Source organism: Hordeum vulgare, chromosome 3H, assembly GCF_904849725.1.
Source record: "Hordeum vulgare subsp. vulgare chromosome 3H, MorexV3_pseudomolecules_assembly, whole genome shotgun sequence".
Taxonomy (NCBI): Eukaryota; Viridiplantae; Streptophyta; class Magnoliopsida; order Poales; family Poaceae; genus Hordeum; species Hordeum vulgare.
The window spans coordinates 492643579-492715667 of record NC_058520.1 but is presented as its reverse complement, the minus strand read 5'-3'; the positions used below and the strand labels follow the sequence as shown (position 1 = coordinate 492715667).

Genomic DNA, 72089 nt, shown 5'->3' with positions numbered 1-72089 from the left:
GCATACCTGATATATAAGATCAATACTCCCATAAGAATGAGCATATAAGGTTGATTGCATGAAGAGAATACCATGTGCAGCAAAGAAACCAATAGACTTCTCATTAATATTCCATCATAGACAACTGCACACTCACGGGTTCAAGACTCTCCACAAAGGAGTGATAGACCTCAATGCAAACACCTATTTCATAAGATAACTTCCCTAAACATGATACGACACTAAACTTGACCATAAAATATAAAGGATAAAAAATAAAGATACCGGGCACTCCCCCAAGCTTGGAGCAAGCTAAGGGAATGCCATTAGCCATGAAGATTTCACTCTTCATCCTACTTGATGTTCTTCAAGTCCGCTATTATGCGCCGAAGGGTTTGGTTTTCAGCTTCCAATATGGCCACGTGTACTTTAAGAACACGGAAGTCTTCACATAATTGTTTAGTGATTCTGTAATCTTCGGATGTAGCAGATGACACAAGTGGAGCTCCCGGTGGAGGGACAGTTTCTGAAAGGTTTAGAGAAAGATCATGTTAAGGGTTAATAACCCCCACAAGGATGGGGTTGTTGGAACTGGATCCTCGTGATGAAGGATCTCCTTCTTGCTGCGTGGTTACCATCTTGACTTCCTCTCTCACGAAGCACTCCATGCCCGCTTGTCTTGCGGCAATTTCTTCATCAGTAGCCCATCAGGTGACCTTCCCTTGGTTGATATCTTGCTGGACATGGCGGAGACGACGACCCGTGTAGTCTTCCCCGCTCTAGTCGCAATAAGACATCTTGAACAATAGCTTTTTAGCCTGGCAGAAAAAAGATCGAAAGAGAAACGCACGGAATTGCAACATACAAAGTCGGGACGGTCCGGGAGAATATATAGAAAAAATTTATGCATCAAAAGGAAGGTAACAAGCCAAAGTGGGATCGGAGATGGACTCCGGGTGGTCCAGGCAGCCTCCTGGCACGGCCAGGAGGTAGCCCGCGCCACCAGGTCGCTTGGAGCACCTGGAGCTCCTCTCCGGCTCCACTTCCGCTCGGAGTTTTCCTAATTTTGCAAAAACACATAATACGGAACTTTTATTGATGTTCGTGAAGTTTCCTTACTGTATTTCATACCTACTCTTATTATGCTTCTGTCGGTGTCTCGCACAGTGTTGCAATATGTTCTTCATGAGTGGCTATCTGTATCACATCCACCTCTACATTTATGGGGTCTCCAGCCATGTAATGCTTGAGTCTTTGCCCATTCACAACATGTGGTTTTGTGCCCTCAAAATTATTAATCTTGATTGCACCGGAGTAGTAGACTTCTTCAATATGGTACGGTCCTTCCCACTTGGAAAGTAATTTACTTGGACAAAACCTGAAATGATATCTATACAACAAAAATTTATCACCAACATTAACTTCACATTTCAAAATTCTCTTGTCATGCCACTTCTTTACCTTTTCTTTGAACATTTTTGCGCTCTCTTAAGCTTCACTTCTCCACTCATCTAGAGAAGTCAAGTTCATGAGACGCTTTTCACCAGCAAGCTTTGGGTCAGCTTTAAGCTCTCTAACAGCTCAGAAAACTTTGTGCTCTAACTCTAAAGGTAGATGGCATGCCTTGCCATAGACCATATTATACGGAGACATCCCCATGGGATTTTTGTAAGAAGATCTATACGCCCACAAGGCATCTCCTAGCTTTTTGGACCAATCCTTTCTAGAACTGTTCACTATCTTTTGCAAGATCAACTTGATCTCTCTATTGGTGAGCTCAACTTGCCCACTTGTTTGAGGGTGGTAAGGTGAAGAAATTCTATGATTAACATCATATTTGGCTAGAGCTTTTCTAAAAGCACCATGTGTAAAATGCGATCCTCCGTCGGTCATGGGGTACCTAGGTACACCAAATCTAGGAAAGATTACATCCTTGAGCATTTTCAAAGATGTCTTGTGATTAGCACCTTCAGTGGGGATTGCTTCAACCCACTTGGTCACATAATCAACGGCCACTAAGATGTGAGTGTATTTGTGTGAAGGAGGAAAAAGACCCATAAAATCAAAACCCCAACAATCAAAAGGCTCAATGACTAGAGAATAATTCATAGGCATCTCATCCCTCCTACTAATATTACCAACTCTCTAGCACTTATCACAATATAAAACATAATGTACAGCGTCTTTAAAGAGAGTAGGCCAATAAAAACCTGACCGGAGAACCTTGTGTGTGGTCCTCTCACCCGCATGATGTCCTCCATAAGGACTGTTATGACATTGTCTCAAGATATCATTCTGCTCATGCACCGGTATGCATCTCCTCACGATCCTATCCGCACCTTCTCTAAAAAGATGTGGGTCATCCCAAAAGTAGTACCTCAAGTCGTGGAAGAACTTCTTCCTCTGCTGGAATGTTAAACCTGGAGGAAAAAGCTTTGCAACAATAAAGTTAGCATAATCTGCATACTAAGGATTGGAATTAGATTGTACTTTCAAAATAGCTAACTGTTCATCAGGAAAACTATCGTTGACCGGAATAGGATCATGTGGTATGTCCTCCATCCTGGAAAGGTTGTTTGCTACATGGTTGTCTGCTCCCTTCCTATCACCAATCTGCAAATCAAATTCTTGAAGAAGAAGGACCCATGTGATAAGCCTTGGTTTGGCATCCTTCTTTTCCATAAGATACTTAATAGCAGCATGATCAGTATGAATAATGACTTTTGAATCAACAATGTAAGGCCTAAACTTATCACAAGCAAACACTACCGCTAAAAATTCTTCCTCAGTAGTAGCGTAATTCTTTTGAGCACTATCAAGGGTTTTGCTAGAATAATGTATAACATTCAATTTCTTATCAACCCTTTGTCCTAACACAGCTCCAATAGCAAAATCACTAGCATCACACATGATTTCAAAAGGCAAATTCCAATCAGGTGGTCGGACTATAGGGGCGGTTATCAAGGCTTTCTTAAGAACTTCGAAGGCTTCCTTAAAATATTCATCAAACACAAAAGGAATATCCTTTTGGAGAAGATTAGTGAGGGGTTTCGAAGTCTTAGAAAAGTCTAATAATTCTTCTATAGAAACCAGCATGACCGAGGAAACTACGAATACCTCTGATGTCCTTTGGATAAGGCATCCTCTCGATTGCTTCGACCTTTGTCGTGTCCACCTTGATTCCCGTTTCATAAATCTTGTGGCCAAGAACAATTCCCTCATTGACCATGAAGTGGCACTTCGCCCAGTTGAGTACCAAGTTTGTCTCCTCACATCTCTACAAAACTTTATTAAGGTTGTGGAGACAATGGTCAAAAGAGGTTCCATAGACGGAGAAATCGTCCATGAAGACCTCCACAATTTCCTCACAAAAACCATGAAAGATAGCAGACATACACCTTTGAAAAGTAGCAGGAGCATTGCATAAACCAAAAGGCATACGTCTATAAGCATAAGTACCAAAAGGACAAGTAAAAGTGGTCTTCTCTTCATCGGCAGTGTTAACATGAATTTGAGAGAAACCATAATACCCATCAAGATAGCAAAAGTGAGTGTTTTTGGATAACCTTTCAAGCATTTGGTCGATGAACGACAACGGGTAGTGGTCCTTCCTGGTTGCCTTGTTCAGCTTCCTATAATCAATACACATTCTATATCCAATAATAATTCTTCGAGGTATTAGTTCGTTCTTATCATTAGGAACCATAGTCGTACCTCCTTTCTTGGGAACATAATGTACCGGACTTACCCACTTACTACCAGCTATAGGGTAGATAATACGTGTGGCTACAAGCTTGAGGATTTCAGTCCTCACAACATCCTTCATCTTCGGGTTGAACCGTCGTCGATGATTGATAACCCACAAGTATAGGGGATCGCAACAGTTTTCGAGGGTAGAGTATTCAACCCAAATTTGTTTATTCGACACAAGGGGAAGCAAAAGAATATTCTCGAGTATTAGCAGTTGAGTTGTCAATTCAACCACACCTGAAAGACTTAGTATCTGCAGCAAAGTATCAGTAGCAAAGTGGTGTGATAACGACACTAGCAACACTAACAGTAGCAACAGTGACAACAGTAGCAGTAACAGTAGAAGCAGTGACAACAGTAGCAGCAAAGTAACGTAGCAAGGACCAGTAGGAAAAAATCATAGGCATTGGATCGGTGATGGATAATTATGCCGGATGACATTCATCATGCAACAGTTATAACATGGGGAGATATGTAACTAGCTCCAGTTCGTCAATGTAATGTAGGCATGCATTCCGTATATAGTCATACGTGCTTATGAAAAGAACTTGCATGACATCTATTGTCCATCCCTCCCGTGGCAGCGGGGTCCTAATAGAAACTACGGGATATTAAGGTTCTCCTTTTAATAGAGAACCGAAACAACACATTAGCACTTAGTGAATACATGAACTCCTCATACTATGGTCATCTCCGGGAGTGGTTCCGGCTATTGTCACTCCGGGGTTGCCGGGTCATAACACATAGTAGGTGACTACAACTTGCAAGATAGGATCGAGAACACACATATATTGACGAGAACATAATAGGTTCACATCTGAAACCATGGCAATCGGGCCCTAGTGACAAGCATTAAGCATGGCAAAGTGGTAGAAACATCAATTTCAGAACATAGTGGATACTAGGGATCTATCCCCATCAAAACTAACTCGATTACATGATAGATCTCATCCAACCCATCACCGTCCAGCAAGCCTACGATGAGATTACTCACAAACGGTGAAGAGCATCATGGAATTGGCGATGAAGGATGGTTGGTGATGACGATGGCGACGAACTCCCCTCTCCGGAGCCCAGAACGGACTCCGGATCCGCCCTCCAGAGGAAGAACAGGTGGTGGCGGCGCCTCCGTATCATAAAACGCGTTGAACTCTTCTCCTTGATTTTTTTCGGATGAAAGGGACTAAATAGAGCTGGAGTTGGAGGCGACGGAGCCCCGAGGGCCCCACAAGCCTACTAGGCGCGGCCAAGGGGGCCCGCGCCTCCTGGGCTTGTGGGCTCCTCGCTCCACGCCTCCGGTTGATTCTTGCGCCAATATTTTTTATATATTCCACAAAAAATCCTCGTAAATTTCCAGTTTATTCCAAGAACTTTTATTTCTGCGCAAAAACAACACCATGGCAATTCTGCTGAAAACAGCATTAGTCCGGGTTAGTTCCATTCAAATCATGCAAATTGGAGTCCAAAACAAGGGCAAAAGAGTTTGGAAAAGTAGATACGATGAAGACGTATCAACTCCTCCAAGCTTAAAGCCTTGCTTGTCCTCAAGCAATTCAGTTGACAAACCGAAAGAGACAAAAGAAAAACTTTTACGAACTCTGTTTGATCTTGTTGCTGTAATTATGTCTAACTCATATTCAGATTTTCAGCAAGATCATAAGCTAACCACACAAGCAATGGCATTTAGGTCTCAAGAGGAACTCATATCAATGGCATAATCAACTAGCGAGCAATAATAACGAGTTTCGAACGTCAACACTTCAATCAACACAATCATGAAGCAGTATGAACAGATGGTATCTCGCTAGCTCTTTCTGAGACTGCAAAACATAAATGCAGAGCACCTTCAAAGACCAAGGGCTGACTGAACATTGTAATTCATGGCAAAGAAGATCCAGTCACAGTCATACTCAATATCAATTAAAAGGAAAGCATAGAAATGACGGAGGTTCTCTCTAATTGGTGCTTTTATAAGAAGAGGATGACTCAATAGAAACATAAATAGATAGGCCCTTCGCAGAGGGAAGCATTGATTTGCAGAGGTGCCAGAGCTCAAGCTTTGAAGACAGAGATAAATAATTTTGGGGGGCATGCTTTCATTGTCAACACAATGACCAAGAGTTTTCACCATCTTCCATGCTACACATGCCATAGGCGGTTCCCAAACAGAAAAGTAAAGTTTTGACTCCCCCACCGCCGATCAATCACACTCCACGACTAGCCGAATACTCGGGTGCCGTCCATACCAACAACAATCTAGGGGGGTCTTGTTTGCACTTATCTTTTCGATTTGAGCATGGAACTGGGCATTCCAATTATCGGCCCCTTTCTCGTGAGTGATAGTGAATAAACACATATCGAGGATAACATGCCTAGCATGGAAGATACTGACCGCCCCTTGTCACCACATGAGCGTTTCGGGCATGCAAAACAGATTATTACTTGAAGGTTTAGAGAGTGGCATATGCAAATTTACTTGGAACGGCAGGTAGATACCGCATATAGGTAGGTATGGTGGACTCATATGGAACAACTTTGGGTTTATGGAAGTGGATGCACAAGCGGTATTTCCGCTTAGTACAAGTGAAGGCTAGCAAAAGACTGGGAAGCGACCAACTAGAGAGCGACAACAGTCATCAATATGCATTGAGATTAACCAACATAGAGTGAAAGCATGAGTAGGACATAAATCACCATAAACATGAATATCATACAGGCTATGTTGATTTTGTTTCAACTACATGCGTAAACATGCGCCAAGTCAAGCCACTTGAATCATTCAAAGGAGGATACCATCCTATCATACTACATCATAATCATCTCAAAATTCATGTTGGAATCCAAGACAAACCATTATAAGCTCCTAGCTAATTAAGCATGGCATCAGAAACTATGATCTCTAAGTTGTCATTGCAAACATGTTTCTCTCACAACAAAACTGAATTAGGAACGATGAGCTAGTCATATTTACAAAAACAAAATAGATCAAATTCATACCAGCTTTTCCAGGCTCAGTCACTTCATCATATATCGTCATTATTGCCTTTCACTTGCACGACCGAATGATGTGGACAATAATAAGAGTGTTTGTGCATTGGACTAAGCTGGAATCTTCAAGCAAACACAAAGAAGACAAAGTAGTTGGCTCTTTGACAGATAAACAGATATGCATGCGAGAGCCACTAAACATTGTAATCATGGTCTTCTACCTTTACCCAAAGAAAAAGAAAACTATTTACATGGGAAAGCTCCCAACAAGCAAAAGAAGAACGAGAAATCTTTTTGGGTTTTCTCAAACTAGACAAACACACGAGAAGAAAGCGAGAAAAAGAAACAAACTAGCATGGATGATACAGTGGCAAGGTGTGAAAACCGACTAACAAAGTGAAAGTGTAAGCAAGAATATAAAGTCAATGAGAAACACGTACTCCCCCAAGCTTAGGCTTTTGGCCTAAGTTGGTCTACTCCCAAGGAGGGAAATAACCGTCTCCGGGGTACTCCGGAGTGTATTGAGGGTGCCACTGCTGTGTGAGCTCCTCTGGCTCCCACTGATAAACTGGCGTCTGGTACTCGACTGGTAGCTCGGGCACGGGCGCCTGTGGTGGTGCTATGCCCCAATATGCGTAGATGTCCGAGGGCATTATAATGTAACTGCCTAGATGAAGATTGAACAAAGAAGGAGAAGGCAAGGTAATAGTCTCACGAGTACCCTGACTAAATACCAGGTTATAAATCATCCTCTTATTTATATCTTTATCAAGAAAGTCATGGAGAACCATGCTATCATAATCTAGATATCTCTCAGGAAGAAGAATCTCTTCTTCCTCGTGCAGTCCAATAGGTATCTCAAAATGTCTAGCAAGACGGGTAGCATAGATACCTCCATAAACAACGCCTTTAGAAAGGTTCGTGTTCAACCGTTGAGCCACTATAACGCCCAAGCTATAAGTTTTATCATTATAAAGGGCTGCGCGCAAAACCGCAAGATCTGGGGAGCTAAGGGCCCCAGCTTTCCCACGGCCACTCAAACATTTTCCCATGAATAATGAGAAGTATCGAAGCACGGGAAAATGTATGCTAGCAGCTCTAGCGTAAGACACTCCTCTCTCCTATCCTACAACAATAGTATCAATGAAAGCCTCCAAGTCCCGTGGACGAGGTTCATGAATATCCCCAACATAAGGTAATTTGCAAACATTGCAAAAATCCTGAAGTGACATGCGCTGGGGGATATCATATAACTTGAACTCAACCATAGGAGGACTCTTCCTAGGATAGAAGTTAAAGCTTTGCACGAAAATATTAGTGAGGAGGAGGTGTTGTGGACACTTATCTTCAGCAAATGCGGTAAGGCCTGCGTTCTCCACCAAGTAATAAAAATCTTCATAAAGACCGGCGGCACGTAAGAACACATTGCTTGGCCACTCGCACGCTCGAACTTCTGCAACTCGAGGGACCGGATACTTGGGTTTCTTCTTCTCATTCTCATCATCCTTGGGGTCACGGCTTGAAGAGCCTCTTAGGAACCTCCTCATCTTTTCCTTTTTATTTCTTTGAAAATTTCTGAAATTTTTAGTGACTCAAAGGAAAAGTGAACAAGGCTCAACGAAACTCATAGCAACTACTCTGACAAGTGCCTAGAGGTCATATCATGCATCAAAACCACTTGGGACCAGCTAGAATTAGCATGCAAAGCTCAAGAACAGGGTCACCAAGGCAGCAAAAATACGCAACGAACAAGGCACTAGAGCGAAAACTAATTGGACCAATGGAGGAGTCACATACCAAGGAACAATTTCCCCAAAACAGTTTGGTGAATGGGGCTTTGCACAAGGAGATCGAAAATCGTAGCAAGAAGAGCAAGAACACGGGTTTGAGCTATAGAATGAATTTTTCTGGAGGTAGGAGAAGGAGATGGGAGCTAGAATAAGTGGAGGGGGGACACGTGGGCCCCACAAGCCTGGTAGGCTCGGCCAGGGGGGTGCCCACGCCTCCCGGGCTTATGGCCCACTAGTGCATCCCCCTGACTAGCTCTCCGTCTCAGAATTTTTCAAAAATTCCAAAAAAAATGATACTTGATTTTCAGGGCATTTGAAGAACTTTTATTTTTGGGACACTTTTCTATGGGATGCAAAAAGCAGAAAACAGGAAAAACTAAAGCTAAATCTATCATTTTTATTCTAAGCAACCGAAGGTAAAGGTTTGGAACATAGGGTTGTGACTCCTAGATTCATCCATCTCATGTTCATCAAAAGAAATCTGTCAATGAGGTTGATCAAGTCTCCTTGACAAACTTTTTCGAATCGCATAAAACCGCAGGATTTTTCTAATAGTCACTAGGTTACCTCAATGGGGATGTGCATATCCCCAACAAGCAAATCATACTTCATCTTAACAGTAGGTATAGGGCATTCAAAGTTCCCAATAAGAATCGATGAAGTTTTTTCAATAGCATTGATGCAATGTGCTCGATATTGTTTCTTCGGAAAGTGCACCGTATGCTCATTACCATTGACATGGAAAGTGACATTGCCTTTGTTGCAATCAATAACAACCCATGCAGTGTTTAAAAAGGGTCTTCCAAGGATGACCGCCATGGCATCATCCTCAGGAATATCCAGAATAACAAAGTCCGTTAAGATAGTAACGTTAGCAACCACAACAGGCACATCCTCGCAAATGCCGATAGGGAAAGCAGTTGATTTGTCGGCCATTTGTAGAGAGATTTCAGTGGGTGTCAACTTGTCCGATTCAAGTCTACGATAAAGAGAGAGAGGCATAACACTAACACCGGCTCCAAGGTCGCATAAAGCAGTTCTAACGTAGTTTCCTTTAATGGAGCAAGGTATAGTGGGCACTCCGGGATCACCTAGTTTCTTAGGAGTTCCACCCTTGAAGGTGTAATTAGCGAGCATGGTGGAAATCTCAACCTCAGGTATCCTCCTCTTATTAGTCACAATATCCTTCATATACTTAGCATAAGGAGACATTTTGAGCATATCTATCAAACGCATTTGCAGAAAGACATGTCTAATCATTTCAACAAATCGCTCAAAATCCTCATCATCCTTTTTCTTGGATGGTTTGGGAGTAAAGGGCATGGGTTTCTGAACCCATGGTTCCCTTTCTTTACCATGCTTCCTAGCAATGAATTCGTTCTTATCGTATCTCCTATTCTTAGGTTGTGGGTTATCAAGATCAATAGGTTCAATCTCCACATCCTTATCATTGCTAGGTTGAGCATCATCATGAACACCACTATCGATATTATCATTAGGCTCATGTACATCACCAGATTGTGTTTCAGCATCAAAAACAGAGATATCGTTTGGATTCTCGGGTGTAACAGCAACAGGGTTGCTAGCATGCAAGTTCCTATCATCTTTCTTTTTCTTCCTAGGATGACTAGGTGCATCAGTGCTAACTCCTTGAGAATCTTGTTCAGTTCTCTTAGGATGACCCTCACGATACAAAGGTTCCTGGGTCATTCTACCACCTCTAGTGACGACTGTGACAGAATTGTCATTCAACTCATTGAGCAAGTCATTTTGAGCTTTAAGTACTTGTTCTACTTTAGTAGTAACCATAGAGGCATGTTTACTCAAAATCTTAAGATCATTGACGTTTCTGGCCACACAAGCACTTAAATGACTAAGCATACGAGCATTCTGTTCCAATTGTCTGCTAACATAATCATTGAAACTTTGTTGTTTGGCAACAAACTTATCAAATTCATCCAGGCATAAACTAGCAGGTTTATGAAAAGGAATATCACTCTCATTGAATCTACGAAAAGAATTTACCTCTACTACCTGTGTCGGGTTATCAAGACCATGGATCTCTTCGATAGGTGGTAGATTTTTGACATCTTCAGATTTAATGCCTTTCTCTTTCATAGATTTCTTAGCTTCTTGCATATCTTCAGGACTGAGGAATAGAATACCTCTTTTCTTCGGAGTTGGCTTCGGAGGTGGTTCGGGAATAGTCCAAGCATTCTCATTGCACAAGATATTATTCAATAGAATCTCAGCTTGTTCCACAGTTCGTTCCCTAAAAACACAACTAGCAAAACTATCTAGGTGGTCCCTAGAAGCATCGGTTAGTCCATTATAGAAGATATCAAGTATTTCATTCTTCTCAAGAGGGTGATCAGGCAAAGCCTTCAGTAGCTGGACAACCTTCCCCCAAGCTTGTGGGAGACTCTCTTCTTCAACTTGTGCAAAGTTATATATTTCCTGCAAGGCAGCTTGTTTCTTATGGGCAGGAAAATATTTCTCAGAGAACTAGTAGATCATATCCTGGGGACTACGCACACAACCAGGAGCAAGAGAAGTGAACCAAGTCTTAGCATCATCCTTTAGCGAGAAAGGAAACAGCTTCAGGATATAGTAGTGGCGGATCTTTTCCTCAATCCTGAATAGGGTGGCTATATCGTGCAACTTAGTAAGATGTGCTACAACCGTTTCAGACTCATAACCATGAAAAGGATCAGATTCAACCAAAGTGATTAACTGAGGATCGACAGAGAATTCATAATCCTTATCGGTCACAAAGATAGGCGAAGTAGCAAACTTTGGGTCGTATTTCATCCTAGCGTTCAAAGATTTTTCTTTCCACTTACGCAGTAATTTCTCAAGATCATAGCTATCCTTACAAGCAAGAAAGTCCTCAGCTATCTCTCCCTCCATAACACAATCCTCGGGTATATCAGGCAATTCATATCTAGGAGAGCTAGTTCTAACAGGGGAAATAGCAGGTTCTACTTCAATAATCTCAGCAGTTTCAGAAGTATCATCACATTCAGCAGCAACTCTAGCAATTTGTGCATCTAGGAATGCACCTAGTGGCAAAGCAGTATCAAGCAATGCATCATCACAAGCATCATGGATAGAAGAAGTAGCATCATCAATCATAGGCGACACATCAAAATTTCTAGCAGAAGGTGGTGTCGCAAACTTACTCATAACTGAAGATGAATCAAGTGCAGAGCTAGATGGCAGTTCCTTACCTGTCTTTGTAGTTGAGGGCAAGACTTTAGTTTTGGATCTCTCGGATTCCTCATAGTGATCAGCAGACGTAAATCCCAAGTGACTCAGAGAATAGAGCTAGGCCTCCCCGGCAACGGCGCCAAAAAATAGTCTTGATAACCCACAAGTATAGGGGATCGCAACAGTTTTCGAGGGTAGAGTATTCAACCCAAATTTGTTGATTCGACACAAGGGGAAGCAAAAGAATATTCTCGAGTATTAGCAGTTGAGTTGTCAATTCAACCACACCTGAAAGACTTAGTATCTGCAGCAAAGTATCAGTAGCAAAGTGGTGTGATAGCAACAGTAGCAACGGTAACAGTAGCAACAGTGACAGCAGTAGCAGTAACAGTAGTAGAAGTGACAACAGTAGCAGCAAAGTAACATCGCAAGGACAAGTAGGAAAAACTCTTAGGCATTGGATCAGTGATGGATAATTATGCCGGATGACATTCATCATGCAACAGTTATAACATGGGGAGATATGTAACTAGCTCCAGTTCATCAATGTAATGTAGGCATGCATTCCGTATATAGTCATACGTGCTTATGAAAAGAACTTGCATGACATCTATTGTCCATCCCTCCCGTGGCAGCGGGGTCCTAATAGAAACTACGGGATATTAAGGTTCTCCTTTTAATAGAGAACCGAAACAACACATTAGCACTTAGTGAATACATGAACTCCTCATACTATGGTCATCTCCGGGAGTGGTTCCGGCTATTGTCACTCCGGGGTTGCCGGGTCATAACACATAGTAGGTGACTACAACTTGCAAGATAGGATCGAGAACACACATATATTGACGAGAACATAATAGGTTCACATCTGAAATCATGGCAATCGGGCCCTAGTGACAAGCATTAAGCATGGCAAAGTGGTAGCAACATCAATTTCAGAACATAGTGGATACTAGGGATCGATCCCCATCAAAACTAACTCGATTACATGATAGATCTCATCCAACCCATCACCGTCCAGCAAGCCTACGATGAGATTACTCACGAACGGTGAAGAGCATCATGGAATTGGCGATGAAGGATGGTTTGTGATGACGATGGCGACGATCTCCCCTCTCCGGAGCCCAGAACGGACTTCGGATCCGTCCTCCAGAGGAAGAACAGGTGGTGGCGGCGCCTCCGTATCTTAAAACGCGATGAACTCTTCTCCTTGATTTTTTTCGGACGAAAGGGACTAAATAGAGCTGGAGTTGGTGGCGGCAGAGCCCCGAGGGCCCCACAAGCCTGTTAGGCGCGGCCAGGGGGGGCCGCGCCTCCTGGGATTGTGCGCTCCTCGCTCCACGCCTCCAGTTGATTCTTGCGCCAATATTTTTTATATATTTCACAAAAATCCTCGTAAGTTTCCAGGTCATTCCGAGAACTTTTATTTCTGCGCCAACACCATGGCAATTCTACTGAAAACCGTTAGTCCGGGTTAGTTCCATTCAAATCATGCAAATTAGAGTCCAAAACAAGGGCAAAAGAGTTTGGAAAAGTAGATACGATGTAGACATATCAATGATCAACAACCGGTTTAGCATCAGGCTCAAGATTGATAGTATGCTGACAAATAGATGGACTAATCACCTTAAGATCATCAAGGGTATAGCCAATAGCGCCTCGGTGTTTACGAAGGACTTCCAATAATCGCTCTTCTTCATATCCTGAAAGGTTAGAATTGATAATAACAGGATATACTTTCTTTTCATCTAAATAAGCATACTTGAGCGTGCTGGGAAGAGGTTAAGATCAAACACCGGGTCTTCTTTTGGTTTCAATAAAATTCCCAAAGGCTCAACCGAAAGGTTGTGCTTAAGGATAGCAGGTTATCTCAAGAATATGTCATCTAGCTCATTCCTTTCCTGCATATGCATATCATTCTCGTGGTCCTCCATAAATTTCTGCAAAGGATCGTTAGGAGGAATAGCAATAGAATCAATCTCTTCAATAATTTTATCATTACTAGTCAAATCAGTACCATGAGTTTTCTTCAAGAATTTAGAAAAGTTAAATTGATATGGATCACCATTAAATTCAACAAATAATTTTCCTTTCCTGCAATCTATAATAGCTCCACAAGTTTTGAGAAAAGGCCTACCAAAGATAATAGGGCAAAAACTATCTTGCACTGAACAAAGTACTAGAAAGTCGGTATGATATTTTACCTTTCCACATAGGACTTCAACATCTCGCACAACTCCAATAGGAGAGATAGTTTCTTTGTTTGCAAGATGAATAGTAACATCAACGTTTTCAATTTCACATGGTAGAATCTCATTCATGATCTCTTGATAAAGTGAAAAAGGAATAGCACTAGCACTAGATCCCAAATCACATAGCCCGTAATAATTATGATCTCCTATTTTAATAGATACAACTGGAGTACCTGAAATTGGGCATTTATTCTTGGCTGTAACAAGGTTAGTAGAAACAACACAAAATTTATATTGGAATCCTCAATATTACTAGTAACAAGATCTTTGACTAATCCAACTTGAGGATCGACCTTAATCAGGTCCTCATGCTCATCAGTTGTTCTTTCACTTTTATTCAGTATGTGTGTGACAAAAGAATGATCCCTCATCCCGATGGGAAAAGGGGGCTTTTCATATAAAACTGCACACAAGATAAGATCAACAACATTCATATCAATAGGTAAATCCTTAAAAGGTTTATGGTGTTGATCCTCCCTCTTCTTAGAAGAGTCAATATGAGAGGCAAAGTCTTTGCAAAAATCAATTAGAAGCTGGGAATCAATACCAATCTTAGCACAAAAGGTATTGAAGTAATCAGTTTCCACATAGCTCTCAATGTAATCATGCTCATAATTTATAACTGGTTCAATACTTTATCAATCTCCCTATCTTCAGTGTTCTTCTCGATCCTTTCAATAAGATCCCACTTAGATTCAGTGCTTTTGTTGGAGAATGCCCCACTAGAGGAAGGATCGAGCATCTCTTTATCTTGAAGAGAAAGCCTTCCATAAAAATTTGTAAGAATAATTTCCTTGGAGAGCTCATGATTGGGACATTTGAGCATTAGGGACTTCAATATCCCCAAGCTTGAGCGATGCTTTCTTCGTCACAAGACCAAAAGTTATAAATATAGTTCCTGTCTCGATGTATTTCATGAAGAGGATAAAATTTTGCATAAAAGAGAGGCATAGGATCTTCCCTATTTAGTAAATGAGAGTTATCGAGAAGCCTATACCAATCCAAAGACTTATCTTTTAATGATAGAGAAAATAGCTTTCTCATAACAAAATCCATCGTTATACCTGCAAGCTTGAATAAGGAGCATAGTTGTGAAAGATATAGCAAGTGTTCACCCGGATGTCTATCTCCTGCATATCGATTAGCCAAGACACAATCAATAATACAAGTTGGTATTTTAAGGGGCACAATTTCAGTAGGTGGTGGAGGCTTGTACACCACAATAGCGTTGGGGCGGTTCCCCACAAGCAACAAACCAAGAGAAGAGTTGTCCATAGGGACAAAAGGCAGAAATAGTAAAATAAAAATAGCACGTATAGCGTAAAGGTTTCCTTACCAATTTCGCTTACCAATAGCGCTACACTCCCCGACAACGGTGCCAGAAAATGGTCTTGATGACCCACAAGTGTAGGGGATCTATCGTAGCCTTTTAGATAAGTAGGAGTGTCGAACCCAACGAGGAGCAGAAGGTACTGACAAGCAATCTTGAGCAAGGAATAACTGCAAGTACTCAAAGGTAACTTTTTATGGGTTTTCTGGTATAAGCAACAAGGAAATAAATGCATGGAAATTAAATGGTGCTGAGGTGCAGCAAGTGGCCCAATCCTTTTGAACACAAAGGATAAGCTGAGGGACTAAAACTATAAAGACTAAGGCGTTCCTGAGGACACACGGGAGAGATAGTCAAGTGTTTTCACCATATTCTGCCTAGTACTATGTTTTGTATTGATAAGTGTTATGTGGGTGGATCCTAACTAGTTCACCGTCTAGGCTAAGACAAGTACACTCTTATGATTAATCCCTCTTGCAAGCGTCCGCAAATACAAGACAGAAATTAAGGCAAAGCCTAACCATAGCAATAAGCTTTAGAATCCAATGCTCCCTCATGCAAAAGTATGTGAAATGGGGTTCATGTTTCTTTCACTCCGGCAACCCACCATAAGAATTCTTTATACACGATGCATTCCCCTAGGTCCTTAAAAAGGCGAAGTGTTATGTAGTCGACATTCACATAACACCACTAGAAGAATAACACCATAACTTAAATATCAATCAACACATATTACTTCAACATCATATGACTACTAGCAATTAGACTTCTCCCATGTCCTCAAGAACTAAAGCAACTACTCACAAGACATAAAAGAGATCATGATCAGAGGTGATGAAAATATGATGAACAATCTGGTCATAACAATAACTCTCCAACAAAACTCAATAGCATTCACCACAAAAGAGTAATCAACACCGGTAGAGTAGAGGGGATGAATAGTGCAAGGTATCCGATTGCAATGGTAAAGTAAGATGGGGTGAAGATGGAGATGGTGCTCGTGTTGAGGGTGATGGTGATGGTGATGATGATCTCGATGATGCCCGTGACAATGGTGATGATGATGATGACGATCTCCCCCTCCGGGAGGAGTTCTCCCCGGCGGAATGTGCCCGCCGGAAAGGTCTTTTCTTCTCTGTAGGTTTTCGCCCCGGAGAGGTGGCGTAACTCCGGAAAAACTTCTTTCCCCGTAACTTTTAGGTCACGGGGATCATATAGGCCAAAGGAGAGCACCGGAGGTTGGACCCACCACCTAGACGGGCACTTCTTCGGCCCGTCTTCGTGATCTGTTCGGAAACTCCTTCCCCGTAAATTTCAACGCAATCGGAGATGTTCTGATATGGTAACTCTTCGTGCTATTTTCTCCGCTGAATCCTGCGTGTGCTGTTTCGGCACCGAAAAGTTGTAAACTGTGTAAAATAAGCCAAAACACTATAAGTACATCATCATAATGTGAAATATATCAATGAATAGAGACGAATTATGATACAAAATAGTGATGCATTTTGGACGTATCGAATATAGCCTTCTAACAGCTCCATTTTTCGAGGGGATAGTTAGAAAGGTGGTTTTTCTAATGGAACATAACAAAGCATCGGGTCGAGGTGGTTTTCCCACTGAGTTCTACCAGAACTTTTGGGAGGTCATCAAGAAGGATCTCCTACTCCTGTTTGGCGCTGCCTTCACGTTAGCCAACTCGAGTTGTTTTGCTTAAACTTTGGTGAAATTATATGATAACCTAAGGTTAATGAGGTTGAAAGGATATAACAATATTGTCCAATCTGCCTCCTTAATGTTAGTTTTAAAATCTTCACTAAGGTAGCAATAATTAGGCTATTCTTGCTGAACTTGTGGCTCGTCCTTCTCAAACTACCTTTATGCAAGGTACAAACATCCTAGATGGGGTTATTGTCCTTCACAAAACAGTTCACGGGTTGCATCGAAAACACTGAATGGGGTGGTTCTTAAAATCGACTTTGAAAAGGCTTATGACAAAGTCAAGTGGCCTTTTCTTCAACAGACTCTCAGAATGGAAGGATTTTTTACAAAGTGGCGCAATATGATCCATAGTTTCGTGACTCGAGGTAGTGTTGGCATTAAATTCAATGATGACATTGGCAACTATTTCCAAATAAAGAAATGTTTGCAACAAGGTGGCCCAATATCGCCCATGCTATTCAATATAGTGGCGGATATGTTAGCCATTATGATTGAGCGAGACAAGGTTGATGGACAGATTGATGGAGTAGTGGATGGTGGCCTCTCTATCCTTCAATATGCTGACTATACAATTATTTTTATGGATCATGACCTCGAGAAAAGCAAGAAATCTGAAATTAATTTTATCAGCATTCAAGCAACTCTCGGGGCTTAAGATAAATTTCCATAAAAGTGAATTGTTTTGTTTTGGCGAGGCTCAAGATGAGGCCCATCTATATGATGACTTGTTCGGATGCGGGTTGGGCTAGTTTCTGCTCACTTATTTGGGGATACCGATACATTATCAGAGACTCACAAACGTTGAATGGAAACACTCGGGGAGAGACTACAAAAAAGACTTAGTAGTTGGAAAGGTAAAATACTATCTTTGGGTGGAAGGTTGGTTCTCATAAACTCAGTACTAAGTAACATGGTACTATATATGACTTCCTTCTTCCACTTGTCAAAAGGAGTATTACATAGATCGGACTACTTCCGATCGAGATTATTTTGGTAAGGAGATAGCAAGAGAAATAAATATCGGCTGGCTAAATGGAGTGTGGTTTGCCGTCTCAATGACCAAGGCGGGTTGGGAATTCATGACCTTGATGTTAAGAATAGGGACGTCCTCAGCAAATGGATGTTTAAATTGTTGACCGAAGATGGTGTATGGCAAACCCTCCTAAGGAGAAAATATGTGGGTTCAAAGGCGGTATCCCAAGTATATTGGAAGCCTAGGGAGTCTCACTTTTGGTCGGGACTAATGGTAATGAAGAAATATTTCTTCCACTATGGTTCCTTCTGAGTTAAGGATGACTTGGAAATTAGATTCTCGAAGGATGCGTGGCTAGGTGATGCTACTCTCCGGAAACAATATCCACCTCCATACAATATTGTGCGTCACAAGGGTGATACTATTATCAAGGTTTTGAAATCATTTTCGCCAAATGTTATGTTCAAATTGGAGCTAGACTCCAATCGTGGAGCACACTACTCCAACGGTTTACCACGGTACAATTGTCATAAGGGTCCGATGTCTTTCGTTGGAACCTATATGGGAATGAGCAATTCTCAGTAGAGTCTATGTATAAGGATTTGATCTAGTGTGACACGCGAGTTGATAATAATAAGATCTTAAAGATGTAAATACATCTTAAGAATAAAATAGTTGCCTGATATCTTTGTCGCAGAGTCATTCTTAGTAAAGATAACCTTATTAATAGAAATTGGCATGGAAGTACGCAATACGTTTTTTGTCGGCATGACGAGACAATAAAACACTTGTTCTTTCAATATAAATTGGCTCGTTCTATATGGTCAGTTATCCACATAACTTGTGGCTTGTATCCTCCTTGTAGTGTTGTCAATATATTTGGCAAGTGGTTACATGAGATTGATCACAGGTTTAGAATTTTTCTCAGGGTGGGAGTGCTTGTCGTGATTTGATCGCTTTGGCTATATAGAAATAATTGTTTTTTAACGATAAAAGTACTTCTCTTATGCAGGTTATCTATAGATGTATCGGCGCGCTTCATTTATGGTTCTCTACAACGAGTGAAGAATCAAGACCTAATTACGAATGTGTGTACACGATTGAAGGCTACCCGAGGGATACTTTTATCTAACATGGATGGCAGCATGATCTTAGGATTGGACCACGTAGGATTTAGGCATTATGGATATATTTTCTTTGTATTTCGCTCTCTTCTTATATTTTGGCTTGTCACGAGGATTTTATTGACTGTATGCATCTTAGTTATACAGAGGTCGGGTGTAATACTTAAATCTTTTAAGTAATAAAACATCCTTTTTCGAAAAAGATGCTTCTCTCTCCCGAGTAAACACCGTCTTCAGCTATCATTCCCGACCAATGTCCAACAGCCCCGCTCCCCATCGCTTAATTCCGTTTTTTTTTACTCGGGGAGAAACCATACACTTCCTCCATACGGATCATTGAGGCTAACCCTATCCGTTCGTTTTTCCAGCGTGGTGTCGCTGTGGAGGCCAGCTTGGCTTTCCCCGCTTGACTTCCTTGATATTGTCCACGTGGTTTGGTCCACGCTTGTTAAGCTTCCTAGTGTTATATTTCCCCCCTCGCAACATATGGTGTTTTTTCTAGTAAATGTATATATGTATACAACCAAAACAAAATTAAAGGGATATATATACAACCAATACGAAGATAATTACACTGTACACTGAACATCATAGGCGTCATGGCGTGCGGGCGCAGCGCGGGATGGAGGGAGGGAACCGGGTTCGAAAATCAAACCCACGCTCTCGCGTGACCGTGCGACACACTCGAGCAGAACCACACGTCGCCATGATGCCCGTCCCGAACACCACCTCGACCTCGCCCGTGCCGCGTCTGTCCTCCATAGGATTCCCTCCGCCGGCACGCCCGACGGTCCCAGCTCCTCAACGGCTAGCTGCTGAGTGCTGACCACCAACTTTATAACTTTTAACGGCTACTCCACCGAAAGACGACGAGAGGCCACCCGTCCCCGAGCCCGGTCAGCCAGATCCGAACGTTTTCGAAGGCCTCGCCGCCTCCCGCGACCCCCAACGGCTACATTTCCCCCCGTCCCCGGCCCGCTATAAAATCCCCCGAACCACCTCGGCGCTTCCCCACACAAACATCTCTCCCACGATCCATCCAGTCCACCACCGCAGGGTTTGAGAAGCCAAGCCAAGCACAGCCACCGTCTGCTGCTTTCTTGCTTTGCTTTGCTTGCTTCTCTTTCTCTGCGACCAGATCCTCCCACCGTCTCGTCCCAATGGCCGCCGTCTCCGCCAAGCTGTCCGTCGCTCTCCTGGCCGCGGTGGTGCTCGTGGCGCTCGTTGCGTCGGCGGCGGGCAGGATCGTGGAGCGGGAGGATGAGTTCTTCCTCGGCAGCCTCGCCCCCTCGCTCGCCCCCGCGCCTGCACCGGCGGCGGTGCACGGCGCGGCAGGCGCCGTCGCGCCCGGGGCGTGGGCCGTGGCCGCCGTCGTCTCGCTCCTCGCCTTCCTCGCTCACTGATGCGTCGTTGCGCTGAGGACAGTGACGGGTGCCTGGCTTCTTGGGAGATGGGGTCCTGCAATCTGAATTGCGGCGAGTCGCGTCTGTTTGTTTCGTTCAGTTTAGTTGGTTGGTTAGACTAGTAGTAGTGGTGATCTCTGCAGTCATGGTTATCTCTCTCTTTTGCCTGTATAAGAGAGAAAGTATGTTTTAAATAATATTATTTATTGATTATTCTTTATATGATTTGTTGTTCAGTTCTTAATTTGTTCGACCCGAAAATGGCATCCGGAATCTGCATCGACCCAACGTTGTGCCCGCAAACATCCAGTCACTCTGGATGTTTGAAATCTCTACAAGTTTTGCTGAGTTTTTCATCGTGGGTGTGACTGAACTAACTGAACCGAGATTTCTGGATTCGGGTGACCTGTTTCCTCGCAAGCTCTGATCGGTCTTCAGCTCTATCCAGATTAAATTCGCCCTGACAGAGATATAAACATATTCAAACTTATATTTTAGTTTTTTTAAGACTACTTGTGGCACGCGCGTGGGAACCCATGGCACATCAAAACTTATTTTAACAGTTTTTTGTCTGTCGTTTTATTTTTTTGAGAATTTACAATCTGTCAAAGAAGAAACATTAATATCGAGGAAGTTCAGTATGAAGTTCTGAATCTCGGTGGCAACGTCCAGCTCGTGGGTCTTACAAACTGAATGGTCATGCGTCGTTCTTCGAGGACTGGAGTGGGGCTGCAGCTGATGTTAGTGTATTTTAAGGAATTGGTAGGGATTATCCCGGTTAAATCCCTAAATCTTCACATATTTTAAAACACCAATTGATTCTAGTGTATTTGACATGTTTCATCTTTATATTTCTATACAATAATAAAGATCAAACAAAAACTTCTCTAGGTACACACAATTATTACCCCCACAAAAACAAACACCAATCACCACCACACTATTAGACAACAAATTACAATCTAACGGCCTTCCACCATCCACGCAGCACCACCGTGTGCATTTATCAAATAAACTAAGGCTGACCGTGCTCCACCTCCTCGCTCAACCTGCTCGCCTCGCGCCCCCGTCGCCCCCGCTCAGGCCGCTAGCCCACCGCTTGCCTCGCGTAGCCGTCGCCGTCGCTCGACGCTCGCCTCGCGCAGCCGCCGCCGCAGCCCCCGCTCAGCCCGCTCGCCTCGCGCCGCCGCCACCCCCGCTCAGCCCGCTTGCCCACCGCTTGCCTCGCGTGGCCGTCGCCGTCGCTCGACGCTCGCCTCGCGCCGCCGTCGTAGGAGGCGACCGAGCAGCCATAGGGGAACGGCGGGCGGGCGGGCACCATGGAGCTCTGCTGCTCGGGAGTCGTAAGCGGTGGCGGCGGCGCGGCCGGTGCCGGGACACTTCGGGCCCAGAAGTCCAGGAATCCTCCTGGGTTCCTACTTGCCCCGCCCAGGAGGCGGCCGAGCAGCCGCGCGGGCTGCCGCCAGCTCGCATCGCCGTCCTACGACGAGCGGGTGGGCCGGCCCGGAGACGCGGGGAGCGTCGTCCACATGCTCAGGTCGGCCGCCGCAGCCGACCCAGCGGAGGCCCTCGAGCTGTTCCTGTACGTCGCGCGGCAGACCAGGGTCGTCGACACCACGGAGTCGTGCAACTACACGCTGGAGCTGATGCGCGCCCATGGCCGGGTCGGGGACGTGGCCCACGTGTTAGACATAATGCAGAGGCAGATCGTCAAGGCCAATGTGGGAACCTTCTGCACCGTCTTCGGGGCGGTCGGCATCGAGGGGGGCCTCCCGAGCGCGCCGGCGGCTTTGCCGGTGATGAAAGAGGCTAGGATTACCCTGAACGCCTACACCTACAATGGCCTCATCTACTTCCTCGTCAAGTCTGGGTTGGACAGGGAGACCATGGAGGTGTACAACGCGATGGCGGCGGATGGTGTCGTGCCGACTGTCAAGACCTATTCCGTGTTGATGCTGACGTTTGGGAAGAGGAGGGACACTGAGACTGTTGTTGGGTTGTTGGGTGAGATGGACGCTCGCGGAGTGAGGCCAAATGTGTACAGCTACACTATCTGCATCCGGGTTCTTGGACAAGCTGGAAGATTAGAGGAGGCGTATAGAATTCTTTGCAAAATGAAGGAAGAGGGCTGCAAGCCGGATGTCGTCACCAATACTATGCTTATACAGATTCTCTGTGATGCCGGTCAACTTGATGATGCCAAGGATGTATTTTGGAAGATGAAAGCGAGTGATCAGAAACCTGATAGAGTGACCTACACTACTCTCCTAGACAAGTGCGGCAACGATGGTGACTCGCGGTCAGTAAGTGAAATATGAAATGCATTCAAAGCTGATGGGTATAATGACAATGTCGTATCTTATACTGCTGTTGTGGATGCATTGTGCCAAGTTGGAAGGGTCGATGAAGCCTTAGATGTTTTCGATGAGATGAAACGAAAGGGTATAGTAGCTCAGTAGTATTCATACAACTCCTTGATATCTGAATTTCTTAAAGCTGATAGGTTTAACCGTTCTCTAGAGCTGGTCAACCATATGAATATTCATGGTCCTACTCCAAATGGCTACACACATGTTCTGTTTATAAATTACCATGGAAAATCTGGCGAATCTCTGAAAGCACTTAAAAGGTATGAGCTTATGAAGAGCAAAGGGATTGTTCCATATGTTGTTGCTGGTAATGTTGTTTTGTATGGTCTTGCTAAATCTGGGAGGCTGGTAATGGCAAAAAGGGTCTTCCATGAATTGAAAGCTATGGGAATTTCTCCAGATAATATCACCTACACGATGATGATCAGGTGTTGCAGCAAGGCATCGAATGTTGATGAGGCCATGAAGATCTTCGCTGAAATGATCGAAAACAGACGTCTTCCATGCTCTTTGATTGATATGGTGTACAAGGCATGGGAAATGAAGCCTAGAATCTTCTATGAACTAAAAAAATGAACGTTGAACCCACTGACTGTACTTACAACACACTTTTGGCAGGATTAGGAAGAGAAGGTAAAGTCAAGGAGGTAATGCAACTGCTTGAAGGAATGAACTCTTATAGCTTTCCACCTAATATAATAACGTACAACAGTGTTTCTGGATTGTCTCTACAAAAATGGGGAGGTGAACTATACACTGGACATGCTATACAATATGACAATGAACGGTTGCATGCCTGACCTTTCATCTTACAACACCGTGATGTATGGTCTTGTTAAAGAGGACAGATTGGATGAGGCATTCTGGACGTTTCGTCAGATGAAAAAGGTTCTTGCTCCAGATTACGCAACGTGTGTACTATCCTCCCAAGTTTTGTGAGGAGTGGATTAATGAAGGAAGCTCTGCATACTGTTAAAGAATATATTCTTCAACCTGACTCTAAAGTGGATAGATCTTCGGTCCACTCACTAATGGAATGGGTGACCGCCCAGGCCCCCAAAATCAGGCCCCGACCTCGTCATGTGCTCCTTCCTTCAACTGCCCAAAGGCTGAACCCAGATCGGCTGTAAGGATGTGTGTGAGATCGATCCATCAGTCTGTGTTAATTAGGATGGTAGTGCACACTGCCAGTCCGGGCCGGAGGTACTTGGTGACTCCCTGATGCACATGCGTCAGAGTAAATAATTTTGTTTAGTGCTAACTAGGAGGTATAATATGCATCTGCATGAGGTAATACAAGTAGCGGTGCATCAGGGTGAAGCTAATTTGTTGCAGGCTAGCGATCGATACCTCAAGTTCTGCCAGAGCAGCGCACGTACATTGTTCACCACGCGGGCACTCGCGTAGACGCACACGCACGGCTCCACGAATCCACGGACCAAAGTGCAGCTGAGGCATGCTGCAGTAGGCAGAAGCAACATACATCGTTTGTATGCTCTCTTGCTCTTATCCTTTTGACTTTAGAAATCAATCTAGATTTAGTTTGATTCTTTGTGTTAATTGGATCAGTTCTCAGCATTTTAAACTCTACTGGGCCTGATGTGTCATACACGAGGGGTATAGAAGATATCTGCACAATATATGTGAGTTAGTGACCACTTGATTACATATAGTCCATATGCTAATTATATATATTGTTTCTCGGCCTATAAGAAATACAAATACAGTGCTACGGAGTTCTCAGCTTAAAGAAAGGGAATTATGGGAAGTTGGAGGGGAGAAGATATTGGACATTTTCTCACTTTGATGTAGATGATGTGAAAACTAGATTGAAAATTAATGCTAAATTTTGTTGGATTTTGGTAGAGTTGCATACATAATGGTAGACAAAATTGAGGTGAAACATAACATGGTTCCTGTTGTATAAATAATATTTGACTATCTTTTACAGGTCGAGAATTTAGAGCACTTAATTTGGTTTATATATAGTGATACATTGTAATGATGTAGAAAGGCGTCCTATTTTCATGTTAACTTACATGTTCTTTGCTATTCGATATAATTTGTTATCTTCCTATTGTTCTGTTAATTGATTCATCTACGGTTGTGCTCTTCTTAGAAGGTCGTCCACCAAGTCCCGAGAGAACCACTAAGAGCTGGAAAATTATTTTAGAGAATTTGTTTGGAGGTACATAATGAAACCTCATAAGTTCTACTTTGCTGATTCTTTCAGAAAATTGTTTCGTTACTAATGCGTTGCACCTGACATGTCTAACTTATTTATAAATGAATCATAAATTCTTTGAATGTTGCGTCCAGGTTTAGCTACAGATGCAGACAAAATCACTCTGAAATCCTTCTCCCTAATTGATTCTCAAACTACTCTTAGGGTGATCTTTGAACCTTGAATGTCGTGGGCACATGAAGTTCTGGTGTAATTTTCCTAGAAACAAGTGATCCAGGCAACAAGGTATTGATTGATGCAACTCAACTGTAATGTTTTGATATTGTTTCAGTGACTTTTAATAGGGTTTTATGAAGGATGACCAATTGAGACGATACCAAAGGGGTTTTGGATGGGAGATTTTGATTTCTCCGTCGTGCAATTGGTTATGGGGTTTCACCATGCCCCGCGGTCTTGTCATACCGGATTGGATGCAGTTGGACAAAATTATTCTTGGGGTCTGTGTCTAGGCGGGACGTCATCTTAAAGTATAAGCTCATAACATTGGCAAGCATTCTTCGTTTTGAAGGGCAAACAAGAAAGGATTTCTTCAAGCGGTATAACGAAGAACCCAATGGGTGTATGCAAGACCGGAATGCCTTTTTGACTTAATCCAACAAATATTATATTCATGAGAAACCCAAAGATGGTCATGCTAGATGGGGATTACTTGGAAGCAAAAAAGTTTTATCTTGTGTGGATTTTCAAAGGAGACATAAACATTATCATGCCTACTGGTAAAAAAACATTAGATAGATCTAAATTTTAGTTGAGTAAATGGGCATGACTACAAATAAATTCAAACACAAAGCAAAAGCTTTGCCGTTTCATTCATTAAGTGGATGATTGTCCAATTAATGATGAAAGCCAGACAAAAACCAAACTAAAAGGGCCCAAGCTCACTCTAGATAGTGTGCCAAATGCCATGACAAAGGCCAACCACACAAACACACACTAGCTAGGGGATTCTCTCCGTCGAACAAACCACTCTTAACATCACTTCCGGAAAGAAGTCATGAGGCACTCTCCTGAGGTGATGAAGAGGGACGTATTCCACATGCCTGCAATAGTTATAACCCACATGACATGAGGCCCATGTCGTTGAAGTTACAAATCTCTCGGGACTGCCAACCAACGTCCACTGCTCCAACACACCTTGCACACTCAGCCGGTACCGCTTTCGCGGTCGTTGTTCCGACATGTCACTGCAAAGACGTGCGTTGCACGTGCATGCTTCCTAGTCCTCATAAATCCTTAAACTTTAGTATAATTTTCTTCAAATACTACTCCTACCTTGTGAATTGAGAATAAAAAGGAATTTAAAAGGATTGAATGAAGGTTGGGATTTCACTCAATCTCTATGAGGATTATCCCATCAATCCCCTCAAAAACCTAGTACCAAACATGGCCTAATAGCCATGGAGAAGCGATTGCCGAGGCCTGGGAGCTGATAGATAACACTATGAGTGCACATTCAGCTGAAGCATTTTTTCTTCGCTTGGGGCTACGGCTGGTTTGTGCAATGTAGTGCAGGAATGTCAAAGTAGAATCAGACCGTGAAGAACTGGTACATGCATGCAATGGGGGGCCGAAATTTGAAGCCCCTACTTGTTGGACTGTATCTTTTCTAATAAAAGCACGAGAGGGCATATCCAACTCACCATCTCAGCCGTCTAACACTTAATCAACAACTTGATTAGATGTTGTTAACGAAACTTAAACGCTAACGAAAACTCCTCCTGGCTAACCCCGCTCACCTAGATCTGGAACTGCTCCCGCAAGCCCCCGCTCACCCCGATCGCCCGCCGCTCCTGCTCGCTCCCCCCCCCCCCCCCGCCGCTCCCGCTCGCCCCGCTCGGCCGCCGCCGCTCCCCCCCCCCCCCGGCCCCGACGCCGCGACCCCTCCCCCCCACGGCCCCGCGCCGCAGCCGCCCTCCTCTCCCGACCCGCCGCCGCGCCCCGCTTCCCGCCCCCGAGCCTCGCGCCACAGCCGCCCTCCTCTCCCGAGACCCGGGCCCTCCCCCACCATCGCCGGTGACCTCTGCATCTGCATCGCCGTTTCGGGCCTTCTTCCTTCCCCTCGTCGACCGGTTTGTTCCTCTCGTCGCTCCGATTGGGTTCAGGGATTCGCATGGGTCGTCCCAGCTGCGCCGTCGCCGCGACCCCTCCCCCCCGGCCCCGCGCCGCTCCCGCTCGCCCCTCTCGGCCGCCGCTCCCTCGCGCAGCCGTCCTGCTCGGCCCGCAACCGTCGCTCGCCCCTGCCTCGCGCCGCGACTAGGAGGAGCAGGCGGCTGCCGTGCCCCTCCTAGCGGTGGCCTATCCAACTCCGAGCAGCCTGAGACGGAGCCATGCCGGCAACGTTCACCCCCTGTCAACCGCCTTCCTCTTCGTCTTCTCCGCCTACCTCCCCACGCAGAACCTGCACAGCACACTCAACACGGTATGTACCTGATGTTTTCGTTAGGACAAAAGCCTGCATTGAAATCTTTGGGTCCATGATGTGTTCCGGTAATCCACGTCCTCCTACGAGTTCCTGCACGAGGGCAACCTGGGGGCCGTGTCCATGGGGATGTTGGACGCCTCCATCCCTCCTTCACCATGTTCAGGGCGACGGGGGCGGACGTGGTGCGGCCGCTGGGGTCGAGGGGCGCGCTCATCCTCAGCACCAGCGGCTACACACTCTTCTTCCTTGACAAGCTCCTCACAACGTGGTACACGATGGTGCCGGCTTCCGTCTACCTGAGTTTTACTTCTTCCCTCATGTGGGTTGGCCATGTACTTAGTTCACCACACCTTAGTAGTACTTCTCATTACTTAATGGTTCACTTTTTTACTTCATATACATCTCGGATGTGCAAAACTGCTTGGAACTTTTGATCACGTTGTAAGGCAAATATTGTACATGAAAGAATCAAATTGTTCAGAGCAAACAATCTTTACCTCACCACCAACACAATAATTTAGGCGCCAAGATGAGTTGTTATAAATAAAACAGGCTCCAACCCAAATCCTTGTTCGCACTCGCTCACTAACCTCATGAAGCAACTCAAAAGCATCTTCAGGGCCTTCCTCGTGAGCAGGCTTTCCACCTTCCAAGTAGGCAGCAACAACATCTCTTTGCAGGGACAAAAATCATAAACAAAATTTCATGCATGCACTAGATGTTATATAAGAACACATTCAAAACCCATGGACCAGCGAAAATTTATAGACGAACATTTAGTAAATGCAATAACATACATTGTACTTCAGGATGTAGAATGATGTATCACTTGCGATTGCAACTAGGTCACCACTATCAGCCCAGTAGACGTTCTACAAGCACAGTCGAAAACAGGTCATTGAAATGTGGACTCCACATATTCATAATCACAATAAAATATACTGAAATCACCTTTACAGTCACATCAATTCTGCGAATTAGTCTGCAATCATCCCATTCATAAAAGCAAATAAAGTCACTGGAACACATTGCCAAAAGTACCCAACCAAAGATACGTTCTGCAGAGAATGAAGGACGGATAGTTTTCTTCTCGTGTAAATCAGATAATTGAAGTCAAGGGATGTGTTGCTTTCAAAATATAGATTAGCTGGTTTGCAAATTTATACAACCGTGATAGATAAAAGGTGCCAGATAACATATGCATTCAACATACAGTGGTAAGATTTCTAGATCAACGAATATGGTTAGGCACTTGAACATAAGTAAAGCAATCCCTTTAGCTGAAGAAATGCAAGTGGTAAGATTTATGTTCATGTTACGGGGAACTATATAGGTAAAGATGCCTACTAACATGAACATTGTTAAGTCTCTCTAGATAAAAGGTGCCAGATCACATATTCATTCAACATACAGTGGTAAGATTTATGTTCATGTTACGGGCATCTTTACCTATTGCATATATCTTAGCTCTAGATTTACGGTTTGTATTTGTTCACGATGAAGAAAAGGCGTACATAAAACTTGATTTGTTAAGTCTCTCTGTTCTCAAGGAGGTCAAAGAATCCCTCATGAGAAGGAGTCAATAAATATTCCTCTTTTGCAAGTCATTCTTATTTTGGTTTGGAAGTAGTATATGTTGTTTAACAGGATCTCTTTTCCATAAATATATTTTTTATTCTGTTGTTTCTATACAAGATTTTTTCCATTCATGGAGTTCATGTTTTCTTTTAGTTAGTCATGACCAGTATTGCATAAGTTTCCTTTCAACTAACTAACTATCAAAAAAGAGGGCAACACAATATTTTGAATCGCTGTTGCAAAAAAGACGGCAACACACTATCAACAAAATATATAATATATAATACAAGATCTTCAAAAGAGGGTTTGCACACTATGGCAAGAAAATGGTGAAGGGAAAGAAATGGAGAGTGGTTAAAGAGACACGACAGTTGCCTATGAAGGAAGAAGTATGAGAGAAGAAGCGTATAGAGAATCAATTTGTTGTTATAGATATCAAAAATCACATGTTGTCATGTTCAACATACATTTTTTAATTAAAACAATTATTTAATAATAATGTGTTTTCTTGCTCCATGACAAGAACACTTGTTATAGCATGATCATGCAGGATTTGACTTTTCCGTGTGAAGAAAATACATTTCGGATGAGAATGGACCCTAGGATATTTTGCTTAATAGGCATCTTTACCTATATATTTCCCCTCAAGGGCACGTATCTCATGTCCGCTGCCTTCAGCCATGCGACAGAGAACAAGCTTCACTCGGGCCAACTTTTGGGTCGATTCAACGGGGAATTCTGGGGAATGTTTGCAAGCACACAAGCACGCAGGTACGTATGTGCATATTCTAAGTCCATTACCTGGAGCGCTAGGTTGGCGGAGAAATTTTGGTTGAATTGTTGTATCATGTACTTATGTAGTAAATTCAATATATTTTGCACGTGACTAGAAATTTGATATCGCTCGTTGTGCTGGGAAATGACAAGGTTTGTAATTAGAACCTTAAACTGAATTCTTCATTCGCTACATATATCCTTGTGTGATTTTCTGCTAGCGTCATCGAACTTCTGAAACAACTTTAGGATGGAGGAGCTGCCAAAAAGAACCTCTTGTTCACTGTATTCCTCGGCTGCATGGTCGTTGGCATCGTGTTGATGTGCCTACTCTCTAGAAGAGATGAGAAGAGAGCAAAATCAGGTAGCCATGAACCCCAAGAACGTTCCTTTCTCCATGACACGTCGAGACCTGCCGTCACGCCGCTCGCTGACCTGAGGATGCTCCTCCTCGCTCCCCTCCTCGCCTATTACGGCCTGCAAGGCATTTGTATGGTGAGCAGATCAGCTGTACTCAATGAACATGCTAGCATCTCGTTTCGTTTTGTACTTGTATATGGGTGGATGTTTCGTTTTCTACTTGTATATGGGTGGGTATGATCAGATCAAGCACAATATGTTATGAATAATTCTTGGTTTGGATTATGTAACAAGGGCAGTGTTCACAAAGAGTGTTGTGACCCCGTTCTCGGGGTGGCCGGAGTGGGCGGGGCGATGGCGGTCTACGGTGCAGCCGATGTTGTCGTAAGCGCCAAACCACCACCAATCCTATATATCTCCATTGACAAGATACCATGCTTTTTTGAGGTCTTGAGCTAATCTTGAGATTCCTTCCCACTTAATTACAGAGCTCGGTGGTCGCCGGCCGTCTGACCTCCGACCTCCCTTCATCCACGTTCATTGTGTCCACCGGAGCTGTTCTCCAAGCCAGAGTGCTGCTCTGGCTGCTCTTTTTCTACATGTTACTTTTTTTACATCATAAATTTTTAATTGTTTCTTTCAGATGCATGTAAGTTGTCAACTGTCAATGCTGCCCGTGATCATAAAATATACTATGCACGTTCCTGGAATCTGGTTACAGTCCCATGGGCGGTTTGCTTGGGTCAACGGTTGCGCTTGTCGTCGGCGCCGAATGGGGCTTCGGTTTAACGGTTACTTGCTTCGTTTTGTGCACTTTATGACACTTGTAATTTGTTCATGTTTGATTAGCGACATACGACCAACCAAATTATTAGCTTAATGCGCTTCATATGCTGTATCAACTTGTCTATGGTAGTATGAAATGCTTTCAACAATCTTACATGTACATTAACACCAAGAATGATAAACCGACGTCTTGGGGTTGCATCCCCACGGCCAAAACTTCTTCGCAACATAAGAAATGAGATTATATTCGTAATTTTATGTTCAGATATAGGAAGAAAAATGGTTTCCTTTTGGTACTTTTAGGAACATACTGGATTGCACTCTCTAGGAGATGGCACGGTGCTGCAAACAACTCATTATAGTAGTTAGCAAATGCAAATCACTGTATATTGTTAGTTATGTGTCTCTTCATATGAAATACTATTATTTTGGGGAAAGGCATCTCGCTGAGTTTTAATAAAACTCCTTAGATTTTGTATGGTGAGGTTGTCTTCGGCAAACAAGATCTGTATTGTTATTGGGGTTCTTTTATTTTCGTTCTAGGTGTTATTGGGGTGTATTTTTTCATGCTTGGAAACAAGATGTTGCTCGTGTTGGAGCTCACAGAATAGGGTATTATGATAGTCTACTTACTTTTGAAGATGTATTAGAAGATAGTGGATGTCCAGATTCTTTGGCCTCAGTAAGGTGCTCATAAAAATCCTGAAGTATGGTCAACAGTTTCGTTTAAAAATGGAAAGGGCAAATGAAGAAGGTATACAGTCGTGTTCATTGTCATGGAAAATTATTATCATTTTTGTTATCCTCAGTAGTTGTCGTTGGATATTATTTGTCTCTTTAAAAAACATCTGATGTAAATTTGTTGTACTCCAAGTCACATACCCTACTACTAGACCCAAAACCTACTACTAAATGGTTCCAAAAAAATGCATGTTATTGTAGAAGTCTTGATCAATATTCCCGTGTTAGTGTGATGTAGAATTTTTTATGCTTATTTTTAACTTATCTTATAGCTCTGAAATTCTTTATTGTTGTCTTACTTCTATTGATGGCAGAAGAGAACACATTTGGGTACACTCACTGGTACAGTTTGTTGTATGTTTATCTTGCTTCAGGGTTGCACACCCTAAGATATCAAGATAGCTCATTTAAATGGTATATTAAATCTCTTGATGGTATGACATGACATTGGCTGGAATTATGTATGACTACTTTGATAGGTACTTCTGTGAAGAAATGATTGTCTCGGGTACTGTGATGCTCTTTTTTTAAAGGTACTCTGATGCTCGCAGTTCTATCGTTTTCAATAGTTGCATATGCTATTGTGATAAAAGAGTACTGCCAAATTTTGCAATGTTCGTTATTCAGATTGACCGTGGTTGACACTCTTGTTTAATACCATAAACTTTGTCATGGTTGATTAAATAGGCACAATTCATTTTAGTTGCAGACCCTAAGATATCTAGAAAGCACTGCTACAAATTTTGAACTAGGATGTAGTTTTTCATAGTTCCTGTCAAATATGCTTATTTGCAATCTAGGGTCACAATTATAAGGTTAATCCTTTAGTTTTGTAGCTGCAAATCTCTTCTCTTGGAATTTTATCCATCATACAAATCATTGCATGCCCAACTAAAATATTTCCTTCAGGATTTGTTTTAGGTTTAAAAGACTTCTCATCATTAATCGCATCATTACAAGACTTCTACAAAGTGTTTACTCGAATGCGTCTACAGCAACGGGTATGTCTCTGACCTTGTAGTTCCAAAAAAATTATGCTACGAACTGTAGATCCATCCCAACAATTAGAAATGAGAACAAAATTACGAACTAGGGAGTTGAGACTCTCTCTTCTTCTTATTTTATTAGGAACTGCATCATATCATGTCATGAGTATTTAGTATTAGGATTAAGGTCTGAATGATGATAAATGTTGTTAAATGATAAGCTGGGTTGAAGTATTAGGTTATTTCCTTTGTTTCATTTGTGGAAACAACACACACACACACACTGTCGTAGTTCATCCCATTCAAAAGCAAATTATAGCTATACAATATTCCAAGACTACATGGTATAACACGTAACTCATGTGAATATATCATTTGTCTTCAGGTATCTTGTATTTGTAGTTTTGAGTAGCCAGTATTGCATCTTCAAAGACAAATGAATTTTATGAATGTGTTGACATGAAGAGTCTAGAACAAATGAGGAGTGTCTACGATGGTGAGGTTTGTGCGTATTCATTGTAAATCATAAAGTAGAAAAGGAATGGTCATTCAGTTAGAAGAAAAAAGTTTGGAGAGTTAAAGTATGGAGGATCTTAGTGTTTGTCTTATAAGGTTTGTGCACTATGCTTAAGCTTATCCATGGAATCTTCTAGATTATACATGAGGCAAAACCCGATGGAGTGAAGATAATATCCGATATCCAACGACCTTCCCCACATATATACTGTCAGATTAATTAGCTTCATCCAATGACCAATATCCAAAGTTGTTTGAACAATATATAGGGATATAGTAAAGGCTCACCAGAGTCACAATGTTGTTAATTCAAACTCTGCTCTGTGCAAAGCTAAAAGCCAAAAACTCTGCTGTGAGTAACAGGCTGCTATGTTTGAGAACCAACAATACGTCAGAGTCGAGGTGACTCGGTTCCTCAATCATGATGCTTTAGGGCCAAAATCGTTGTTTTGACCTTTTTCCCAACTTTAACATAATATGAACCTTTCAGATTTTTTAGCATGATCTGATCCTTTTGGTAACACAAGCCCCGTGATGTTTCTGCCTCTCATAGACACGCCAAAGTAGCCAGAGTTTCTGCCATGAATATATAAGTGGTCACGGGGCCCGTGTTACTGGAAACGCCTCAGGTCGACGTTTCTTCACTGGGCAAAAACACCAAGCCTGAGGCATTTTCAGTAACGCGTCTCAGTTTGTTGTTTCTGCCCTGCCACGTAGGAGGTCAAAAGCTACTGGCCAGACGAGAAATGCCGGCAACTTTGGCGTGTCCAGGTGAGGCAGAAACGTCACAAGGCTGGGCGTTTGCCAAAAGGGTCAAATCATGCTAAAAAAATCTGCAAAGGTTCAGATCATGCTAAAGTTTTCTGAAAAAAGTAAGCGTATGTTGTTCAGATCACTTTAGGTGGTTCAGATCATGCTCTTGTGTGTGTATGTGCATTTGTGTATGCGTCTATGTTGTGTTGTTAGAAATAGAAAGGAAGGAAAAAGTACATAAAAAAAAAGAATGAAACCAAGTTGGTACGTTTATTGGAGTTATAAAAGTGTTAAACAAAGAATGCTAGGTTTTTGTTTTCAAGCCATAGCCACCTTTGTTGTTTAGTCATGTCAGATGAGTGATAATGGAATATTCCTTCTTGGTGTTTGGATATGCTTTCCTTGATTATTGTGTTGATCCACTTGTGTTATGCATCAATGTATGGTATTAGGATTCTTTACTGGTGAGATCCATGTGGCAACCCCTACACCAGAAGTTCTTCCTTTGTGTTCATGGTGGGGCTGCAGACCCTCTGTGTCATGCTTTAGATTCTATTCTACGCCAAAAGGCTATGGTTAATTAGCCACTTTGAGTCTCATGTCCAGCTCTGCAACCACCTAAAGTCAAAGAGCAATTCACATCTGTTTAGTTGTTTCTCTTGAAACTGAAGTTGGAAATTTATCTTTAATTCTCTAGAAAGATTTTAGAAGTCTGAACTAAACACCTTCAACATGGAGAATGATACGTCTCCAACGTATCTACTTTTCCAAACTCTTTCGCCCTTGTTTTGGACTATAATTTGCATGATTTGAATGGAACTAACCTGGACTGACGTTGTGTTCAGCAGAATTGCCTTGGTGTTATTTTTGTGCAGAAATCAAAGTTCTCCAAACGTCCTGAAAATTTACGGGGAGCAGTTTTGAAAATATCAAAAATATATGCGCCAAGTTCCACCTCAGGGGGTGGGCCAGTGGGCCACAAGCCCCTGCTCCGCCACCACCCCCCATGTGGCGGTGGGCAGGCTTGTGGGGCGCACAGGCACCTGCCGCCCCCAACTCCAGTTCTATAAGTTGTCTTTCGTCCCAGAAAAAATAAAAAGAGAAGTTTTCATCGCGTTTTCGATACGGAAGCGTCGCCACCTCCTGTTCTTCATCTAGAGGGCAGATCTGGAGTCCGTCTTGGGCTCCGTAGAGGGGAAATCGTCGCTATCGTCATCATCAACCTTCTTCCATCTCCAATTCCATGAAGCTCTTCGTCGTTCGTGAGTAATCTATTCTTAGGCTCGCTGGGCGGTGATGAGTAGGATGAGATCTATCATGTAATCGAGTTAGTTTTGATGGGGATTGATCCCTAGTATCCACTACGTTCTGAGATTTGATGTTGCTACCACTTTGCCATGCTTAATGCTTGTCACTAGGGCCCGAGTGCCATGATTTCAGATCTGAAATTATTATGTTGTCACCAATATATGTGTGGTTTAGATCCGATCTTGCAAGTTGTAGTTACCTACTATGTGTTATGATCCGATCTTGCAAGTAGTAGTTCATGTGTTCACCAAGTGCTAATGCGTTGGTCCGGTTCTTTATTAAAAGGAGAACCTAATATCCTGTAGTTTCCTTTTGGACCCCGCTGCCACGGGAGGGATGGACAATAGATGCCATGCAAGTTCTTTTCCCTAAGCACGTATGACGACACACGGAATGCATGCCTACATCACATTGACAAACGGGAGCTAACCACATGTCTCTCCATGTTATAGCTATTGCATGATGAATATCATCCAAACAAATCACCGACCCATTGCCTACGAGTTTGTCCTACTACTGCTGATACTTGTCTTACTCTGATGCTGCTACTACTGTTGCTACTGCTGTTACTTGTCTTGCTCTACTATTGCTGCTACTATTGTTGCTACTACTGTCGCTTGCTACTATTGCTACTTGCTACTGCTGTCACTACTGCTGTTCCTTGCCACTGCTATTGCTCATTACACTGCCGTTACTCGCTACTTTGATGTTACTACTGTGCTTGCAGATACTAATCTTTTAGGTGTGGTTGAATCTGATAAATTCAGCTGCTAATACTTGAGAGTATACTCTCACCTCCCGTCGTGCGAACCAACAAATCTGGGTTGAATACTCTACCCTCGAAAACTGCTGCGAACCCACGCGCTGGTGGGCCATCAACAACATTCCTCCAGTTTCATTGCCGGGGAGTGCTTTCAGGATTCTTCTGGTGCCGTTGTAGGAGAAGGTTAGTTGTTATAAGCATTCATCTAGCTAACACTAGAGATTGCAGGATCAGCACTTTTCTGGAGCCATTGCCAGGGAAGCACAACTGACGTCAGCATTTTTCTGGCGCCGTTGTCGGGGAGGTATTGCTATATTCTCTGAGTTACTTGGGATTTATATCTGTTGATCACTATGAAGAATCTTAAGGATCCAAAGACCAAAGTCTTGCCCTCAACTACGAGGGGAGGTAAGGAATTGCCATCTGGCTCTGCACTTGATTCACCTTCAGTTATGAGTAAGTTTGCGACTTCACCTCCATCTAGAAATCTTGATTCGTCGCCTGTGCTTGATGATGCTTGTGATACAACTGCTAGAGATGCTATGCTTGATACTATGCCTGATGATACTATGCTTGATACTATGCTTGATACTGCTAGAATGCTATGCTTGATACTATGCTTGATACTGCTAGAGATGCTATGCTTGATACTGCTTTGCCTGATGATGCTAGAGATGCTGCTTTGCGTGATGATGCTATGCTTGATACTGCTAGAGATGCTCCTTTGCCTGTTCCACTAGGAGTGTTCCTTGATGCTCATATGCTAGAGTTACTGACAATGCTCGTGATGCTTCTGAAACTACCGATGCTATTGAGATAGAACCTGCTTTTGCTCCTGCTAGATCTAGCTCTCCTAGATATGAATTGTGTGATATACCTGGGGGTTATGTTATGGAGGGAGAGATAGCTGAGGATTTTCTTGCGTGTAAGGATGCCTATGACGCTGAGAAATTAATTCTCAAGTGGAAGAAAAAATCTCGTGAAGTCAGGATGAAAAATGACCCGAAGTTTGCCACTTCGCCTATCTTTGTCACAAATAAGGATTATGAATTCTCTGTCGACCCTGAGATAATCACTCTAGTCGAATCTGATCCTTTTCACGGTTATGAGTCTGAGACGGTCATAGCCCATCTTGCCAAACTATCCGAAATAGCAAACCTTTTCACTAATGAGGAGAAGATCCACCACTACTATATCCTTAAGCTGTTTCCTTTCTCTCTAAAGGATGATGCTAAAGCCTGGTTCACCTCTCTTGCTCCTGCATGTGTGCGTAGTCCCCAGGAGATGGTCTATTACTTCTATGAGAAATATTTCCCTGCCCATAAGAAGCAAGCTGCCTTGCAGGAAATATACAGCTTTGCTCAACTCCAAGAAGAGAGTCTTCCACAAGCTTGGGGGAGGCTCGTCCAGCTACAGAATGCTTTGCCTGATCACCCTCTTAAGAAGAACGAGGTACTTGATATCCTCCATAACGGACTTACCGATGCCTCTAGAGACCACCTAGATAGTTGTGTCGGTTGTGTTTTTAGGGAACGAACTGTAGAACAAGCTAAGACCCTACTGAATAACCTCTTGATCAACGATAATGCTTGGACTATTCCCGAACCACCTCCTAAGCCAACTCCTAAGAAAAGAGGTATTCTATTCCTCAGTCCCGAAGATATGCAAGAAGCCAAGAAATCTATTCAAGAGAAAGGCATTAGATCTGAAGATGTCAAAAATCTACCACCTATCGAAGAGATCCACGGTCTCGATAACCCGATACAGGTAGTTGAAGTGAATTCTCTGCGTGGGTTTGATGAGAGTGATATTCCTTTTGATAAACCTGCTAGCCTATGCTTTGATGAATTTGACAACTTTGTTGCCAAACAACAGAGTTTCAATGATTATGTTAGCAGACATTTGGAACAAAGTACTCATATGCTTAGCCATTTAAGTGCTTGTGTAGACAGAAATGTCAATGCTCTGAAGCTTCTGCATAAACATGCCTCTATGATTACTACTCAGGTAGAACAAGTACTTAAAGCTCAGAATGACCAGCTCAATGAATTAAATGACAACTCTGTCAGAGACATTACTAGAGGAGGCAAAATGACTCAGGAACCTTTGTATCCTGAAGGTCATCCTAAGAGAATTGATCAAGATTCTCAAGGAATCAATGCTGATACACCTAGTCATCCTAAGGAGAAGAAGAAGGATGATAGAAACCTGCACGCCAGTTCACCAAATACTATCACACCTGAAGAACCTAATGATATTTCTGCGTCTGATGCAGAAACACAATCAGGTGATGAACATGAACCTGGTGACAACATGGACAGTGATTTTCATAATAATGCTCAACCTAGCCATGATGAGGATGTGGAGATTGAACCTACGGTTAATCATGATAATCAACAACCTGAGAGATACGACAAGAATGACTTCACTGCTAGGAAGCATGGTAAAGAAAGAGAGCCATGGGTTCAGAGACCTATGCCCTTTTCTCCTAATCCATCCAAGAAAAAGGATGATTAGGATTTTCAGCGCTTCGTTGAGATGATAAGACCCGTCTTTCTGCAGATGCGGTTAACTGATATGCTCAAGATGTCTCCATATGCCAAGTACATGAAAGATATCGTGACTAATAAACGGAAGATACCAGATCTTGAGATCTCCACCATGCTTGCCAATTACACTTTCAAAGGTGGAACTCCTAAGAAACTTGGTGATCCTGGAGTGCCCACTATACCTTGCTCCATTAAAAGAAACTACGTAAGAACTGCCTTATGTGACCTTGGAGCCGGTGTTAGTGTTATGCCGCTTTCTCTTTATCGTAGACTTGAGTTGGGTAAGTTGACACCCACTGAAATTTCTCTGCAAATGGCCGACAAATCAATTGCTTTTCCTATCGGCGTTTGCGAGGATGTGCCTGTTGTGGTTGCTAATACCACTATCTTAACAGACTTTGTTATCTTGGATATTCCCGAGGACGATGCCATGGCTATCATCCTCGGAAGACCCTTTTTAAACACTGCAGGGGCTGTTATAGATTGCAACAAAGGCAATGTCACTTTCCATGTTAGCGGTAATGAGCACACAGTGCACTTTCCGAAGAAACGATATTCGGTACATTGCATCAATGCTATCGAAAAGACTTCATCGATTCTGATTGGGAGCTTTGAATGCCCTATTCCTCATGTCAAGATGAAGTATGATTTGCTTGTTGGGGAGATCCATATCCCCATTGAGGTGACTTAGTGGCTATTCGAAAAATTCTCCATTCTCTTTTGCGATTCGAGAAGGTTTTGTCATAAGGACTTGATCAATCCCATTGACGGATTTCTTTCGATGACCATGAGATGGATGAATCAGAGAGTCACATACCTCTATTTTGAGTCTTCATTTTCTGTTGCTTAGAAGAAAAATGATGGAATTAGTTTAGCTTTTCCTGTTTTCTGTTTTAGCGTCCCGGAGAAAAATACCTCGAAAATAAAAGTTCTCCGATGGTCCTGAAAATTTAGTATGATTTTTTCTGGAATTTTTGAAAATTTCTGGGCCTAAGAGGTGGTCAGGGGGCCTGACCAGTGGACCACAAGCTCCCCCATCGCCACCTACCCCCCTAGTGGCGGGGTGCAAGCTTGTGGGGCCCACAGGCACCCCCTCCGCTCACTCCAGCTCTCAGCCTCTTCTTCCACCTCCAGAAAAAAATGTTTCGCAGATCAAACCCGTGTTCTTGCTCATTTGGCTGTGATTTTTGATCTCCTTGCTCAAAGTAGCATTCTTCGAACTGTTTTGGGGAAATTACTCTTTGGTAAGTGACTCCTCCATTGGTCCAATTAGTTTTTGCTCTAGTGCTTTATCCTTCGCGAATTCTTGCTACCTTGGTGACCCTGTTCTTGAGCTATAAAGGTTTTAGCGCGTGATACGGTCTCTAGGCACTAGTAGGAGTAGTTGCTACAAGTTGGGTTAATCCTTATTCACTTTTCTTTCGAAGTCTCTAAAAATTTCAGAATTTTTCAGAGCTAGAAAAAGGAAAAGATGAGGAGGTTCTTGAGAGGCTCTTCAAGCCGTAACCACAAGGAGGATGAGAAGAACCACCCCAAGTACGTAGTCCCTCGAGTCACAGAAGTTCGAGCGTGCGAGTGGCCAAGTGATGAATTTTTGCGCGCCGCCGGACTTTATGAAGACTTTTATTACTTGGTGGAGAACGCAGGTCTTACTGCGTTTGTTGAAGATAAGTGCCCACAATATCTCCTCCTCACCATTATTTTCGTTCAAAGCTTCAACTTTTATCCTAGGAAGAATCCTCCCATGGTTGAGTTCATGATTTACGGTATTTCCCAGTGTATGACGCTGCAGGACTTTTGCAATGCATGCAAATTACCTTATGTTGGGGATATCTGTGACCCTCGTCCACGGGACTTGGAGGATTTCATTGGTTCCATTGCTGTTGGAGAGGAGAGAGGAGTGTCTCGCGCTAGAATTGCTAGCGTACATTTTCCTGTGCTTCGGTACTTCTCACTATTTGTGGGAAATGTTTGATTAGCCGTGGGGAGGCTGGATCACTTAGTTCTCCAGACCTTGCGGTTTTGCGCGAAGGCCTTTATAATGATAAGACTTATAGCTTGGGTGCTATAGTCGCTCAACGGTTGAACCTGAACCGTTCCAAGGGTGTTGTCTATGGAGGTATCTATGCTACCCATCTTGCCAGACACTTTGAGATACCCATTAGACTGGGAGAGGAAGGAGAGATGCTTCTCCCTGAGAGATATCTGGATTATGACAACATGGTTCACCATGATTTTCTGGATAGAGATGCTAGTATACGGATGATTTATAACCTGGTGTTTAGTCAGGGTACTCGGGAGACTATTACTTTGCGTGCTCCTTCTTTGTTTGATCTTTATGCATGCATGTACACTATTATGCCTGCGGACATCTACGCATATTGGGGCTTGGCCCAACCACAGGCGCGCGTGCCCGAGCCGCCAGTCGAGTACCACACGCCAGTTTATCAGTGGGAGCCAGAGGAGCTCACACAGCAGTGGCATTCACAGTCTGCTCCAGTGTATCCTGGAGCTGGTTATTTCCCACCATGGGAGTAGACCAAGCTAGGCCAAAAGCCTAAGCTTGGGGGAGTACGTGTTCTCACCGACTTTATATTCATGCTTATGCTTTCACTCTGTTAGCCGGTGTTTACACTTTGCCACTGTATTATCCATGCTAGTTTCTTTTTGTTTTCTTGTTTTCTTGTTTTGTGTCCTTTTGAGAAAACCCAAAAAGATTTTTCTTTCTTCTTTTGCTTATTGGGAGCTTTCCCGTGTAAATAGTTTTCTTTTTCTTTGTGTCAAGGTAGAAGATATTGGTTACAATGCTTAGTGGTTCTTACATGCTTACCTGTTTAGCTTTCAAAGAGCCATATTATTTTGTCTTCTCCTTTGTGTTTGCCTGCAGATTCAGCTTAGTCCAATGCGTTATTATCGTTTTCATCGTTCGATCGTGCAAATGAAAGGCAACAATGATGATATATGATGAAGTGACTGAGACTGAAAAGCTGGTATGAACTCTATCTATTTTGTTTTTGTAAATATGACTAGCTTGTCGACCCAGATTTAGCTTTGTTGTGAGAGAACCATGTTTGCAATGACAACTTAGAGATCATAGTTTCTGATGCCATGCTTATTTAGCTGAGAGCTTATAATGGTTTGTCTTGATTGCCAACATAGATTTTGAGATGACTATGATGTAGTATGATAGGATGGTATTCTCCTTTGAATGTTTCAAGTGGCTTGACTTGGTGCATTATCATGCATGTAGTTGAAACAAAATCAACATAGCCTCTATGATGTTCGTGTTCATGGTGATTTATATCCTTTTCATGCTTGCATTTAATGTTAGTCAAACTCATTGCATCTTGATGATTGTTGTCGGTCTCTAGTTGGTCGCTTCCCAGTCTTTTGCTAGCCGTCACTTGTACTAAGCGGGAATGCTGCTTGTGCATCCACTTTCATGAACCCAAAAGTTTTTACATGCGAGTCCACCATACCTACTATTTGCGGTATCTACCTGCCGTTCCAAGTAAATTTGCATGTGCCATTCTCTAAACCTTCAAGAAATAAATCTGTTTTGCATGCCCGAACCGCTCATGTGGTGACAGAGGGCTATTGGTATCTTCCATGCTAGGAGTGTTATCCTCGACATGTGTTTATTCATAGTCATCCACGAGAAAGGGGCCGGTATTTGGGATGCCCACTTCCATGCTTAAATCGAAAACATAACTGTAAAACGAGACTCCCCCCGAATTGATGTTGGTATGGACGGTACTCGAGGATTCGGCTAGCCGTGGAGTGTGATTGATTGGTGGTGGGGGAGTTAAAACTTCACTTTTCTGTTTCAGAACCGCCTATAGCATGAGTAGCATGGAAGATATTGAGAACTCTTGGTCATTGCGTTGACAATGAAAGCATGCCACCCAAAATTATTATCTCTGTTTTCAAAGCTTGAGCTCTGGCACCTCTGCAAATCAATGCTTCCCTCTGCGAAGGGCCTCTCTATTTATTTTCCTGTCGAGTCATCCTCCTCTTTTATAAGCACCAATTAGAGAGCACCTCTATCATTTTTATGCTTTGCTTTTGATTGATATTGAGTATGCCTATGACTGAATCTTCGTTGCTATGAATTACAATGTTTAGTCAGCCCTTGATCTTTGAAAGTGCTCTGCATTTATGTTTTGCGGTCTCAGAAAGAGCTAGCGAGATACCACCTATTCATATTGCTTCATGCTTGTTTTGATTGAAGTGTTGGTATTTGAAACTCATTATTATTTGCTCGTTCGCTGATTATGCCATTGATATTAGTTTACTGTGAGTCCTTTGTGTCATTTGCTTCTGTGGTTAACTTGTGATCTTGCTGAAATTGTGGTTATGAGTTAGACATAGTTGCAACAACAAGATCAAACAGAGTTTGTCAAAGTTTTTCTTTCTCTCTCAGTTTGTCAACTGAGTTGCTTGAGGACAAGCAAGGTTTTAAGCTTGGGGGAGTTGATACGTCTCCAACGTATCTACTTTTCCAAACTCTTTTGCCCTTGTTTTGGACTATAATTTGCATGATTTGAATGGAACTAACCTGGACTGACGCTGTTTTCAGCAGAATTGCCTTGGTGTTATTTTTGTGGAGAAATCAAAGTTCTCCAAACGTCCTGAAAATTTACGGGGAGCAGTTTTGGAAGATATCAAAAATATATGCGCCAAGTTCCACCTCAGGGGTGGTCCAGTGGGCCACAAGCCCCTGCTCCGCCACCACCCCCCTTGTGGGGGTGGGCAGGCTTGTGGGGCCCTAAAAGCACGAGAGGGCAGATCCAACTCACCATCTCAGCCGTCTAACACTTAATCAACGGGTTGATTAGATGTTGTTAACGAAACTTAAACGCTAACGGAAACTCCTCCTGGCTATCCCCTCTCACCTCGATCTGGAACTGCTCCCGCAAGCCCCCGCTCACCCCGATCGCCCGCCGCTCCTGCTCGCCCCCCCCCCCCCCCCCCCCCCGCGCGCCGCTCCCGCTCGACCGCCACCGCTCCCCTCGACCAAGTCGTCGCGACCCCTCCCCCCCGGCCCCGTGCCACAGCCGCCCTCCTCTCCCGACCGACCGCCGCGACCCGCTTCCCGCCCCCGAACCCCACGCCACAGCCGCCCTCCTCTCCCGAGACCCGGGCCCTCCCACCCCACCATCGCCGGTGACCTCTGCGTCTGCATCGCCGTTTCGGGCCTTCTTCCTTCCCCTCGTCGGCCGGTTTGTTCCTCTCGTCGCTCCGTTTGTGTTCGGGGATTCGCGTGGGTCGTCCTAGCTGCGCCGTCGCCGCGAGCCCACCCCCCCCCCCCCCGGCCCCGTGCCGCTCTTGCTCGCCCCCGCGCGCCGCTCCCTCGCGCAGCCGTCCTGCTCGGCCCGCAGCTGTCGCTCGCCCCCGCCTCACGCCATGACAAGGAGGAGCAGGCGGCTGCCGTGCCCCTTCTAGCGGTGGCCTATGCAACTCCGAGCAGCCTGAGACGGAGCCACGCCGGCAACATTCACCCCCTGTCGAGCGCCTTCCTCTTCGTCTTCTCCGCCTACCTCCCACGCAGAACCTGTAGAGCACACTCAACACGGTACGTACCTGATGTTTTCGTTAGGACAAAAGCCTGCATTGAAATCTTTGGGTCCATGATGTGTTCCGGTAATCCATGTCCTCCTACGAGTTCCTGCATGAGGGAAACCTGGGCGCCGTGTCCATGGGGATGTTGGACGCCTTCATCCCTCCTTCACCATGTTCAGGGCGATGGGGGCGGACGTGGTGCGGCCTCTGGGGTCAAGGGGCGCGCTCATCGTCGGCACCAGCGGCTACACACTCTTCTTCCTCGCCAAGCTCCTCACAACGTGGTACACGATGGTGCCGGCTTCCGTCTACCTGAGTTTTACTTCTTCCCTCATGTGGGTTGGCCAGGTACTTAGTTCACCACACCTTAGTAGTACTGCTCATTACTTAATGGTTCACGTTTTACTTCATATACATCTCGGATGTGCAAAACTGCTTGGAACTTTTGATCATGTTGTAAGGCAAATATTGTACATGAAAGAATCAAATTATTGAGAGCAAACAATCTTTACCTCACCACCAACACAATAATTTAGGCGCCAAGATGAGTTGTTATAAATAAAACAGTCTCCAACCCAAATCCATGTTCGCACTCGCTCATTGACCTCATGAAGCAACTCAAAAGCATCTTCAGCGCCTTCCTCGTCAGCAGGCTTTCCACCTTCCAAGTAGGCAGCAACAACATCTCTCTGCAGGGACAAAAATCATAAACAAAATTTCATGCATGTAGATGTTATATAAGAACACATTCAAAACCCATGGACGAGGGAAAATTTATACACGAATATTTAGTAAATGCAATAACATACATTGTACTTCAGGTTGTAGAATGATGTATCACTTGCGATTGCAACTAGGTCACAACTATCAGCCCAGTAGACGTTCTACAAGCACAATCGAAAACAGGTCATTGAAATGTGGACTCCACATATTCATAATCACAATAAAATATACTGAACTCACCTTGACAGTCACATCAATTCTATGAATTAGTCTGCAATCAGCCCAGTCATAAAAGCAAATAAAGTCACTGGAACACATTGCCAAAAGTACCCAACCAAAGATACGTTCTGCAGATAATGAAGGACGGATAGTTTTCTTCTCCTGTAAATCAGATAATTGAAGTCAAGAGATGTGTTGCTTTCAAAATATAGAATAGTTGGTTTGCAAAATTTATACAACCGTGATAGATAAAAGGTGCCAGATCACATATTCATTCAACATACAGTGGTAATATTTCTAGATCAACGAATATGGTTAGGCACTTGAACATAAGTAAAGCAATCCCTTTAGCTGAAGAAATGCAATTGGTAAGATTTATGTTCGTGTTACGGGGAAATATATAGGTAAAGATGCCTACTAACATGAACATTGTTAAGTCTCTCTAGATAAAAGGTGCCAGATCACATATTCATTCAACATACAGTGGTAAGATTTATGTTCATGTTACGGGCATCTTTACCTATTGCATATATCTTAGCTCTAGATTTACGGTTTGTATTTGTTCACGATGAAGAAAAGGCGTACATAAAACTTGATTTGTTAAGTCTCTCTGTTCTCAAGGAGGTCAAAGAATCCCTCATGAGAAGGAGTCAATAAATATTCCTATTTTACAAGTCATTCTTATTTTGGTTTGGAAGTAGTATATGTTGTTTAACACGATCTAATTTCTATAAATATTTTTTTATTCTGTTGTTTCTATACAAGATTTTTTTCCATTCATGGAGTTCATGTTTCCTTTTAGTTAGTCGTGACCAGTTTTGCATAAGTTTCCTTTCAACTAACTAACTATCAAAAAAGAGGGCAACACAATATTTTGAATCAATGTTGCAAAAAAGAGGGCAACACACTATCAACAAAATATATAATATATAATACAAGATCTTGAAAAGAGGGTTTACACACTGTGACAAGAAAATGGTGAAGGGAAAGAAATGGAGAGTGGTTAAAGAGACACGACAGTTGCCTATGAAGGAAGAAGTATGAGAGAAGAAGCGTATAGAGAATCAATTTGTTGTTATAGATATCAAAAATCACATGTTGTCATGTTCAACATACATTTTTTAATTAAAACAATTATTTAATAATAATGTGTTTTCTTGCTCCATGACAAGAACACTTGTTACAGCATGATCATGCAGGATTTGACTTTTCTGTGTGAAGAAAATACATTTCAGATTAGAATGCACCCTAGGAAATTTTGCTCAATAGGCATCTTTACCTATATATTTCCCCTCCGGGGCACGTATCTCATGTCCGCTGCCTTCAGCCATGCGACAGAGAACAAGCTTCACTCGGGCCAACTTTTGGGTCGATTCAACGGGGAATCCTGGGGAATGTTTGCAAGCACACAAGCACGCAGGTACGTATGTGCATATTCTAAGTCCATTACCTGGAGCGCTAGGTTGGCGGAGAAATTTTGGTTGAATTGTATCATGTACTTATGTAGTAAATTTCAATATATTTTGCAGGTGACTAGAAATTTGATATCGCTCGTTGTGGTGGGAAATGACAAGGTTTGTAATTAGAACCTTAAACTGAATTCTTCATTCGCTACATATATCCTTGTGTGATTTTCTGCTAGCGTCATCGAACTTCTGAAACAACTTTAGGATGGTGCCTACTCTCTAGAAGAGATGAGAAGAGAGCGGAATGAGGCGGCCATGAACCCCAAGAACGTTCCTTTCTCCATGACACGTCGAGACCTGCCGTCATGCCGCTCGCTGACCTGAGGATGCTCCTCCTCGCTCCCCTCCTCGCCTATTACGGCCTGCAAGGCATTTGTATGGTGAGCAGATCAGCTGTAATCAATGAACATGCTAGCATCTCGTTTCGTTTTGTACTTGTATATGTGTGGATGTTTCCTTTTCTACTTGTATATGGGTGGGTATGATCAGATCAAGCACAATATGTTATGAATAATGCTTGGTTTGGATTCTTTAACAAAGGCAGTGTTCACAAAGAGTGTTGTGACCCCGTTCTCGGGGTGGCCGGAGTGGGCGGGGCGATGGCGGTCTACGGTGCAGCCGATGTTGTCGTAAGCGCCAAACCACCACCAATCCTATATATCTCCATTGACAAGATACCATGCTTTTTTGAGGTCTTGAGCTAATCTTGAGATTCCTTCCCACTTAATTACAGAGCTCGGTGGTCGCCGGCCGTCTGACCTCCGACCTCCCTTCATCCACGTTCATTGTGTCCACCGGAGCTGTTCTCCAAGCCGGAGTGCTGCTCTGGCTGCTCTTTTTCTACAGGTTATTTTTTTTTACATCATAGATTTTTAATTGTTTCTTTCAGATGCATGTAAGTTGTCAACTGTCAATGCTGCCCGTGATCATAAAATATACTATGCACGTTCCTGGAATCTGGTTACAGTCCCATGGGCGGTTTGCTTGGGTCAACGGTTGCGCTTGTCGTCGGCGCCGAATGGGGCTTCGGTTTAACGGTTACTTGCTTCGTTTTGTGCACTTTATGACACTTGTAATTTGTTCATGTTTGATTAGCGACATACGACCAACCAAATTATTAGCTTAATGCGCTTCATATGTTGTATCAACCTGTCTATGGTAGTATGAAATGCTTTCAGCAATCTTACATGTACATTAACACCAAGAATGATAAACCGATGTCTTGGGTTTGCATCCCCACGACCAAAACTTCTTCTCAACATAAGAAATGAGATTATATTCGTAATTTGTTGTTCAGATATAGGAGGAAAAATGGTTTCCTTTTGGTACTTTTAGGAACATACTTGATTGCACTCTCTAGGAGATGGCACGGTGCTGCAAACAACTCATTATAGTAGTTAGCAAATGCAAATCACTGTATATTGTCAGTTATGTGTCTCTTCATATGAAATACTATTATTTTGGGGAAAGGCATCTCGGTGAGTTTTAATAAAACTCCTTAGATTTTGTATGGTGAGGTTGTCTTCGGCAAACAAGATCTGTATTGTTATTGGGGTTCTTTTATTTTCGTTCTAGGTGTTATTGGGGTGTATTTTTTCATGCTTGGAAACAAGATGTTGCTCGTGTTGGAGCTCACAGAATAGGGTATTATGATAGTCTACTTACTTTTGAAGGTGCATTAGAAGATAGTGGATGTCCAGATTCTTTGGCCTCAGTAAGGTGCTGATAAAAATCCTGAAGTATGGTCAACATTTTCGTTTAAAAATGGAAAGGGCAGATGAAGAAGGTATACAGTCGTGTTCATTGTCATGGAAAATTATTTTCATTTTTGTTATCCTCAGTAGTTGTCGTTGGATATTATTTGTCTCTTTAAAAAACATCTGATGTAAATTTGTTGTACTCCAAGTCACATACCCTACTACTAGACCCAAAACCTACTACTAAATGGTGCCAAAAAAATGCATGCTATTGTAGAAGTCTTGATCAATATTCCCGTGTTAGTGTGATGTAGAATTTTTTATGCTTATTTTTAACTTATCTTATAGCTCTGAAATTCTTTATTGTTGTCTTACTTCTATTGATGGCAGAAGAGAACACATTTGGGTACACTCACCGGTACAGTTTGTTGTATGTTTATCTTGCTTCAGGGTTGCAGACCCTAAGATATCAAGATAGCTCATTTAAATGGTATATTAAATCTCTTGATGGTATGACATGACATTGGCTGGAATTATGGATGACTACTTTGATAGGTACTTCTGTGAAGAAATGATTGTCTCGGGTACTATGATGCTCTTTTTTTAAAGGCACTCTGATGCTCGCAGTTCTATCGTTTTCAATAGTTGCATATGCTATTGTGATACAAGAGTACTGCCAAATTTTGCAATGTTCGTTATTCAGATTGACCGTGGTTGACACTCTTGTTTAATACCATAAACTTTGTCATGGTTGATTAAATAGGCACAATTCATTTTAGTTGCAGACCCTAAGATATCTAGAAAGCACTGCTACAAATTTTGAACTAGGATGTAGTTTTTCATAGTTCCTGTCAAATATGCTTATTTGCAATCTAGGGTCACAATTATAAGGTTAATCCTTTAGTTTTGTAGCTGCAAATCTCTTCTCTTGGAATTTTACCTATCATACAAATCATTGCATGCCCAACTAAAATATTTCCTTCAGGATTTGTTTTAGGTTTAAAAGACTTCTCATCATTAATCGCATCATTACAAGACTTTTACAAAGTGTTTACTCAAATGCGTCTACAGCAACGGGTATATCTCTGACCTTGTAGTTTCAAAAAATTTGTGCTACGAACTCTAGATCCATCCCAACAATTAAAATGAGAACAAAATTACGAACTAGGGAGCTGAGACTCTCTCTTCTTCTTATTTTATTAGGAATTGCATCATATCATGTTCTGAGTATCTAGTATTAGGATTAAGGTCTGAATGATGATAAATGTTGTTAAATGATAAGCTGGGTTGAAGTATTAGGTTCTTTCCTTTGTTTCATTTGTGGAAACAACACACACACACATTGTCGTAGTTCATCCCATTCAAAAGCAAATTATAGCTATACAATATTCCAAGACTACATGGTATAACACGTAACTCATGTGAATATATCATTTGTCTTCAGGTATCTTGTATTTGTAGTTTTGAGTAGCCAGTATTGCATCTTCAAAGACAAATGAATTTTATGAATGTGTTGACATGAAGAGTCTAGAATAAATGAGGAGTGTCTACGATGGTGAGGTTTGTGCGTATTCATTGTAAATCATAAAGTAGAAAAGGAATGGTCATTCAGTTAGAAGAAAAAAGTTTCGAGAGTTAAAGTATGGAGGATCTTAGTGTTTGTCTTATAAGGTTTGTGCATTATGCTTAAGCTTATCCATGGAATCTTCTAGATTATACATGCGGCAAAACCCGATGGAGTGAAGATAATATCCGATATCCAACGGCCTTCCCCACATCTGTACTGTCAGATTAATTAGCTTCATCCAATGACCAATATCCAAAGTTGTTTGAACAATATATAGGGATATAGTAAAGGCTCACCATAGTCACAATGTTGTTAATTCAAACTCTGCTATGTGCAAAGCTAAAAGCCAAAAACTCTGTTGTGAGTAGCAGGCTGCTATGTTTGAGAACCAACAATACGTCAGAGTCGAGGTGACTCAGTTCCTCAATCATGATGCTTTAGGGCCAAAATCGCTGTTTTGACCTTTTTCCTAACTTTAACATGATATGAACCTTTCAGATTTTTTAGCATGATCTGATCCTTTTGGTAACACAAGCCCCGTGATGTTTCTGCCTCTCATATACACGCCAAAGTAGCCAGAGTTTCTGCCATGAATATATAAGTGGTCACGGGGCCCGTGTTACTGGAAACGCCTCAGGCCAACGTTTCTTCACTAGGCAAAAACACCAAGCCTCAGGCGTTTTTAGTAACGCGTCTCAGTTTGATGTTTCTGCCCTCCCACGTAGGAGGTCAAAAGCTACTGGCCAGGACAGAAATGCCGGCAACTTTGGCGTGTCCAGGTGAGGCAGAAACGTCACAAGGCTGTGCGTTTGCCAAAAGGGTCAGATCATGCTAAAAAAATCTGCAAAGGTTCAGATCATGCTAAAGTTTTCTGAAAAAAGTAAGCGTATGTTGTTCAGATCACTTTAGGTGGTTCAGATCATGCTCTTGTGTGTGTGTATGTGCATTTGTGTATGCGTCTATGTTGTGTTGTTAGAAATAGAAAGGAAGGAAAAAGTACATCGAAAAAAAAGAATGAAACCAAGTTGGTACGTTTATTGGAGTTATAAAAGTGTTAAATAAAGAACGCTAGATTTTCGTTTTCAAGCCATAGCCACCTTTGTTGTTTAGTCATGTCAGATGAGTGATAATGGAATATTCCTTCTTGGTGTTTGGATATGCTTTCCTTGATTATTGTGTTGATCCACTTGTGCTATGCATCAATGTATGGTATTAGGATTCTTTACTGGTGAGATCCATGTGGCAACCCCTACATGAGAAGTTCTTCCTTTGTGTTCATGGTGGGGCTGCAGACCCTCTGTGTCATGCTTTAGATTCTATTCTACGCCAAAAGGCTATGGTTAATTAGCCACTTTGAGTCTCATGTCCAGCTCTGCGACCACCTAAAGTCGAAGAGGAATTCACATCTCTTTAGTTGTTTCTGTTGAAACTGAAGTTGGAAATTTATCTTTAATTCTCTAGAAAGATTTTAGAAGTCTGAACTAAACAGCTTCAACATGGAGAATGATACGTCTCCAACGTATCTACTTTTCCAAACTCTTTTGCCCTTGTTTTGGACTATAATTTGCATGATTTGAATGGAACTAACCTGGGCCGACGCTGTTTTCAGCAGAATTGCCTCAGTGTTATTTTTGTGCAGAAATCAAAGTTCTCCAAACGTCCTGAAAATTTACGGGGAGCAGTTTTGGAAAATATCAAAAATATCTGCGCCAAGTTCCACCTCAGGGGGTGGGCCAGTGGGCCACAAGCCCTGCTCCGCCACCACCCCCTGGTGGCGGTGGGCAGGCTTGTGGGGCCCACAGGCACCTGCCGCCCCCAACTCCAGCTCTATAAGTTGTCTTTCGTCCCAGAAAAAATATAAAGAGAAGTTTTCGTCGCGTTTTCGATACGGAGGCGCCGCCACCTCGTCTTCTTCATCTATAGGGCAGATCTGGAGTCCGTCTTGGGCTCTGGAGAGGGGAAATCGTCATCATCAACCTTCTTCCCTCTCCAATTCCATGAAGCTCTTCGTCGTTCGTGAGTAATCTATTCGTAGGCTCGCTGGGCGGTGATGAGTAGGATGAGATCTATCATGTAATCGAGTTAGTTTTGATGGGGATTGATCCCTAGTATCCACTATGTTCTGAGATTTGATGTTGCTACTACTTTGCCATGCTTAATGTGTGTCACTAGGGACCGAGTGCCATGATTTCAGATCTGAAATTATTATGTTGTCACCAATATATGTGTGTTTTAGATCCGATCTTGCAAGTTGTAGTTACCTACTATGTGTTATGATCCGGCAACCCCGGAGTGACAATAACCGGAACTACTCCCGGTGATGACCATAGTTTGAGGAGTTCATGTGTTCACCAAGTGCTAATGCGTTGGTCCGGTTCTTTATTAAAAGGAGAACCTTAATATCCCGTAGTTTCCTTTTGGACCCCGCTGCCACGGAAGGGATGGACAATATATGTCATGCAAGTTCTTTTTCCTAAGCACGTATGACGACACACGGAATGCATGCCTACATCACATTGACAAACAGGAGCTAGCCACATATCTCTCTGTGTTATAGTTGTTGCATGATGAATATCATCCAAACAAATCACCGACCCATTGCCTACGAGTTTGTCCTACTACTGCTGATACTTGTCTTGCTCTGCTGCTGCTACTACTGTTGCTACTGTTGTTACTTGTCTTGCTCTGCTGCTGCTACTACTGTCGCTTGCTATTGTTGCTACTTGCTACTGCTGTCACTACTGTTGTTCCTTGCCACTGCTATTGCTCATTACACTGCCGTTACTCGCTACTTTGCTGTTACTACTGTGCTTGCAGATACTAATCTTTCAGGTGTGGTTAAATCTGACAAATTCAGCTACTAATACTTGAGAGTATACTCTCACCTCCCGTCGTGCGAACCAACAAATTTGGGTTGAATACTCTACCCTCGAAAACTACTGCGAACCCACGCGCTGGTGGGCCATCAACAACATTCTTCCAGTTTCATTGCCGGGGAGTGCTTTCAGCATTCTTCTGGTGCCGTTGTAGGAGAAGGTTAGTTGTTATAAGCATTCGTCTAGCTAACACTAGAGATTGCAGGATCAGCACTTTTCTGGAGCCATTGCCAGGGAAGCACAACTGACGTTAGCATTTTTCTGGCGCTGTTGCCGGGGAGGTATTGTTATATTCTCTGAGTTACTTGGGATTTATATCTGCTGATCACTATGAAGAATCTGAAGGATCCGAAGACCAAAGTCTTGCCCTCAACTACGAGGGGAGGTAAGGAATTGCCATCTAGCTCTGTACTTGATTCACCTTCAGTTATGAGTAAGTTTGTGACTTCACCTCCTGTTAGAAATCTTGATTCGTCGCCTGTGCTTGATGATGCTTGTGATACTACTGCTAGAGATGCTATGCTTGATACTATGCCTGATGATACTATGCTTGATACTGCTAGAGATGCTATGCTTGATACTATGCTTGATACTGCTAGAGATGTTATGCTTGATACTGCTTTGCCTGATGATGCTAGAGATGTTGCTTTGCCTGATGATGCTATGCTTGATACTGCTAGAGATGCTCCTTTTCCTGTTCCACTAGGAGTGTTCCTTGATGCTCATATTGCTAGAATTACTGACAATGCTCGTGATGCTTCTGAAACTACCGATGCTATTGAGATAGAACCTGCTTTTGCTCCTGCTAGATCTAGCTCTCCTAGATAGGAATTGCGTGATATACCTGAGGGTTACGTTATGGAGGGAGAGATAGCTGAGGATTTTCTTGCGTGTAAGGATGCCTATGACGCTGAGAAATTAATTCTCAAGTGGAAGAAAAAATCTCGTGAAGTCAGGATGAAAAATGACCCGAAGTTTGCCACTTCGCCTATCTTTGTCACCGATAAGGATTATGAATTCTCAGTCGACCCTGAGATAATCACTCTAGTCGAATCTGATCCTTCTCACGGTTATGAGTCTGAGACGGTCATAGCCCATCTTGCCAAACTATCCGAAATAGCCAACCTTTTCACTAATGAGGAGAAGATCCACCACTACTATATCCTTAAGTTGTTTCCTTTCTCTCTAAAGGATGATGCTAAAGCCTGGTTCACCTCTCTTGCTCCTGGATGTGTGCGTAGTCCCTAGGAGATGGTCTATTACTTCTGTGAGAAATATTTCCCTGCCCATAAGAAGCAAGCTGCCTTGCAGGAAATATACAACTTTGCTCAACTCCAAGAAGAGAGTCTTCCACAAGCTTGGGGGAGGCTCGTCCAGCTATAGAATGTTTTGCCTGATCACCCTCTTAAGAATAACGAGATACTTGATATCCTCCATAACGGACTTACCGATGCCTCTAGAGACCACCTAGATAGTTGTGTCGGTTGTGTTTTTAGGGAACGAACTGTAGAACAAGCTGAGACCCTACTGAATAACCTCTTGATCAACGATAATGCTTGGACTATTCCCAAACCACCTCCTAAGCCAACTCCTAAGAAAAGAGGTATTCTATTCCTCAGTCCCGAAGGTATGCAAGAAGCCAAGAAATCTATTCAAGAGAAAGGCATTAGATCTGAAGATGTCAAAAATATACCACCTATCAAAGAGATCCACGGTCTCGATAACCCGATACAGGTAGTTGAAGTGAATTCTCTGCGTGGGTTTGATGAGAGTGATATTCCTTTTGATAAACCTGCTAGCCTATGCTTTGATGAATTTGACAACTTTGTTGCCAAACAATAGAATTTCAATGATTATGTTAGCAGACATTTGGAACAAAGTACTCATATGCTTAGCCATTTAAGTGCTTGTGTAGATAGAAATGTCAATGCTCTGAAGCTTCTGCATAAACATGCCTCTATGATTACTACTCAGGTAGAACAAGTACTTAAAGCTCAGAATGACCAGCTCAATGAATTAAATGACAACTCTGTCAGAGTCATTACTAGAGGAGGCAAAATGACTCAGGAACCTTTGTATCCTGAAGGTCATCCTAAGAGAATTGATCAAGATTCTCAAGGAATCAATGCTGATACACCTAGTCATCCTAAGGAGAAGAAGAAGGATGATAGAAACCTGCACGCCAGTTCACCAAATACTATCACACCTGAAGAACCTAATGATATTTCTGCGTCTGATGCAGAAACACAATCAGGTGATGAACATGAACCTAGTGACAACATGGACAGTGATGTTCATAATAATGCTCAACCTAGCCATGATGAGGATGTGGAGATTGAACCTACGGTTAATCATGATAATCAACAACCTGAGAGATACGACAAGAATGACTTCACTGCTAGGAAGCATGGTAAAGAAAGAGAGCCATGGGTTCAGAGACCTATGCCCTTTTCTCCTAATCCATCCAAGAAAAAGGATGATGAGGATTTTGAGCGCTTCGTTGAGATGATAATACCCGTCTTTCTGCAGATGCGGTTAACTGATATGCTCAAGATGTCTCCGTATGCCAAGTACATGAAAGATATCGTGACTAATAAACGGAAGATACCAGATCTTGAGATCTCCACCATGCTTGCCAATTACACTTTCAAAGGTGGAACTCCTAAGAAACTTGGTGATCCTGGAGTGCCCACTATACCTTGCTCCATTAAAAGAAACTACGTAAGAACTGCCTTATGTGACCTTGGAGCCGGTGTTAGTGTTATGCCGCTTTCTCTTTATCGTAGACTTGAGTTGGATAAGTTGACACCCACTGAAATTTCTGTGCAAATGGCCGACAAATCAACTGCTTTTCCTATCGGCATTTGCGAGGATGTGCCTGTTGTGGTTGCTAATACCACTATCTTAACAGACTTTGTTATCTTGGATATTCTCGAGGACGATGCCATGGCTATCATCCTCGGAAGACCCTTTTTAAACACTGCAGGGGCTGTTATAGATTGCGACAAAGGCAATGTCACTTTCCATGTTAGCGGTAATGAGCACACAGTGCACTTTCAGAAGAAACGATATTCGGTACATTGCATCAATGCTATCGAAAAGACTCCATCGATTCTCATTGGGAGCTTTGAATGCCCTATTCCTCGTGTCAAGATGAAGTATGATTTGCTTGTTGGGGAGATCCATATCCCCATTGAGGTGACTTAGTGGCTATTCGAAAAATTCTCCATTCACTTTTGCGATTCGAGAAGGTTTTGTCATAAGGACTTGATCAATCCCATCGACGGATTTCTTTCGATGACCATGAGATGGATGAATCAGAGAGTCACATACCTCTGTTTTAAGTCTTCATTTTCTGTTGCTTAGAAGAAAAATGATGGAATTAGTTTAGCTTTTCCTGTTTTCTGTTTTAGCGTCCCGGAGAAAAATACCTCGAAAATAAAAGTTCTCCGATGGTCCTGAAAATTTAGTATGATTTTTTCTGGAATTTTTGAAAATTTCTGGGCCTGAGAGCTGGTCAGGGGGCCTGACCAGTGGGCCACAAGCCCCCCCCCCCCATCGCCACCTACCCCCCTGGTGGCGGGGTGCAAGCTTGTGGGGCCCACAGGCACCCCCTCCGCTCACTCCAGCTCCCAGCCTCTTCTTCCACCTCTAGAAAAAAATGTTTCACAGCTCAAACCTGTGTTCTTGCTCATTTGGCTGTGATTTTTGATCTCCTTGCTCAAAGCACCATTCTCCGAACTGTTTTGGGGAAATTACTCCTTGGTAAGTGACTCCTCCATTGGTCCAATTAGTTTTTGCTCTAGTGCTTTATCCTTCGCGAATTCTTACTACCTTGGTGACCCTGTTCTTGAGCTATAAAAGTTGATTTTAGCTGGTCCCAAGTGGTTTTAGCGCGTGATACGGTCTCTAGGCACTAGTAGGAGTAGTTGCTACAAGTTGGGTTAATCCTTATTCACTTTTCTTTCGAAGTCTCTAAAAATTTCAGAATTTTTCAGAGCTAGAAAAAGGAAAAGATGAGGAGGTTCTTGAGAGGCTCTTCAAGCTGTAACCACAAGGAGGATGAGAATAACCACCCCAAGTACGTAGTCCCTCGAGTCACAGAAGTTCGGGCGTGCGAGTGGCCAAGTGATGATTTTTTGCGCGCCGCCGGACTTTATGAAGACTTTTATTACTTGGTGGAGAACGCAGGTCTTACTGCGTTTGTTGAAGATAAGTGCCCACAATATCTCCTCCTCACCAATATTTTCGTTCAAAGCTTCAACTTTTATCCGAGGAAGAATCCTCCCATGGTTGAGTTCATGATTTACGGTATTCCCCAGTGTATGACGCTGCAGGACTTTTGCAATGCATGCAAATTACCTTATGTTGGGGATATCCGTGATCCTCGTCCACGGGACTTGGAGGATTTCATTGGTTCCATTGCTGTTGGAGAGGAGAGAGGAGTGTCTCGCGCTAGAATTGCTAGCGTACATTTTCCTGTGCTTCGGTACTTCTCACTATTTGTGGGAAAATGTTTGATTGGCCGTGGGGAGGCTGGATCACTTAGTTCTCCACACCTTGCGGTTTTGCGCGAAGGCCTTTATAACGATAAGACTTATAGCTTGGGTGCTATAGTCGTTCAACGGTTGAACCTGAACCGTTCCAAGGGTGTTGTCTATGGAGGTATCTATGCTACCCGTCTTGTCAGACACTTTGAGATACCCATTAGACTGGGAGAGGAAGGAGAGATGCTTCTCCCTGAGAGATATCTGGATTATGACAGCATGGTTCGCCATGATTTTCAGGATAGAGATGGTAGTAGACGGATGATTTATAACCTGGTGTTTAGTCAGGGTACTCGGGAGACTATTACTTTGCCTGCTCCTTCTTTGTTTGATCTTCATGCAGGCAGGTACACTATTATGCCCGCGGACATCTATGCATATTGGGGCTTGGCCCAACCACAGGAGCCCGTGCCCGAGCCACCAGTCGAGTACCACACGCCAGTTTGTCAGTGGGAGCCACAGGAGCTCACATAGCAGTGGCATCCACAGTCCGCTCCACAGTATCCTGGAGCTGGTTATTTCCCACCATGGGAGTAGACCAAGCTAGGCCAAAAGCCTAAGCTTGGGGGAGTACGTGTTCTCATCGACTTTATATTCATGCTTATGCTTTCACTATGTTAGCCGGTGCTTACACTTTGCCACTGTATTATCCATGCTAGTTTCTTTTTGTTTTCTTGTTTTCTTGTTTTGTGTCCTTTTGAGCAAACCCAAAAATATTTTTCTTTCTTCTTTTGCTTGTTGGGAGCTTTCCCGTGTAAATAGTTTTCTTTTTCTTTGTGTCAAGGTAGAAGATATTGGTTACAATGCTTAGTGGTTCTTACATGCTTACCTGTTTAGCTTTCAAAGAGCCATATTATTTTGTCTTCCCCTTTGTGTTTGCCTGCAAATTCAGCTTAGTCCAATGCGCTTATTATCGTTTTCATCGTTCGATCGTGCAAATGAAAGGCAACAATGATGATATATGATGAAGTGACTGAGACTAAAAAGCTGGTATGAACTCTATCTATTTTGTTTTTGTAAATATGACTAGCTCGTCGACCCAGATTTAGCTTTGTTGTGAGAGAACCATGTTTGCAATGACAACTTAGAGATCATAGTTTCTGATGCCATGCTTATTTAGCTGAGAGCTTATAATGGTTTGTCTTGATTGCCAACATAGATTTTGATATGACTATGATGTAGTATGATAGGATGGTATTCTCCTTTGAATGTTTCAAGTGGCTTGACTTGGCGCATGTTCATGCATGTAGTTGAAACAAAATCAACATAGCCTTTATGATGTTTGTGTTCATGGTGATTTATATCCTGTTCATGCTTGCATTCAATGTTAGTCAAACTCATTGCATCTTGATGACTGTTGTCGCTCTCCAGTTGGTCGCTTCCCAGTCTTTTGCTAGCCTTCACTTGTACTAAGCGGGAATGCTGCTTGTGCATCCACTTCCATGAACCCAAAAGTTTTTCCATGAGAGTCCACCATACCTACCTATTTGCGGTATCTACCTGCCATTCCAAGTAAATTTGCATGTGTCATTCTCTAAACCTTCAAGAAATAAATATGTTTTGCATGCCCGAACCGCTCATGTGGTGACAGAGGGCTATTGGTATCTTCCATGCTAGGAGTGTTATCCTCGACATGTGTTTATTCATAGTCATCCACGAGAAAGGGGCCGGTATTTGGGATGCCCAGTTCCATGCTTAAATCGAAAACATAACTATAAAACGAGACTCCCCCCGAATTTATGTTGGTATGGACGGTACTCGAGGATTCGGCTAGCCGTGGAGTGTGATTGATTGGTGGTGGGGGAGTTAAAAATTCATTTTTCTGTTTGAGAACCGCCTATAGCATGAGTAGCATGGAAGATATTGAGAACTCTTGGTCATTGCGTTGACAATGAAAGCATGCCACCCAAAATTATTATCTCTGTTTTCAAAGCTTGAGCTCTGGCACCTCTGCAAATCAATGCTTCCCTCTGCGAAGGGCCTGTCTATTTATTTTCCTGTCGAGTCATCCTCCTCTTTTATAAGCACCAATTAGAGAGCACCTCTGTCATTTTTATGCTTTGCTTTTGATTGATATTGAGTATGACTATGACTGGATCTTCGTTGCTATGAATTACAATGTTTAGTCAGCCCTTGATCTTTGAAAGTGCTCTGCATTTATGTTTAGCGGTCTCAGAAAGAGCTAGCGAGATACCACATATTCATATTGCTTCATGCTTGTTTTGATTGAAGTGTTGGTATTTGAAACTCATTATTATTTGCTCGTTAGCTGATTATGCCATTGATATTAGTTTACCGTGAGACCTTTGTGTCATTTGCTTCTGTGGTTAACTTGTGATCTTGCTGAAATTCTGGTTATGACTTAGACATAGTTGCAACAACAAGATAAACAGAGTTTGTCAAAGTTTTTCTTTCTCTCTCAGTTTGTCAACTGAGTTGCTTGAGGACAAGCAAGGTTTTAAGCTTGGGGGAGTTGATACATCTCCAACGTATCTACTTTTCCAAACTCTTTTGCCCTTGTTTTGCACTATAATTTGCATGATTTGAACGGAACTAACCTGGACTGACGTTGTTTTCAGCAAAATTGCCTTGGTGTTATTTTTGTGCAGAAATCAAAGTTCTCCAAACGTCTTGAAAATTTACGGGGAGCAGTTTTGGAAAATATCAAAAATATATGCGCCAAGTTCCAGCTCAGGGGGTGGGCCAGTGGGCCACAAGCCCCTGCTCCTCCACCACCCCCTGGTGGCGGTGGGCAGGCTTGTGGGGCCCACAGGCACCTGCCGCCCCCAACTCCAGCTCTATAAGTTGTCTTTCGTCCCAGAAAAAATAAAAAGAGAAGTTTTCGTCGCGTTTTCGATACGGAGGCGCCGCCACCTCGTGTTCTTCATCTAGAGGGCAGATCTGGAGTTCGTCTTGGGCTCCGGAGAGGGGAAATCGTCGCCATCGTCATCATCAACCTTCTTCCCTCTCCAATTCCATGAAGCTCTTCGTTGTTTGTGAGTAATCTATTCGTAGGCTCGCTGGGCGGTGATGAGTAGGATGATATCTATCATGTAATCGAGTTAGTTTTGATGAGGATTGATCCATAGTATCCACTATATTCTGAGATTTGATGTTGCTACTACTTTGCCATGCTTAATGCTTGTCACTATGGCCCGAGTGCCATGATTTCAGATCTGAAATTATTATGTTGTCACCAATATATGTGTGTTTTAGATCCGATCTTTCAAATTGTAGTTACCTACTATGTGTTATGATCCGACAACCCCGGAGTGACAATAACTGGAACCACTCCCGATGATGATCATAGTTTGAGGAGTTCATGTGTTCACCAAGTGCTAATGCGTTGGTTCGGTTCTTTATTAAAAGGAGAAACTTAATATCCCATAGTTTCCTTTTGGACCCCGCTACCACGGGAGGGATGGACAATATATGTCATGCAAGTTCTTTTCCCTAAGCACGTATGACGACACACGGAATGCATGCCTACATCACATTGACGAATGGGAGCTAGCCACATATCTCTCCATGTTATAGCTGTTGCATGATGAATATCATCCAAACAAATCACCGACCCATTGCCTACGAGTTTGCCCTACTACTGCTGATACTTGTCTTGCTCTGCTTCTGCTACTACTGTTGCTACTGTTGTTACTTATCTTGCTCTGCTGCTGCTACTACTGTTGCTACTACTGTCGCTTGCTGCTGTTGCTACTTGCTACTGCTATCACTACTGTTGTTCCTTGCCACTGCTATTGCTCGTTACACTGCCGTTACTCGCTACTTTGTTGTTACTACTGTGCTTGCAAATACTCATCTTTTAGGTGTGGTTGAATCTGACAAATTCAGCTGCTAATACTTGAGAGTATACTCTCACCTCCCGTCGTGCGAACCAACAAATTTGGGTTGAATACTCTACCCTCGAAAACTGCTGCGAACCCACGCGCTGGTGGGCCATCAACAACATTCTTCTAGTTTCATTGTCGGGGAGTGCTTTCAGCATTCTTCTGGTGTTGTTGCAGGAGAAGGTTAGTTGTTATAAGCATTCGTCTAGCTAACACTAGAGATTGCAGGAACATCACTTTTCTGGAGCCATTGCCAGGGAAGCACAGCTGACGTCAGAGAACTACTAGAAGATAAAAGATCTCCATGAAGTTGGAAGGAGTACTAGAAGATTTACTAATTGATTTTATCCAAGTTTCATGAAGAATGTAGACAGGACATTTTGTTGCTTCTAGCCTGGATTCCAGGTGCGTATCTAAACTCAGCACTCCTGATTAAAGATTAAGTCACCCTATTGGAGACAAGTCAGGTCATATGCTCATCAATTTCTGTACCTCTTGTCTGTACACTTCCGCGTTCACGGCAATTCCGTTGAATCGTCTTGGTTTCTGGAGAGCATGGCCATTTCACACCTCCAGTCAGCTACGTGGAAGATTAACAATTTTCGGGATGAAAAGATCCATGTTCCATTTCATAGGAGTACCTCTCTTTTTCATTACACGCGTGCTGCTGTCAAATATCCGAGGTCCCTGATTTGCCATTTCCATTTCCAATTGCATTATATCAGTCAACTTTGTGCTGTATGGTGTTGGTCCGAAGTTTCCTTATTTTTGTTGCTTAATTGAGTAGCTGGTGCAGTCGTTTTCTGTGTGGCGTCAGTGACACACATTCTATTGTTCGTCGCCTTTCGTGCAGATTTTGTTGCATAGTGCCTTCAGCTATTTTTTCCTATTTTGTTCTTTGTGCAGCACAAGTGGTCCTCATCTCGGTGGCGATTCTGTTCATGCTCTTCTCGGTCCAGCGGTTTGGGACCGACAAGGTCGGATACACCTTTGCGCCGGTCATCTCAATGTGGTTCCTTCTAATTGTCGGCATCGGGATGTACAACCTCGTTGTTCAAGACATCGGTGTTCTACGAGCCTTCATGTGGGTGACATAGCTTTTATGTTTGTTGGGATTTCAAATAAGGTTGCAGGAATCAGAAAGGAACTCTCATGTGGGTGATATAGCTTTTATGTTTTATTTTTAGATGAAATTTCTATATTTACTTACCTCAACATATATTTGAGTTCATTCTTGTGTGTTGATACAAGGAGCAAGCAAACTGTTGATTTCGCAAAGAACAATTTTCACTAAATTGTTGATTTTGATCAGAAACAACATGTAGCCTGGAAACAAGAAAGATATTCTATGCGCTAAATCATGCAGGAAAAGATGATTCAGCATGCAGATTAATGTCAAAGAGAACAAACTGGAGGTGGTGTTTCGAGCAACATTGGCGGTGGTCTTACCAGCTAAATAGTGGCGAACAACATTTATCGTAATATTGTGAAAATATATTATGATTAATTCTACCTTGTATATACGATTTGTAGATGCATATGGATTATAATACATATTTTATTATCTAAGCAAGGAAGAAATGTTACGAGTGTTCATTAAGATTCTTGATTTGTGAATGCGGGCGCTGGATTTGATATCAATATGCTTTAAGAAAGTTGTGTTCAGTACATATCTCGTCAAGATTTAAATTCATAGAGTATGTGGAATGTTTGTTAAATCCTTGCTTGTGCAAGAATACATATCACTATATGTAAACTTAAACTATAAGCTTCATATATTTAAATATTGTTTACTCATTAAATTCCAACAAAACGTGTGTTACACGTGCAAGCTTACTAGTTATTTATAAAGCCTCCGTGTATACCCCTCTATCTTGTTTACCCCTTATATATATGAGATAGCCACACCCCGTATTGGGTGTTGAAGAGTCCTACCAAATCATTGTTTCATATGGTATCAGATTAGGGTTACGATCTCGCTTCCGCACCCCTGTCCCGATTGCATCGATGGCTTCTGTACCGACCACCGCCACCCCGATCTCCACCTCTTCGGCCGTCGGCCCGGCTCCCGCTGCTCCGGCCATCGTGGCCGCTCCGTTTTTGGCATCGCGGCCTCTCGTCTCCCTCGACAACTTCTCCGTGGGGACTGTTGGAAATATGCCCTAGAAGCAATAATAAATTAGTTATTATCATATTTCTTTGTTCATGATAATCGTTTATTATCCATGCTATAATTGTATTGATTGGAAACACAAATACATGTATGGATACATAGACAAAACATTGTCCCTAGTAAGCCTCTAGTTGACTAGCTCGTTGATCAAAGATGGTCAAGGTTTCCTCACCATAGACAAGTGTTGTCACTTGATAACGTGATCACATCATTAGAAGAATAATGTGATGGACTAGACCCAAATTATGAACGTAGGATATTGATCGTGTCGTTTTATTGCTATTGTTTTCTGCGTGTCAAGTATTTATTCCTATGACCATGAGATCATATAACTCACTGGCACCGAAGGAATACCTTGTGTGCATCAAACGTTGCAACGTAACTGGGTGACTATAAATGTGCTCTACAGGTATCTCCGAAGGTGTCCGTTGAGTTAGTATGGATCAAGACTGGGATTTGTCACTCCGTGTGACGGAGAGGTATCTCCGGGCCCACTCGGTAATACAACATCACACACAAGCCTTGCAAGCAATGTGACTAAGTGTAAGTTACGGGATCTTGTATTACAGAATGAGTAAAGAGACTTGCCGGTAATGAGATTGAAATAGGTATGCGGATACCAACGATCACATCTCGGACAAGTAACATACCGAAGGACAAAGGGAATGACATACGAGATTATATGAATCTTTGGCACTAAGGTTCAACCGATAAGATCTTCGGAGAATATGTAGGATCCAATACGGGCATCCAGGTCCCGCTATTGGATATTGACTCAGGAGTGTCTCAGGTCATGTCTACATAGTTCTTAAACCCGCAGGGTCTGCACACTCAAGGATCGATGATGTTTTAGTATAGTTGAGTTATATGTGTGGTTACCGAATGTTTTTCGGAGTCCCGGATGATATTACGGATGTCACGAGGGTTTCCGGAATGGTCCAAAAATGAAGATTGATATATAGGATGGTTTCATTTGGTCATCGGAAAGTTTCGGGCATTACCGGCAGTGTACCGGGAGTGACGAATGGGTTCCGGGTGTTTACCGGGAGGGGGCCACCCACCCGGGAGTGAGCCCAAGGCCTTAGGGTGGCTCACCAAGTCCTTAGTGGGCTGGTGGAGTCAGCCCAAGAAGGCTATGTCTCTAGAAGCAAAAACACCAAAGGAAAGAAAGAAAAAAAGGAGAGGGAGGTGGGAAGGAAGGAGTGGACTCCTTCCCCACCAAACAGAATTGGGGTTGGAGTCTAACTCCTTCCCCTTGGTTGGCGCACCCTTGAGGGCCTTGAGCCCCAAGGCTAGCCCCTCCCTTCCTCCTATATATATTGGTGGTTTAGGGCTTTTTGAGACACAACTTTGCCACATGCAACTCTAGCCTATTCCACATAGTTTTACCTCTAGATCAGATTTCTGCGGAGCTCGGGCGGAGCCCTGCAGGAGTAGATCATCACCACCACCGGAGCGCTGTCACGCTGCCGGAGAACTCATCTACTTTTCCGCCTTGCTTGCTGGATCAAGAAGGCCGAGATCATCGTCGAGCTGTACGTGTGCTGAACGCGAAGGTGTCGTCCGTTCGGCGCTAGATCGGAACGGATCGTGGGACGGATCACGAGACGGTTCGTGGGACAGATTGTGGGACGGTTCGTGGGATAGATTGTGGGACGGTTCGAGGAACGTGAAGACGTTCCACTACATCAACCATGTTTCTTAAACGCTTCCCCCTGAGCGATCTACAATGGTATGTAGATCTAATCTCCACTCGTAGATGGACATCACCATGATAGGTCTTCGTGTGCGTAGGAAATTTTTTGTTTCCCATGCAACGTTCCCCAATAGTGGCATCATGAGCTAGGTTCATGCGTAGATGTTATCTCGAGTAGAACACAAAAGGTTTCGTGGACGGTGATGTACGATTTGCTGCCCTCCTTAGTCTTTTCTCGATTCGACGGTATTGTTGGATTGAAGCGGCCCGGACCGACATAACTCGTACGCTTACGAGAGACTGGTTTCATCGATTGACATGCAACCTCGTTGTATAAAGATGACTGTCGGGTGCATGTTCCTACAACTTTAGTTGAATTGGTTTTGACCGAGGCGGTCCTTGGAGAGGTTAAATAGCAATTTGCACATCTCCGTTGTGGTTTTTGCGTAAGTAAGATGCGATCATACTAGATACCCATAGCAGCCACATAAAGCATGCAACAACAAATTAGAGGACGTCTAACTTGTTTTTGCAGGGTATGCTTGTGATATGATATGGCCAAAGACGTGATGTGATATATTGGATGTATGAGATGATCATGTTGTAATAGTTAATATCGACTAGCACGTCGATGCTACGGCAACCGGCACGAGGCATAGGGTTGTCTTTAAACTAATGTTTGTGTTTGCAGATGCGTTTACTATATTGCTAGGTCGTAGCTTTAGTAGTAATAGCATAGATAGCACGATAACCTCGATGGTGACACGTTGATGGAGATCATGGTGTGGCACCGGTGACAAGAAGATCATGCCGGTGCTTGAGTGATGGAGATCAACAAGCACAAAATGATGACCATATCATGTCACTTATGAACTGCATGTGATGTTAATCCTTTTTTGCACCTTATTTTTCTTAGAGCGCCGGTAGCATTATAAGGTGATCTCTCACTAAAATTTCAAGATGAAATTGTGTTCTCCCCGACTATGCACCGTTGCGACAGTTCGTCATTTCGAGACACCACGTGATGATCGGGTGTGATAGACTCAACGTTCACATATAACTCGTGCAAAGTAGTTGCACATGCGGAACACTCTGGTTAAACTTGACGAGCCTAGCATGTGCAGACATGGCCTCGGAACACATGAGATGAAAAGGTCGAGCATGAATCGTATAGTTGAGATGATTAGCATAAAGATGCTTACCACTGAAACTATTCTCAACTCACGTGATTATCGGACTTGAGTTAGTGAATTTGGATCATGTCCCACTCAAATGACTAGAGAGATGTACTTTTTTAGTGGGAGTTTATTAAGTAATTTGATTGGTTAAACTCTAATTATCATGAACATAGTCAAAAGGTCTTTGCGAATTATGATGTAGCTTGCGCTATAGCTCTACTGTTTTTATATGTTCCTAGAGAAAATTTAATTGAAAGATGATAGTAGCAACTTTGCGGACTAAGTCCGTAAAACTGAGGATTGTCCTCATTGCTGCGCAGAAGGCTTATGTCCTTAATGCACCACTCGGTGTGCTGCACCTCGAGCGTCGTCTGTGGATGTTGCGAACATATGACATATACGTTTTTTATGACTACGTGATAGTTCAGTGCGTAATACTTAATGGCTTAGAAGCAAGGTGCCGAAGACGTTTTGAAACGTCACGGAACATAAGAGATGTTCTAAGAGATGAAATTGAGATTTCATGCTCGTGCCCTTGTTGAGATGTATGAGACCTCCGACAAGATTCTTTGTCTACAAAGTAAAGGAGAAAAGCTCAATCGTTGAGAATGTGCTCAGATTGTCTGAGTATAACAATCGCTTGAATCAAGTGGGAGTTAATCTTCCAGATGCGATAGTGATGGTTCTCCAAAGTCACTGCCACTAAGCTGCTAGAGCTTCGTGATGAACTATAACATATCAAGGATAGATATCATGATCCTTGAGCGATTCGCAATGTTTGACACCGCGAAAGTAGAAATCAAGAAGGAGCTTCAATTGTTGATGGTTAGTAAAACCACTAGTTTCAAGAAGGGCAAGGGCTAGATGGAATACTTCATGAAACGGCAAAACAGTTGCTACTCTAATGAAGAAACCCAAGATTGAACCCAAACCCGAGACTGAGTGCTTCTGTTATGAGGGGAACGGTCACTGAGGTAGAGCTATCCTAGATACTTGGTAGATGAGAAGGCTGGCAAAGTCAACAGAAGTATATTTGATATACATGATATTGATGTGTACTTTACTAGTACTCCTAGTAGCGCGAGGGTATTAGATACCGGTTCGATTGCTAAGTGATTAGTAACTCGAAATAAAAGCTACGGAATAAACGGAGACTGGCTAAAGGCGAGGTGACGATAAGTGTTGGAAGTGTTTCCATGGTTGATGTGATGAAACATCGCATGCTCCCTCTACCATTGGGATTCGTGTTGAACCTAAATATTTTTTATTTGGTGTTTGCGTTGAGCATGAACATGATTAGATCGTGTTTATTGCAATTTGATTATTCATTTAAAGAAGAATAATGGTTATTCTATTTTCTTGAATAATTATCTTCAATGGTTTACTGAATCTCGATCTTAGTGTTACACATGTTCATAAATATTGGTGCCAAAAGATACAAAGTAATAATGATAGTACCACTTACTTGTGGCACTGCCGCTTTAGCCATGTTGGTGTAAAATGCATGAAGAAGCTCCATGCTAATTGATCTTTGTACTCACTCATTTTTGAAACGTCTGAGACATGCAAACCATACCTGTTGGTATAAACGCATGAAGAAACTCCATGCAGATGGATCATTTGGACTCACTTGATTTTGGATCACTTGAGACATGCAAAATCATACCACATGGAACAAGAAAGTAACTTGTTGGATGCAATACATTTTTTAATGTGTGCAGTCCAATGAGTGTTGAGGCACGCAGTGGATATCGCTATGTTCTTACTTCACTCATGATTTGAGTAGATACAGGAGTATTTACTTGATGAATCACAAGTCTGAAATATTGAAAAGTTCAAACTATTTCAGAGTGAAGATCATCGTGACAAGAGGATAAAGTATCTACGATGTGATCATAGAGATGAATATCTGAGTTGCGAGTTTTGGTACACGGTTAAGACAATGTGGAAATTGTTTTGCACTTCATGCCACCTAGAACACCATAGTGTGGTGGTGTGTCCGAACGTCATAGCCGCGCCCTATTTGATATGGTGCATACTATGATGTCTCTTATTGAATTACCACTATCGTTTATGGTTATGCATTAGAGACAACTGCATTCACTTTAAATAGGACACCGCGTATTTCCGTTGAGATGACACAGTATAGACTATGGTTTGGAGAAACCTAAGCTGTCGTTTCTTGAAAGTTTGGGGCTGCGACGCTTATGTGAAAAAGTTTCAGTCTGATAAGCTCGAACCCAAAGCGGATAAATGCATCTTCATAGGATATCCAAAACAGTTGGATACATATCCTATCTCAGATCCGGAAGCAAAGTGTTTGTTTCTAGAAACGGGTCCTTTCTCGAGGAAAGGTTCCTCTCGAAAGAATTGAGTGGGAGGGTGGTGGAACTTGATGAGGTTAGTGAACCGTCACTTCAACCAGAGTGTAGCAGGGCGCAGGAAGATGTTCTTGTGGCGCCTACACCAATTGAAGTGGAAACTGATGATGGTGATCATTGAGCTTCAGATCAAGTTACTACAAACCTGGTAGGTCGACAAGGTCGCGTACTACTACAGAGTGGTACATTAACCCTGTCTTGGAGGTCATGTTGTTGAACTACAATGAACCTACGAGCTATGGAGAAGCGATGGTGGGCCTAGTTTCTGACAAATGGTTGGAGGCCATGAAATCCGAGAGAGGATCCATGTATGAAAACAAAGTGTAGACTTTGGAAGAACTACTTGATGGTCGTAATACTATTAAGTAAACATGAACTTTTAAAAGGAAGACAGACGATGATGGTGAAAATTCACCATTAAGAAAAGCTCGACTTATCGCAAAGATGTTTTGACAAGTTCAAGAAGTTGACTATGATGAGACTTTCTCACTCGTAGCGATGCTAAAAGTCTGTTGGAATTGTGTTAGTAGTTGCTGCATTATTTATGAAATATTGCACATAGGATGTCAAAACATTGTTTCCTCGATGGTTTCCTTGAGGAAAGGTTGTATGTGATACAACCAGAAGGTTTTGTCGATCCTAAGGATACTAACAAGTATGCAAGCTCCAGCGATCCTTCTATGGACTGGTGCAAGCATCTCGGAGTTGGAGTATATGCTTTGATGAGATGATCAAAGCTTTTGGGTTTGTACAAGGTTTATGAGAAACTTGTATTTCCAAAGAAGTGAGTGGGAGCACTATAGAATTTTTGATAAGTATATGTGGTTGACATATTGTAGATCGGAAGTAATGTAGAATTTCTATGAAGCATAAAGGGTTGTTTGAAAGGAGTTTTTGAAAGGAAAACCTGGATAGAGCTACTTGAACATTGAGCATCAAGATCTATAGAGATAGATCAAAACGCTTAATAGAACTTCCAATGAAATGCATGCCTTGACAAGTTTTTGAAGGAGTTCAAAATAGATCAGCAAAGAAGGAGTTCTTGGCTGTGTTGTAAGGTGTGAATTTGAGTAAGACTCAAAGCCCGACCACGACAAAAGAAATAGAAAGGACGAAGGTCGTCCCCTATGCCTTAGCAGTAGGCTCTAAAGTATGCCAAGCTGTGTACCGCACCTGATGTGTGCCTTGCCATGAGTCTGTCAAGGGGTACAAAAGGTGATCCAGGATTGAATCACTAAAACAGCGGTCAAAGTTATCCTTAGTAACTAGTGGACTAAGGAATTTTCCTCGATTATGAAGGTGATTAAAGAGTTCATCGTAAAGGGTTACATCGATGCAAGCTTTGACACTAATCCGAATAACTCTGAGTAGTAAAATGGATTCGTATAGTAGAGTAGATATTTGGAGTATTTCCGAATAGCACGTAGTAGCAGCATCTATAAGATGACATAATGATTTGTAAAGCACACAAGGATCTGAAAGATTCAGAACCGTTGACTAAAACCTCTCTCACGAGCAAGACATGATCAAACCCCAGAACTGTATGGGTGTTGGATTCGTTAAAATCACATGGTGATGTGAACTAGATTATTGACTCTAGTGCAAGTGGGAGACTGTTGGAAATATGCCCTAGAGGCAATAATAAATTAGTTATTACTATATTTCTTTGTTCATGATAATCGTTTATTATCCATGCTATAATTGTATTGATTGGAAACACAAATACATGTGTGGATACATAGACAAGACATTGTCCCTAGTAAGCCTCTAGTTGACTAGCTCGTTGATCAAAGATGGTCAAGGTTTCCGGACCATAGGCAAGTGTTGTCACTTGATAACGGGATCACATCTTTAGGAGAATCATGTGATGGACTAGACCCAAACTATGAACGTAGCATATTGATCGTGTCGTTTTATTGCTATTGTTTTCTGCGTGTCAAGTATTTATTCCTATGACCATGAGATCATATAACTCACTGGCACCGGAGGAATACCTTATGTGCATCAAACGTCGCAACATAACTCGGTGACTATAAAGGTGCTCTACAGGTATCTCCGAAGGTGTTCGTTGAGTTAGTATGGATCAAGACTGGGATTTGTCACTCCGTGTGACGGAGAGGTATCTCGGGGCCCACTCGGTAATACAACATCACACACAAGCCTTGCAAGCAATGTGACTAAGTGTAAGTCACGGGATCTTGTATTACAGAACGAGTAAAGAGACTTGCCGATAACGAGATTGAAATAGGTATGCGGATATCGACGATCAAATCTCGGGCAAGTAACATACCGAAAGACAAAGGGAATGACATACGGGATTATATGAATCCTTGGCACTGAGGTTCAACCGATAAGATCTTCGGAGAATATGTAGGATCCACTATGGGCATCTAGGTCCCGCTCTTGGATATTGACCGAGGAGTGTCTCGGTTCATGTCTACATAGTTCTCGAACCCGCAGGGTCTGCACACTTAAGGTTCGATGACGTTTTAGTATAGTAGAGTTATATGTGTGGTTACCGAATGTTGTTCGGAGTCCCGGATGAGATCACGGACGTCACGAGGGTTTCCGGAATGGTCCGGAAATGAAGATTGATATATAGGATGGTTTCATGTGGTCATCGGAAAGTTTCGGGCATTACCGGCAGTGTACCGGGAGTGACGAATGGATTTTGGGTGTTTACCGGGAGGGGCCCACCCACCCGGGAGTGAGCCCAAGGCCTTAGGGTGGCGCACCAAGTCCTTAGTGGGCTGGTGGAGTCAGTCCAAGAAGGCTATGGTGCCACAAGCAAAAATACCAAAGGAAAAAAAAAGAGGGAGGTGGGAAGGAAGGAGTGGACTCCTTCCCCACCAAACCGAATTGGGGTTGGAGTCCAACTCCTCCCCCTTGGCCGGCACACCCTTGAGGGCCTTGAGCCCCAAGGCTAGCCCCTCCCCTCCTCCTATATATATTGGTGGTTTAGGACTTTTTGAGACACAACTTTGCCACGTGCAACTCTTGCTTATTCCACATAGTTCTACCTCTAGATCGGATTTCTGCGGAGCTTGGGCGGAGCCCTGCAGGAGTAGATCATCACCACTACCCGAGCGTCGTCACGCTGCCGGAGAACTCGTCTACTTCTCTGCCTTGCTTGCTGGATCAAGAAGGCCGAGATCATCGTCGAGTTGTACGTGTGCTGAACGCGGGGGTGCCGTCTGTTCGGCGCTAGATCGGAACGGATCGTGGGACGGATCGCGAGACGGTTCGTGGGACAGATCGTGGGACGGTTCGAGGGACGTGAAGACATTCCACTACATCAACCGCATTTCTTAAATGCTTCCCGCTGAGCGATCTACAAGGGTATGTAGATCTAATATCCACTCGTAGATGCACATCACCATGATAGGTCTTCGTGTGCGTAGGAATTTTTTTTGTTTCCCATGCAACGTTCCCCAACAGGGCGACCGCCCCACTGCCGCCTGGTTTCAGCTAAGGTGTCGCCCCAACTTCTC

The 72089-nt window shown here is 42.9% G+C and overlaps 1 protein-coding gene and 3 pseudogenes across 1 annotated transcript; all 4 read left to right on the top strand.

Annotated features, from left to right (window-relative positions):
- The first annotated feature begins 20111 nt into the window (after positions 1-20111).
- LOC123440268 lies at positions 20112-20738 on the top strand. The gene has a single exon (XM_045116844.1). It carries the CDS (start codon positions 20276-20278, stop codon positions 20516-20518), a length of 243 nt encoding a protein of 80 aa, XP_044972779.1. The 5' UTR covers positions 20112-20275; the 3' UTR covers positions 20519-20738.
- Positions 20739-21837: 1099 nt separating this feature from the next.
- LOC123441919 lies at positions 21838-24017 on the top strand (annotated as a pseudogene).
- A 2556-nt stretch (positions 24018-26573) lies between these two features.
- LOC123441918 lies at positions 26574-31663 on the top strand (annotated as a pseudogene).
- Positions 31664-31712: 49 nt separating this feature from the next.
- On the top strand, positions 31713-62267 carry LOC123441917 (annotated as a pseudogene).
- Positions 62268-72089: the final 9822 nt, after the last annotated feature.

Excerpts from the sequence above, each read along its gene's own strand:
- LOC123440268 (XM_045116844.1), top strand. The coding sequence starts at position 20,276 with ATGGCCGCCGTCTCCGCCAAGCTGTCCGTCGCTCTCCTGGCCGCGGTG.